Raw genomic sequence first — 64359 nt, 5'->3', positions numbered from 1 at the left:
TCTAGGGTTCTGCTGTTTGGTTACTTCCCTCTACCCCACCCCCAAGCGAACTGTCAAGCAGTTCACTTAAAAGGCCATATATAGTCATGAATTTGGGGGCCAGAAGGTTGAATTAAACACATTCTGCTCGACTTTTCTCTGATGCCTCTATCAGCCAAACTAATTTCCCTTTCTACCTTAAACTCCGTCAAATCAAAATGTAATTCTGTAGCTACAAACCTAATCAGCACCATCCATAAGGTCCAACAACCATAATTTCATAATTCCCTCAACAAAATGTCAATATACTAGACGAGATGAAAGTGATCAAAAATTTCCTATCCCTCTTGAAGTTTAACATAGTCTAGGTAAGAAAAAGGTGATCAGAAAAAAGTATCCAGTGACTAAAAACTAACACACACAGAAGACATGGAAGGACTGTGAAATGGTGACCTGGAGCAAAGACCTTAAAGAGAATGAGCTTTTAAACAGTTGAGTGGAAAGCTTTCCACACATGAAGTTTCCAGGATGGTGAAAGTCTCAGCAAAGCGTTCAGTGTGGCCAGAGTACAGTAACCAAGATAGAAAACGGTAGGAAATTAGGCCTGACACATTAGGCACATGGACCAGATTTAGGATTCTAAGTGTGGCATGGTTTCTAGAGAAACTGGAGTCTGAACAACAGGGAAGTGACAAAACCTGATTTGCCCTCTAAGGCTCAATCTGACTGCTATGCAAGAAAACTATACTACAGGAGAGCAAGAGTAGAAACAGAACCATCATAAGCTACTATTGTTACCTGTTCTGATAGTGGTGGTGGTCACAAGTGCTCGCTGACTTAGGACATATCCTATTTTTAAGGTAGAATCATATGCATTTGCTTAAGGACTATAGATACAAGGTATGAAAGGAAACCAATGATATCCAAGGTATTTGCCCTGAGCCACTGGATATATGTCCATGAACAGATAAATCTGAAATACTCATGACATTCAAAATCAAGACATGAAGTTTGGGTGTGTTTGAGGGAGTTTGGGACCTAGAAATACTTCAGAGTGACTAAAATGATGACTGTAGTCAGTAATGGGATTGGTTAAGATCAACTAGGGAAGAATGTTTGCTAGAGATGGAGTCTGCAACCAAGTCCTGGAAAACTCAGTAAAGGATACTGAGCAGTGGCCGGTTAGATAGAAATGTGCAGAACCCATTCACAACCACCCTGCACTTTGTTGTCATCGTTTCTTACACGGGCTACACCAAATCATCTCTTGCACCATAGTATTTTGCTCTCAACACTGTCGTCTTTGCTTTTGCCACTGGACTGCCAGGAAATCCCCTGCCTTGAGTGATACTAAATGGCAATTTTATTAGGTGACCCACCATCCTCTCCTCCCCCAATCCCAACCACTATACACACAGCTTAAAACTTACTGGTTTCCAACTCCCAAGAAACAAAACTTACCACGGAATAGAACCACAAAGCTGTTCTGAGTAGTCCTTACCTGTTGCTTCAGCCTCTCTAGCTCTATCAAACCTATACTTCACTCTAGCCAGTTTCTCAGTCACTGGCGATTGGACTTGGACATGCAGTTCTCTGCCGTTCTTTACCAGTTTACTACTCCTCATCCTTCAAGTCTTAACTATTCACATCAAAAATGTCTTTCCTGATCATTTTGACTAGGTCATATCCTATCACAGCCTTAATATCTATCATCAACCATGTTGCTGCATCATGGCTTTTGCTGTATTTTAGTATCATCACATCAACATCTTTGATCAGACTGATGAGGGCAGGAACCAGCGATTCTATCACCACTGAATGCTTAGTGCTTGGAATGGTGACCTGGCAAAGAGGACCCAAATTTGCTGAATGAAGCTTTGGTGTACTGACTTAATACAGTGACTCCCTCATCTAAATACAGTACTTAAAGAAAACCAGTACTAAAAGAACAGTAAAAATTGCCTTCACTGAATCAGGTTATCTTTCACTACTTACATACTCAAGGAGCCAGTCTTCTGCATGAGACTGGATTAGGCTTCAGAACCACTGTTTAAGGTATTAAGATCCCAACTGAGAAGAATTGTAGTAGTCTAACAAGGTGAGGCTAACAGAAATTTAAGGTTTTTCCTCTCTTCTCACAAGTAGCACTTCTTCACTTAGAGCTTTGCTCAGTGGTATAAACAACTAAAGCAAACTTCACTCAAGGACAATTAAGGTATCAGGTTTTAATATGATTTAATCTAATGTAATTTAAAACATTCACTAGTCTTTTCCAGTATATTTGTAGAATTCAAAATGGGAAAGGGTATAGAATGAGCCTTAACAAATTATTTTCATATTCCTGAGGGTTTTCCCTCCCCCCATTAACTCTTTAGAAGGGATAATAAGCTTAAGAGCAATACTGATTTTTTAATATAACTTACAGTCAATAAAACTTCAAAGAGTGCTTAATAAGAACTCAAATGGGATGAGATTCAGAAACTCAGATGAGATGAAACGATGGGTTTTAACTTTGTGCTTACCTGTATCCAATTCCCCCTAAGATATATTATTGAAAATATAATGAACAATACAAATTTCCTAAGACACTTAGGAGGCTGAATATTCAACTACTTTCTACATTTTATGAACTGGTTGTTAACAGAACATCTGTTAATTAACTTTCTGAGAATAAATACACATTCTCATGTCTCTAAGTGACGTCTCCCACATCACGGAGTCATATATATATATACATAGGAGGTTAAAGAACAGCAGAAGCTAGCTGATTAAAAATACTTAACGGATTTTGTTTTAATATGAAGATAACGATGATCAGAAAACCTCTTTCAATAATATTCTTTAGGGATATTAAGATCTGAAAATAAAATTGCCCTAGCCAGGGTAATCAATGACACTGTAAAGCTTTAAAACAGAAGTCTCATTATCCACATGAGATGATTGATACTGTGCATTTAAATGAAAGTACTTTATATATGGCATCTTGCTATACTAAGCCACAGTGCCACATGTGACAACCATCTCTTTTCAACTCTGCTAGAATATGCATTTGCCCACGCAAGGCCTCCTGCAGGGAGGACAAGCATCAAGCATCCACAAATTATACAGAACACTTAGTACCAAGACTCAGATCTTAATGGGACTTTTTAAAAAGTTCTCTGCACCACAGAGAGGTGCTCCTTTAAAAAATATAGTCTAAATTGAGGCATAAAAGTTTTAGGTTTAGACTACAATGGTAGAATGCCAAAAAAAAGGTATAATATCTCAAAAAGAACAAACGATTCTTTTAAAAACATACATAGAAATAATCAAATTACTAATATCTTTACACATTCACAACATCTGCACTAATGCATAGAAGTTTGAAACCTAGAAAGCAATTCTCCCCCATCCCATCTCTGAACTGATTCAGAGAGACCACTGTATAAAGAACTTATTTCAATTCGGATTTTAAATGTCATGAAATTATTTTCTACACAGATAGCAAAGTTAGTTTTATATATAGAAAGATTGTAAGCACACATCATCTAGGGATTACCCAGTAAACCACAAATATTTTATCTATCTGCCTAAAATAAAACAAACATATGGTTGTGGTACATCCCAGGCAGATGTCATTTAAAGCACACAAGGGGAGGTGCTAGCAGAAGAAATACTTATTTGCAAAAGTAAACAGATAACCCTTCCAATATGATGTACCACAACCACACATGAGAAAAGTCAAGAACTTCTTTTATTTTAAAATAAACATTGAAGATTCCCCCCTTCCCCACCACCCTACAAAACTTTGAATGTGGAATGTTCAATAGCCTATCCATTTTAGAAGGTTACAAAACCAGCAAAAACTCCAGTTGTCTAATGATGAATGTTTGAGAATAGTTTTATGGGTTTAAGTAGCTGAGCACCTACTGGAAAAAGTCCTTAGCTAAAGGCTGAAAACTAAATTCAATTTCTGCACAGAAAATACCATTAACTTAGTAGCCTTTGCTTAATATAAGGTGGGGTTCATTTCCCATGAAGTCAAAGTGGGATACAACAAGCAGCATTAAGTTCACAGGCACACACAACTAGTGCTCCAACTGCTGGCACAAATTTCAGCATCGCACATAAATTACTAAACTGTCCACCGTCATCAGGCTTGGGACTCTCCCTATACATCTAGGGGAGGGAATCACCACTTTGAATATAAATACCTCCATGTGAAACAGATAATTCAGTTACGGTTAGACAAAAGGTAAGTGCAAGTACTGTAGAAATAGCTACTGGAGATAACCATAAAATTTGTAACACTAAACTGCATGGGTGAACCACATAAGCTGCTAACTGTTGAACACCAGTGTTTCAAGATACAACTTTTATAAACATGTTTTATTTGTTTGCTTATACCATCAGAAGTGAAACTACTGACTGTCATTTCCCTAAAATAGGGAAATCAATCTAAAACACATACTGGTGCTTTTCAAAAGATAGCAATTTAAAAGGGTGGCAGCAGCAGGCATTTGATGTCTTTTTCTTATAAAAACTTTCAGGCTGCAGGAAAAACATGTAACCAAGAGTGTTATGATTATCCATTAGATTTTCATCAGTACCTGTACCAATTTAGGTGACAATACAGCAAGATCCAAGGATTAGTGACAGACAATGTACGTCATAAGGAATGATATTTACTACCAATCCTTACAAAACTCATTGTCAAAGAAACTGTTAAGTGTTTGAAAGGTATCTAAATATTTCACATTAAGTACAGAAGCGGCCATCCAGATTATATCCCTTAATTGTTGCATATTTTTCGAAAAGTGCCAATCAAAGCCTAATTTTGCATTTTGGCTTTGTCTTATACAGTATCAGCTGTTAAAAAGCAATTTACATGTGTCTTGAACCACAGTCGTCTGGCCAGAGGGTGAACAGTGCCGTGTCAAGCCTAAGGCTGGCACCAGCCTTGTCTGTGTGATTAGGGCCCATGCATAATTCGGTATGCATCTAAATGTTCAGTGCTCCAATTTAAGTGGAAAAGCTGTGAAATGCAGTTGTTCTGCCAAACCACACTCCACTCCTTCCATCTTCCTTTCAAGGGAAGTATTTTAGTTTTGTCAGTTACCACTGAATGACTCTAGGGCTGATTTGTAGATTTTATCCAATGTCAGAAGTCAGTCTTGCTTTATCCAAGCCACTTCAAATAACTATGGAGATATCACCCCATTAAAGTATATTATGTTTTACTCCTAAGCAAGGGTGAGGAATCTGAGTATCATGTGCAAGGCTCAAGATGACGCTTAGGACAGAACATGCAGAGTAAAAATAGTTTCCTTCCATATCCAGGTAATATAAAGCTGACAATTGTAGTCCTGTCTTTATGGGATGAAAACAGTCCCTTTACAATAAGTTTCCTGAAAGGGAGAACAAATAGATAATAACTCTTCTGGTAACATATTATGGTACACTGGCCAGTGTGTTTTTGGCGATTAAACATAATCCTGTGAATCAGATTAATTCACTTGCTGAGTGTTCATTTGCGGCATCCCTCTGTTGGGTCTTGGGGGCCCTCCACGACCTAGAAGACAAAAATGGCATTTGGTTTTTCTTTCAAATATTATTTGTTTTGCCTTCAAGCAGATTTTCATGTGAAGTCAAGAAGCATGTGGGCAGCTTGTCACATTATTAGGTTTAAGAGGTCAATTCTTCAGTGTTCAAGTTTCACCTGTCCTGGAAGTTGTCATGCGCAAATTTGCTCATGTTCTCTAGTTAAAAGAAGAGTAGAGCTAATGGAGTATTCCACCAGTACTCATTCATTCATTCATTCAACAAGTATTTATTGAGTGCCTACTATGTGCCAGGCACTGTCACCAGGCGTTGGAAATAGATACAGCAGTGAAGACAGACAAAGTACCTGCTCTCGTGGAGCTTACATTCTAGTACACACGCTAGCTTACATTTCAGTGGTAACATCATACTATCAAAATTAATAAAAGCACCAGAATGAAAAACAGACCTTATTACCTAAACTGTTATAAAGAAACTACATAACATTCAAAATTGTATAATGAGTTGTAACAGATAAAGTAACTTTTTACATGCTGTTAAAACAGATTTTTAGCTACCAGTCAACTCAACTTTCATTGAATATGCTACAAGGTGAGAAAGAACATAACCCACATTCACATGCAAATATCCTTTGATACTTCAAGTCAGTAATTCCCAAGTGATCCATAATTAAAAAAAAAAAATGCACCTTTTTTGCTGGCCAGTTTCTACTAGCATTGAAATTAAAGAATTTTGTAATTCCTCCTTAATATACATTTGTATACATATTATGGCCAATATCTAGAGGAAATCAATTCAACTTCCCTCAAATCAGAGAACCATTTAGAACTTCAGATCGTATGAAATGCTACCTCTAATTGTTACACAGATTGACTTCCTACCCAAATAGGAAGTAGTTTTCCTATATTAAGAAACAAAACAAAAAACTCTTAAACCTGTAATTTTTAAGTATAGTCCTGCAAGTTGGTTATGAATTTGGAGGCTTTGTTTAAAAGTCAGAAATAATGACATTTATATCACTAATAGTGGCCCAAAAGTCATTGAAATTTCAATTTTCTATCACTTCTAAATGGTTCTCTAAATGTAACTATGGCTTATCCGGCCATTAAAGGGTTTCTGGCCCTAAAATATAATAAGCATGTTTCAAAAATTAAAGAGGAATAATAAATTTATATAAATGTTCAATCTCATTCCAAAAATGTCTTACAAAAATGTTTCAGTTTAAGTACTTCCTAAAAACATTTAGCAGGTTTTAGGACCTGAAAAATAATTTGCAGTTGGAAAAACACTTTCTGAGGAGGAGAAATGTTCTAGTTTTCAAGACAGTTTATATAGTAACAGGGATAATCATTCAAAAAATTAAATTTGGGTTCAAGGTAAGTTTTAGAAACAGAGCATTTCATTTAATCCCTAGCAACAACTCTGGAAATGATAAATGTATTCCTAACATGTAACCTACATGCAGACTATGAACAGCTCTTCCAAGGCCAGAACAGAAGCTCCACTTAGGAGCTAGGATCACCACCACAAAATATTACCTCGTGGGGCTCCCCGTGGTCCACTCTGCCCAGAGCCTCGCTTGAAATTCTGCTGATATCCATCCTAAAAGACAAGCTAGTTAGTACTGAAGAAAAGGTAATTTTTAATGCTTACTCTATTCTTACAGTCTTTTATAGCATACAAAATTCTGTTATTCTTTTAGACATTTAAACATAGCATTGCTGTAAGATATTCCGTAGTAGTACTTCTCTTATTTTCAAGATCAACGAGATACACTTCTTTGCTCATAAAAATCATTGTGTTTATAAAACTCTATTAAATGAATCCCTATACTGAGTGCTAAGGAAAGCAAAAGTCATCATTCTCCACAAAGAAGTATCTTGTACAGAGGTTCAAAATTAGCCCCAAATTACTTATTCTAGTTCGTCAAGCAACTACATTAGTCCCTTTCATTGCGGTACTTAGGTCAGGTTTATATTTTTAAACAATTTCACCTACCCGCTGATAGCCAGAGTAGTCCCGGGGAGCACTGAATTGAGATTGTGTATAACCACTGTTTGGAGTGTTAGTAGAGAATGAAGGGCGGTAACCATCATATCCTCCTAAAATTTAGGACAAGAAGAAAAAGAATATATATATTTTTTTATCTTAAGGAGTTTTTACCTTCTCACTACTGACCAAGGAAGAACTGAAACCTGTAAGCCATGCTAGTTATTCAAACTAATTTCTAATTTCCTACCCTGATCTATTTGTCTCTATTGCCTTAGAAGATGAAACTAGTTACCTATCCTTGCACATACACACACAAAAACAACAAATCTCCATAAGGTCTCGTAATTTATAGAAAGCACTATCCCTTACAGGACAGTGGTAGATATGGGTTTAATAGATACAAAATACTCAGTCCCAGTTCTGCCAACTTAAATAACTCTTATCAACACATACAAAAAAAAAAAAAACTGGTTTACACTGTACATAAGAAGCTAATGCAGAGAGATACAATTTTTCATAAACAACATGACGTATTTCTATATACTGTGCAAATCAGAAAATATGAACTTTCTTTTGGGGGGTTTTGTCTTTACCTCTGAATCCATTAGCAGGTCCTCTGTATCCATTCATCAAGCCTCTAGCACCACGGGAACCTCCACGAGACACACCACGACTGTTGTAATAGGGCTGATTGCTACGTGGAAATCCAGTGTTCTGCTGAGGAGGCTGCTGGTGGTTACCAGTCACTTGATGGGGCTGGTCCTGAGAACCATGATAAGTGCCAACCACTATAACAGAAAGAAAAAAATACATATATACATGTATACACACACACAGATACACACACCATTACAATTTGCCTGATTTCCTATATGCTTTCTCGCTTAAGAAATGTCTTACAGTCTCCTCAAAGTTTAATTCTGTCCTTAAATTTTCATATTAATAACAGAGAAAACTACACATTAATGAAATCCCTGTCTTGCTCCTACCCCTGTACTAAGCTAAGAGAATGAAATTCTCCAACAATAATTCCAGACCTCTGAGAGCACACGTTGTGTGAAAGCACACCATTCTACCCTTCCAAGTGACTTGAAAGGCTGTATTATTTAAACATCTTCTGAGAGGCACCTCTGTATAGCACAAATGACCTACAATAATCAAAAGATTTTATGTACTGAAATACTTAGATTCTGTACCATTTAATTATTTCTTTTCATTATAATAAAGCTCCTATCGCTAGTTTTCTTATTCCTCGAAATTTCCCTTGATATTTGTTAAAACATACAAAAACATACCTTCCCATAGCTAAGCAGCTATAGCTAGAATACTCAGTTACAAAGATAAATCAGCAGAGGCCTTCAACATATACCCTATCATAATACTTGAGTACATTTCAAGTATCTTTAATGCACAGCCAATTTAGAAAAGAATTAAATAGTACTCACACTGGCACTTAACCCCCTGAAGTGAAGGTTCTATTATTGGAAGTATGGAAGTATTCTAGTATGGAAGGTTGTCCATACTCTTAGATCCCTCCTCCTTCCACAATGGGGAGAAGCCTAAAATCTAGAAACCTTCAAAAATAAAATAGCAAGGTACATTCCTGGTATTACCCCAATGTTCATAATTCACAGGAGAGAAAAAAACAATGCTAACAGTAACTTTGGGAGATAAGGAAGGTATAGACCAAAGGAAGAGCCATACTCAAGGAAGAAAAAGTCAGCAGCCTCCAGTCAGCCCAAATCTCGTATGTTTGGGCAGAGAGAAAAGGTAGTTTGAGTCTTGAAAATTTATCTGACCTACTTTGTATCTTCAAGAAATCCATGTTTATGAGTTCTCAGAATGCTATTTTGCAATGAAAAAACTAGAGAATGCCTAGGAAGAAAAGGCTCTTTTTTTGAACCATGTAATGGACCAAATACACCTAAGCACAATGTGATCTTTCTATATAAATTATCTTTTACTACATTCTCAAAACATAATTATAAAGCAAATATCAGAAGTACCAGTAACATTTTCTATCCATAAAGATTCACTCAGGAAATTCCCTGGCGATCCAGCAGTTAGGACACGGGTTTGATCCCTAGTGGGGGAATTGAGATCCTGCCATGCCACATGGTGTGGCTAAAAAAAAAAAAATTTTTTTTTTTTTTTAAATAAAAAGATTCATTCATACGCAAGTAGAAAATGGTCAGAAGAAGTGAATTTTCGACTTTGTCAGTAAGAACTTTATTATCCTTGGTCAAATCTCACTGCAAGAAACTCAAAGCAGAACAATTAGTGTGATCTTTAAAGATCCTAGTTAAGTGCACATAAAGCATAAGCACACACTTTTAGTCCATAAAAAAAAGTCAAATATCCTTGCCAGATCTTTTTTTCAGGTCATTCTTGATGAGATACTAATCCAAAACTTCTGGAATGATAGGGGACTTTCCTGGTGGTCCAGTGGCTAAGACGCCACGCTCCAAATGTTGGGGGCCAGCCCCCTGGTTAGGGAACTGGATCCAACATGTTGCCACTAAAGATCCACATGCCACAGCTAAGACCCGGTGTGGCCAAATAAATTTAAAAAAAAAAAAAAAATGTCTAAAACGATGGGATACACTGACTTAATCAATGAATATCGTTTAATGCCCTCAACATGCCAAGCCAGGTCCTAGACACAAGGGATGAGATAGTTTCTGACGCCTAATTCTTGCCCATAAGGAAGTTTTAATAGTAGGAAATAATAAGTGAATAAAACATACATACAAGTAAAAACATCTGTATTATTTCAGGTAATAAGAGATTAAGCAAAACACCAAGTAGGGTAAGTGAATAACTAAAGTAAGCACATTATATTTGGACAAGGCAATGAAGGGAGGTCTCTGTGAGGTGGTATCTGAGCACAGGCTTAAAAGTCACAAAGCAAGGTATGCAAACAGTGGAATAAAGTTTCAGGCAAAAAGAAAACAAAGCATAAACGACTTTTTCTTTACATTAAAGAAAGAAGAGAATTTGTGTCTGTGGCTGTTTGTTTGGGCACATAAAGAAGAAAATAGGACATACAACAGGATCAAGGTAGGGGCCTAGATCATGGATCTCGTAAACTAAGGTAAAGACTGGGTTTCTTTTCTAAATATAATTGAAAGTCACTGGGAGGCTCTGAATAGGAAGAGAGACATCTGATTTACATTTTAAAATCACTCTAGCTACTGTGTAGAAAACAGACTGGGCTAACGTAAGAGTCAAGGGAGAGAGTTGCAATATTCTAGATAAGAGTTGATGGCTATCTAGTGGTAGTGTGGATGTATTTGAACAAAGCATATGGGGCTGATTTATTTTGTACTGAAAATCTCTGTAAATGTATTGAAGTTAATTTTCATTAATAACATATATTTTGACATGGTAAAAAAAAGATTATCTAGCATCAATGCTTCATAGTCAATTAGTGAAGTTGAGTAGAATATAAGATAGCTTGAACTCAACTGGCATGAAAGGCAAAACTAACCAAATCAAATGATAAATCAAATTGATAAATTTATCAATATGATAAATCACATATTGGTAATTGTCACAATATTTCAAACTGTTTCATTATTAGATAAGTTATGGTGATCTGCAGTCAGCAATCTTTGATGTTACAACTCAAGTGAGGTCTTGGAGGATGGTTAGCATTTTGGGGCAATAAAGTATTTTTTAATTAAGGCATGTACACTGTTTTTTAGGCATGATGCTATTACTGCACACTTAATAGACTATAGTATAGTGTTAAGAGAATTTTTATATGTACTAGGAAACCAAAACATTCATATGACTCACTTTGAGGTATTTGCTTTATTGCAGTGGTCTGGAACCAAACCTCAAGGTATGCCTTTACATGGCACTGAATAATTAAAGAAGCCTCAGAATGAGAAGTCCAATTTTATCATTCAGAAGCATAGACTGCATAACTGCCAAATTTCTATCAGAGTATGGTTGATTCAAACTCTACTGATTAGTGATGCTAACTACCACAGGGATATGTAAGAAAAATTATTGTTGACCCAAGTCTGTCAAGAAATCAGAAGAGTTATTCACATCAGTCAGGTTTACTAGTTTGCTGTGGGATTCAAATTAAATCTCTAATTATTTGAATTGAATTAGCAAAGACCTAAAAATATATATATATTTATGTCTTACAAATATAAGAAACCTACTATTGTGAGAGATATGGTAACCAGCCAAATTGTGACCTTATTTGCTGGCAAGGACTTTGTTTTAACCTAGTCTACTAAATGTAGCCTTACCATGCCTTTACTGCTTAACTTTGTATAACTGACTTGCTGCCAGATATCATGCTACCAGGCTTCAATTAATTAGCAATTAAAACCAAAGTTGATCCTAATTCAAATAGCAAGTTTAATTCCACTAAAATCACCAATGACATAGGCTATTATGAAAACTCACTGACCAAAGGAAAATGGGCATATGGTCTCCAAAACCTGCACATAATTCACATACAACAAATATGGACTTGATTGTACTCAGAATCAGCAATGAAAAATTAATTTGTTTTGGACTACTACCAAAATAAAAACTCTTGGTCACTGCCACTGTCAAATCCAAACTCGCCTAACAATGTCAATCACTCCAGTGGAAAGCAAGAAGCCAATGAGTGACACTGGTTTTCCTACCTGTTTGAAGCTGTTCTTGCTGAAGCTCTGTTTGTTCTACTTGGTGAGGCTGACTGGAAAAGCTCTGGTTGTAACTGGCCTGGTACTGATTTTGCTGTTTTAAAGTTTCTGGTTCATTAACAGGAGGAACTGGGGCATTCATATTGAATACCTATAAGTAAATAAAGTAAATGATTAGTTCTTCCCTTTATGCTAATCATTTACCTACTTTTAACGTGGCAGATTTCAATGTTGGTTTTAACTGAGATGTAAACAACAAGTATCACAAAAGTCTCAAAGATATTTATTTCTCTTTCTCTCATACACACACACACATGTCATACAGCACTTTTTAGCAGAGTATAAACAGGGATTAAAAATCTGAGAAGACACAGAATCAGAATCCTTGGAAATGCTATTATAAATGAGAAATCTTAAAAGATGCAAACCCCTGAGACATTATCACTTCGATAAATTAAATCTATGAACTTAAAGTTGACTATTTCATTATATTTTAATCGAAAATTAGTATTTTAAGCATTTGACTATGAATTTTCCTGTGAGCACTGTTTTAGCTATATTCCATTGATCACAGGATTTTCATTATCATTATTTTCTAGAAATCTTGCAATTTAGAGATGCTCACTGAAGAACCAAAGAGTAGTATCATAACATCTATTACTCTGAGATATAATTCAGTAAATTAAAAGATTCAGTAAATATGGTAAAGTGTAAACAATTGATCTCTAGGTAATGATCTGTGTTGTGTGTATGCTCCACCGTGTCCTACTCTTTAGGACCCTATGAACTGTAGCCCACCAGGCTCCTTTCCGTGGAATTTTCCAAGCAAGAATACTGGAGTGATTTGCCATTTCCTTCTTCAGAGGATCTTTCTGACCCAGGGACCGAACCCACACATCTTCTGTTTTGGGGGGCAGATTCTTTACCACTGTGCCACAAGGGAAGACCAATGATATATATCAGTCTACTTTTTTCAAATTTAAAATTCTGTTAAAGGGTGAAACTACAAAACAAAATGTAGGCACATAACTCCTAAGATTCAAGTTTATCTCTGTGAACAGAAAAAAATGAGTTTTATGTTCAATTAAACATACCCTAAAGTTACAGTAGATGCAGACTCAAGCACAAAGTTTTTGTGACATTTTGCTGAGACTCTACATGAAGATAGTACACACCAGGCACTTAATGTCAACTGACTTAATCTGCTTACCGTTTGCATGGATTGGAATGGAGCTGCATTTACATTGATTCCACTGCTATGTAAAGGTTTGCTTGTCCCAGCCTGGAACACTTGAGGCTGAGAAGCAGCAGGAAGGGATGATGATGCTGTAGTCTGGTCTGTATTTAAAGAGATCGTCGCCTAAACACAAAGTGAACAGATGCACTTTAACAGATGCAGTGAACTAAGACCATACGTATGTTAATAAACGCAACTATCTTATGAAATAAAAATATAGTGAATGCGTTAGGTCCAAAATAAAGAGATACTGTATTAACAGTTATTTGCCTCCACCCAATTCAAGTGCCTCATCAAGTTTATATGACCTAGAAACACAACTTGCCTGAATCTGATCAATCGGTTCCTTTTGTGGTCGTTGGTCAGTAGCATGAGAAGGTTGGTACAAGGGTTGAGATGCTGTATATCCCTCACTTGTGGATGAAACCAAAGGAACCTAACAAAGAAGTAAAGAAATCAAAGCTTCATTCTGTTATAAACCAACTTCATTACATATAGGGCTAAGAAATAGACATTCATGTTAAAGACACTATAAAACCTAACAACTGGGAAAATACATATATTATTAAAGCTCAAAGTTAATAAACCCAAGCCCAATTACGAAGTTCCCTATAAATGCAGATAATATCTACACTAAATTTTAAAATTATGAAATCTAAACTATGTCATGTCAAATTCTCAGTTTGAAATTTAAAAACTTCATTATAATTAAAAACCATAAGGATTAACAAATAGTTTTTATTAGTTTATTAAAAGAAAAATAAATGTAAACATGGAAATAAAAGTTGATAGCTACTCATGCCAGACTTGACAGTGATCAAACTCACACTTGGTTTTCATAAGCTAGCTAAGAAAGAGACCAAAGAACAGATTAAAAACAAAAACTACAAAAATATTTCAGTCTTACCTGTGTAGCTTCTGGCTGTACAGAAACTTGATTAGGTTGAGCAAGTCTAGATTCAGAATGAACTATAAAATTGACCAAAAAAATACTGTCATACAAAATAAAATTTCTTCAGAGATGTATAAATATCTTTTACTTAGTCTCTAAAGTCAATTTTCTATAGCCAAATCCTAAATAAACTATTTAGCAATTAGGAAAATAAATGGGGAAGTACAGGAAGGATTTTAGCTTTCAAATGAGCATTTTCAATTAACTGATACTCATTATTATTAATCAACTACCACATGCCTTTCACTTTTTTTTTTTGGAGTGTTAGTGAAACAATACTAACAAATAGGTGTAAAGCAGAATAAGAATCAATGCTAGAATTATCCCTGAAAAAGAGCTTTTTAAAGCAGTTAACTACAAAGGAGCATAGTCAAAATTTTGAGATAGATAATATTCAGAAGTATTTTAACTATCTACTTTCAATATAATTTCAAATGCTTCCACTGGAAAAAATAAAAATTTATCTTTAAAAAGCCTATATTCAATTCAGTGTGCATGTTATTGTCAACTTTCATCATTCTTCCACTACTCTTCCAAATCATGGTTAAACAGATAATCAAAAATACAGTATCTTTGGTTAGTCATTTGGAAATCATCCATTTTCACTGGAGAGTCTAGTTGACTTACCACCACCTGAAAATCTAAATAGCTTTACAGGTTATATCAGTGGTGCATGTGTTGACTGGCATAGCTAAGAAAACTATGTATTTTCTTCCTCTGGTAGAGCTCAAAAAGTGAACACTAATAACTTTGTGAGTCCCTGATCTGTTTTCTAACTCTTGGTAGAGATAAGAGCTCCCTTTCCTTTAGAAAAATCCTAACTTACCATATTAACTATGTTTATCAAACATAGTTTACTAGTTGCTTTCACCAGCAACTCCTTTTATAACATTTAAGATCAACATTAAATGTGTTACTTCATATTGTTCCACGTTTATGCCCTTAATGCTGACATGTTGTAGGAAAAAAACAAGACTCAAAATTAGTAATGGTCTTTAAGAGATGCTCCACTTAACCCAATACAAAAGCACCAACGCTATTTATTGTGCTGTTTCAAATAATGGTATAAGACTAGTGAGAAATGGAAACTTCAGCTGTCTTCTAGTCCATCTCTTCCACTTTCCTCTTAAGCATTTCCTTACCCACTCACTACTCCATCTCATTTTTAAAAGTAATAAAATGTTCAGAAATCCTCCTAAAAAGCTGCAATCATCCTTCAGAGAAAGACACCTATCTTTTATAGATTAATTTTTAAAAAGTAATTTGGTGTTTCCTTTTTTCAAATATAGATAACGTTTTTTTGTCACACAGCATGTAGGATCCTAGTTGCCTCGCCAGGGATCAAACCCGCACCCCCTGTATTGGGTACATAGAGTCTTAACCACTAGACCACTAGGGAAGTCCATTCCTAGGTTAATTTTGAAATTTAAAAAGCCAAGCAAAATTTCATCATACCAAAAAAAAAAAAAAAACAACCAGGTATAACACATCTATAGTTGTACAAGTCAGGATGTGGCTGCTATAGGGCAAGGGAAGAGGTAGTAACTAGACTACAAGAGAACACAAGTAGGCTTTTGGGGTATTAGTAATCTTCCACTTCTGGGTGCTGGTGAGTTCAAATTTGTAAAAACTCATCACACTTTAAATTTGCATGTATGTTTCTGTATGTCCACATGCCAATAAAGTTACCAAAAAAAAAACCCACCACTAATAACAATGGAACTACTACATTTATGGTTCTTATTATAGGAAAACAGAGTTAACATTTCTTACCAAATTAAAAGACACAAGATCTGAAAGTAAACATTAAAAATAAAAAGATTAATTTTCACAAACTTTACATAACCTAAAAACACTGGTTCTGTATTTCTCACATAAACATGTCACTACCAACCTGGAGGGCAAACCAGCTGGGGTATGTCCATGTTCTGTGCTGGATTCATCGGCTGTGCAGATACAATGGCAGGATCAAGTGTCTGGTTTTCAAAATCCAACATTGAATCCTAGGATATAATGCAATTCATATTTAAGTAGGATATAATGTATAAAGTTTAGGTAGGATATAATGTAATTAAGTTAATGTAAACACTTAACCTATCTATCATAGTGTTTGACTAGTATCTACCTGTATGAAATTATAGGGCCCCTGCATTTGTGCCATAAGGTCCTGTACTCGCTGTCTTCTCACGAGGGGATCGGCTTGAGCCACTGGGGTCAAAGAGTGGGGTTCTGGTACTGAAGGAGATGCAGCCTGAGGTTGCTGCTGGAGTGAATTTACCACCTAAAGCAGAAGAGGAAGACAGGTTGGTAGAATGACAGAGCTCCATCCATCACCGTCATGACTGGTCCCCAAATTACACATACCATGTATACTATAAACAGAATAACAGATTTGAATGTCATCAACCTGACCAAATTAAGTTGAAGTTAACATTCTGATCAATGCTCTCACTTCTACAGTGTTCCCAATTCCACAGGGTTGCCACATATTAATAGCATTTCAGGTTTACCTTGTAAACAGCTTTAAAAAAAAAAAAAAAAAAATACCGTGTCTACGTCCTAAAACCAAGTATTTTGCTTAAACTATTAACCCTTCTACAGTAAGTAAACCTATACATCTATATATAAATATATATCTATCTCAGTACCTGATATATACTAAGCATTCAAGAAAATGTTAGCTATTATTATCATTAAACTTGAGTTCCTATCACTTCACTCTCCACCAGTACCATAGGATCAAGCTCTATCACACCTTGTCTAAATTGCTACAGAAGCCAAATTTCACTCTACCTATCATCTTCCTAATAATTTCTCCTAATTATTGTTTTAAGTAATTCCCTGCTCTGCTAAGAAATCTCACTAATTGTTAGTACCAATTTACAAAATTCTCTGCCTGGCTGTTGCTGCTGCTGCTAAGTAGCTTCAGTCGTGTCCGACTCTGTGCGACCCCATAGACGGCAGCCAACGAGGCTCCCCCGTCCCTGGGATTCTCCAGGCAAGAACACTGGAGTGGGTTGCCATTGCCTTCTCCAATGCAGGAAAGTGAAAAGTGAAAGCGAAGTCGCTGAGTCTTGTCCGACTCTTAGCGACCCCATGGACTGTGGCCCACCAGGCTCCTCCATCCATGGGATTTTCCAGGCAAGAGTACTGGAGTGGGGTGCCATTGGGCAAGTCAAAACCTTAGTTCCTTTATACGCAATACTGAGCTAACAGAACTTGGTAATCAACAGCATCAGGGTGAAGGAAGAGTCTGAGATGACATTTCAATGTATCCCGTTAGGTAGTCTTTCTGAAGGCTATCCATGGAGACCAGATTTTCATGGTGCAACCTGATTAACAGGTTGTGTACTTTAATAGATTGAGCACATAAACCACATAGATATTTGTATATTTTCTTGTAATTAGAACAGTCAAGCAGTGATTGTATTAAATATCAACAGAAACAAATCACCTTTTAAACAGAACAGTCTTATATAATGAGTCTGTTATTATAATAAGTGTACTTATAATGCAAAATACTTAAAAATCTACATTTGTTCTTAGGAGAGATAAAAAGTACTAATTAAAGACAAAAGACAACCTTGTAATCGAGAACTCTTACCTCAACTGTTTCAACTGTCCAATCATCTACCTGCTCCTTTTCACCACTGCTGAACTGTGTTTCTGCCATAAATTGTCTATTTACATACTGCAAAGCAAAGTACATGTTTGAGACCTCTGTTTGAAAGACAGAAAGAAAAAGCTAGCATAAAATAAAAATCATACCTCTGTTGATTCAACCTCATTTTGTTCAGTATATTCTTCCACTGGCTCAGGTTCTAAAAGGTTGAAAAATGATACAAAGAGTGTAAAATATATTTTTAAAAGTTAACAATTCATTTAAATCCAGTTCCCCATCATATAGTCTGAATTTACAAAGTTATAATTAATAGTAAGTTTCTGTATTTTATTACTCTTACAATAGGAGAAAACTTTTTTTTTTACCATGTATTCCAGGCTTATTTCAACAGTAATTATTCTGGATCAAATATGATGCCAATAAACCAGCACCCTAGTCTCCACACTAATCTACTTCATAAAAGTGGTGGTGGTGGGGTGGTAAAGACTACTGAGGAATTTCCTGGCAGTCCAGTGGTTAGGACTCAGTGCTTTCACTGGCAGGGCCCAGGTTCAATCCCTGCTCAGGGAATCAAGATCTTGCAAGCCCCTTCCCCCCAAACAAAAACAAACAAAAAAACCCTGACTTAAATTGCTTTATATGGATCTGCAACCGTAAATTCCACCAATCTGCAATGTTCCCGTCTAGTTTCAACCTAATAGCTAACACTTGTATGAAATGCTTACCATTGTATACATATTACTTCCTAAATGAAGAACCTGAGAATACTGAACTTATAGAAGTTCAGTAAGTTGCCCAAGTTTTACACAGCTAACACGTGTTGTAGCCAAGATTTTATCCGGGCAATCTGATTCTAGAATCCATGCTTTTACCTATCACAACAAAACTAATACTCCTTAGATAATGCTTCCAATAGTACTCAAAATTTTATTCATCAACTTAACGTAAAAGTCCACATAGTAACTGTTTACCTATATATTAGTGATACACTGGGTGCTAGAATAGATCTCTGCTGCCTGACACATTTATAGTTGTAACTCTCCATCATAGAAAACAACAACCAAACCTCATACCATTCTCCTCAAATACTGGCATGGTAATAAGCCACAATAAATGAGCACACATCAGTCAAAAATCTATTTGAAAAGCCATATATACAATAGTTGCCCCCTTATCCATATTCCAACTGACCAATAATGTAGCAAGAGAAAGACATTTGTAACAGGGATAAAGAGCAATAAGATAAATAACTGATATTTAATACCTCTGGGAATTACTCTTAATGTGTTTTGTCAATATTTGGTCATGCTTCAAGTTTCTCTAAAAATCTAAGTGTACAAATGTAACTAAATAAATGTCTAGCTTGAACCTGTGGCAAAGGAAAGTAAAATCAAGACCCTAAACTAAAGTTCATAGCCACCTGAGTACTCACCAGCTTCAGCTGCCTGGTCTTCAACTGTAGGTGCTGAGGCTGCCTCCTCTTCCTCACACAGACCATTCTGGTGGTTGTGGGTGCTGTCAAAGTAGTTTGACTGGAAAACACGCTCAACAATTTCCTTTAGAGCTTTATCTAAAAACACATTATGAATTATAATCTTAGACTATCTGACTTAAAAGATTAAACATTCTACAAGATATAGTAGTAAAAAAAAAACAAACCCATCAACTGTTACTTAAAAAATTAAAACATTAAATTCCAAAAGAAATTTATTACAGAATAAGTGAACAAGAAATTATTTGTATTAAATTTTAAGCATTTTAAATAAGTTAGTCCAAAAAAAAAGTCCAAAATAAAATCATTAATTCTTTCAATAACCATATATTTAGCACCTAACTATACCTTACTCAATGTACTAGGCACTGGCACTACAGAAAGGTATGTAAAAGACACAGTATCTGCCCTCCCGATTATCATTTATTCATTCACTAAGCATTTATTTAGCACCTAACTATATGTTAAAAAGTGTACTAGGCACTGGGGCTACAGAAAGGTATGTGAAACACATAGTATTTGCCTTCCCTAAGCTAACAGTCCAATAGAGAAGAGCTCTCAACTACTCACAAAAACAGTAAAATACCATCTGTGAAAAGAACTACACAGAAGTACATGCACCGGACCTAATCAAGCAGAGACCATGAGAGGCTTTCCTGGTGTAAGGATTACAAGAGCTGAGATCTGGAAGATGAGTCATAGAGAGGGAAAAAGTATTTCAAGGCAGAGGCAACAGCATTTACAAAGCCCTGTACAAAGAAGGGTGCCAAATACAAGTCAATTTAAGTATGCATTGAGGCTAAAGCAAAGGAAATAAGGAAAAAGCATAAGGAAGATATGTCTAAAGACTGTTAAGGGCCAGAGTTTGTAAGGTCTTACAAACTATATATATATAAAATGTAATTAAAATAAAACCATTAAAAGATTCTAAAAAGGGATGGATGGTGAATTCAGGTGAGAGCATTACAGAAGAGAAAAGGCAGAAAAATAGAGAAAGAAGTAGATTCAAAAGATATTTAAAAGGCAAATATAACTGTCAGAACTTGGTACATAAAGCTGTCAGGGCAGCAAGTAAAGGTCTATGTCAGGAGTTAATTTCCTGGCCTTGTATAGTACATGTAGATCAAGAACTATTAATGTTCAAGCTGGTTTTAGAAAAGGCAGAGGAACCAGAGATCAAATTGCCAACATCTGCTGGATCATGGAAAAAGCAAGAGAGTTCCAGAAAAACATCTATTTCTGCTTTATTGACTATGCCAAAGCCTTTGACTATGTGGATCACAATAAACTGCAGAAAATTCTGAAAGAGATGGGAATACCAGAATACCTGATCTGCCTCTTGAGAAATCTGTATGCAGGTCAGGAAGCAACAGTTAGAACCGGACATGGAACAACAGACTGGTTCCAAATAGGAAAAGGAGTTAGTCAAGGCTGTATATTGTCACCCTGTTTATTTAACTTATATGCAGAGTACATCATGAGAAACGCTGGACTGGAGGAAACACAAGCTGGAATCAAGATTGCCAGGAGAAATATCACCTCGGATATGCAGATGACATCACCCTTATGGCAGAAATGAAGAGGAACTAAAAAGCCTCTTGATGAAAGTGAAAGTGGAGAGTGAAAAAGTTGGCTTAAAGCTCAACATTCAGAAAACGAAGATCATGGCATCCGGTCCCACCACTTCATGGGAAATAGATGGGGAAACAGTGGAAACAGTGTCAGACTTTATTTTGGGGGGCTCCAAAATCACTGCAGACGGTGACTGCAGCCATGAAATTAAAAGACGCTTACTCCTTGGAAGGAAAGTTATGACCAACCTAGATAGCATATTCAAAAGCAGAGACATTACTTTGCCAACAAAGGTTCGTCTAGTCAAGGCTATGGTTTTTCCTGTGGTCATGTATGGTTGTGAGAGTTGGACTGTGAAGAAGGCTGAGCGCCAAAGAATTGATGCTTTTGAACTGTGGTGTTGGAGAAGACTCTTGAGAGTCCCTTGGACTGCAAGGAGATCCAACCAGTCCATTCTGAAGGAGATCAGCCCTGGGATTTCTTTGGAAGGAATGATGTTAAAGCTGAAACTCCAGTACTTTGGCCACCTCATGCGAAGAGTTGACTCATTGGAAAAGACTCTGATGCTGGGCGGGATTGGGGGCAGGAGGAGAAGGGGACGACGGAGGATGAGGTGGCTGGATGGCATCACTGACTCGATGGACTTGAGTCTCAGTGAACTCCGGGAGCTGGTGATGGACAGGGAGGCCTGGCGTGCTGCGATTCATGGGGTGGAAAAGAGTTGGACACGACTGAGCGACTGATATGATCTGATCTGATACATAAAAATGAAACTTCAGAGACATTATATCAAAGGAGTATAAAGTTAATCCTATACTCCTTTGATATAAAACTATTAGGAATTTCCTGGCCATACAGTGGATAGGACTCTGTGCTCTCACTGCCAAAGGCGTGGGTTCAATCCCTGGTCGGGACCAAATAAACTATTTAACAATTTTTTGAATACTGAACAGAACACTTCATGTGCTCTCTCCCCCTCTCCTTCAGAATCTCCTGCCTCAGAGCTGTTTTAAAAACTTATGAAAGCTGAATGCAAAAACCATACTAATTTGAGTAAATTACACCTTTCTATTAACTGTACATTCCTAAGATGCAAGAATGAGGCTAGGTAGAAAATAACATCAAAACAAGGGACAGGCTTAGACTTTAACCCTTATTACTCAACAGAGTTCATGAAAATTTTATCAGACATGACCAGAAGCTACTTTTGAATCTAACAAATTTACACCCATGTCAATTACTTTCTAATCAAGTGGGGAATTCAGTACATATTTGTAGCAAAACTAAATCAAGAAGTTTTTTTTTTTAACCAACAAATACAAACAACATGGGTCAACAAATCAAAACGGATTTCTTACATGAAAAGATACATAAGCATTGGCTCCTCGTATTTGATTTACCCGTTTCCTTAAAGCAAATACATCCCAAATTATATCATACAGTTTTGCCAAAAACTCTTGTAATTTGTTTTCAATCGTAATAGCTAAAAAACAAGGCATGCAGATACTTTACTTTTGCCTTGCTGCTGCTGCTAAGTCGCTTCAGTCGTGTCCGATTCTGTGCAACCCCATAGACGGCAGCCCACCAGGCTCCCCCATCCCTGGGATTCTCCAGGCAAGGATACTGGAGTGGGTTGCCATTTCCTTCTCCTAAGTATATTCAAATATCTACTTCCGTAAATCAACATTAAAAACTGCTAACAATCCAGTCCCTTTTACTAAGTGGTTAAAATCTAAAATTCCTAATTTACTGAAGTAAGAGAAGGCAATGGCACCCCACTTCAGTACTCTTGCCTGGAGAATCCCATGGGCGGAGGAGCCTGGTAGGCTGCAGTCCATGGGGTCGCTAAGAGTCAGACATGACTGAGCAACTTCACTTTCCCTTTTCATTTTCATGCACTGGAGAAGAAAATGGCAACCCACTCCAGTATCCTTGCCTGGAGAATCCCAGGGATGGGGGAGCCTGGTGGGCTGCCGTCTATGGGGTTGCACAGAATCAGACACGACTGAAGCGACTTAACAGCAGCAGCAGTATAACTTAAAAATATCTTATAAAAAAAAAAAAAAAAAACTACATATTTACAGTTAAGGAGCTCATATATAGATTGTTGGTCTAGATAATTAATTAGCTTTTTCAAAATACAAACAAAAGAATATCCGAAATTAGCAGAAGTCTAAGAAAAAAAAAAAAACTAAGGCAATGACCATGAATAGAATGCATGGGGTGGAGTAAATGTTTTTCACAAGATTTCATCCATAAGGAAAAACCAGTCCCCATTTAACACCAAAAACAATGAAAGCCAATTTGGTGTTAATCTGTCCCCCAGAAACAGAATAAGTTAAGAACAAAACTATGTTAATTTAGGACTCCCATCTTTACCAATTTTTGGTTGTTTGAGCTGATGTTTTGATTTATATACACAAAAAAAAAATTTGCAAAAAATAAAAACATACAAAAAGGAAACAAACCAAAAAAGTAAAAAAGTAAACAGTGGATGAATATTACTTACATATTTCTAAAGTTTTCTTCAATTAACATTACTTTTAAATAGGAAATTAAACTTTAAAGGTTCTTAGTCACAAAAATCAAAAGTTGTCAGTGATACTCACAAGTTGTTCCACATACAGGTTTTTCCTTTCCTTCCAGCAAGTCCCACAGGTGAATGGAGGCATGTTCATACTGCTCATTCAACCTAATAATAAAACATCTGGTTAATTACTTTTCAGTTGTCAACACAACATTTAGAAGTTTCTGTTATACCACTATACCTCAAGCTCATGTCTCGTTCAGGGTCTGCTAATTTGTAGAACTCATCTAACAACGACAACTCCTCTTCAGACAATATTGGCACTCCATTCAAACCTTGCTTCAGGTCAGTTCTCACTTCATCATCTCCTAGTTTGTCCAAAACATACTGCAGCTCAAGTACTGTTTTTAAACGTTTCTGTTCAGCTTCCTCTCTCATAAGCTGCTCCCGACGTGCTGTCTTCTTTATTGTTTTCTGAATCTGCATAAAGACATAAACATAAGACATAGAAATAAATTTTATAAAAACTCATTTACTTCAATTTCAGGTCCAAAGTAAGTAAGACACGTTTCACTCACTGAGTTAGATGTGACTCTGACATACAAAAGAATGACTCCCAACTTTAAAAGTTTAACAAATGGAACTGTTTTAAGTAGTTATTTATTAGAAATTCAAAACACATGTTTTCCTAGAAGGTATTACACTATGGCAATGGTACCAATGAAGCAAATATTTGCTTCAAAATAATCTAGCAGACAGGAAATGAGGACATAAGTGTGCGTATAGGTAAAATATAATTGCTCATGAAATGATGCTAACTGTAGAAGCTAGGTATAGGTAAATGTAAGTTCATTATAGTCTTTAGTTCTTAAAATTTTCCATAATAAAAAGTATAAAAACTAAAAATTTTCATTAAGGTTCAGAGCCAATTTTAAAAAAGAAACCCTACCACAGCCACAATTAAAAAAAAATAATTTATGTCTATCTTTAATAGAAAATGGTTCAAAATTCTAATTTCAATTGCCTACTACTGACTTAAACGGAGATGTCAAACACACTACTACCCTCTTATCCCAAATAATCCACCACTTCCATTCTAGGAAGAAAGTCAGGAATGAGAAAATAAGTTGAGAAAGCAAAAGAAGTATGACAATAAAGAAAGACACTTTGGATGAAATGAGAAGTAGGGAAGACTATAAAGACTAGAAAAGGTAGGCTTGAACTAGGTTAAAGAAGCTCTTGAATAAAAAACAAAAAACATGTTTAATAACTGTGGAAAATGCAACAAAGGATCAGAGTTAAAAGACTGCCAAGGAAGTTAAGGGCCCAGTGAAAAGTTCCTTTTTTAACCAGTGTTAAAAAAAAATCAAAGGAAGATACAAGTATCTTCATTTACACTGTGACAGTAGCTTCAGAAATAGATACTCTATATTAAATTGTATATGGTAATTCTACTTCTATGACTCATTAAAAAAAAAATCAGAAACAAGAAATTGGGCAGGGTTCTTCAAGCCTGAGGCTTTGACCTAAGCTAAATGGAACAAATCCCTACTTGGATGTAAATCAAATAACCCCTATTCCATTTTCAGGAGTATCATCAATATTTCCCACCTTCAATAAAATTTAATAAGTAACAATAATATTAAGTGCATGAACCATTATATTAAGTGCATGAACCATTAGTTACGCTTCAAATACTGTTCTAAGCACAACCCTATAATGAGGTAGGCACTAATTGTTTTGTTTTTTTTTTTACAGATAAGAAAACTGAAGCAATGTGACAGCCTTGTCCCTCTTTTTCTCCCTTTCCTTTCTAAACTACTGGCTCTTTCTCTGGAAAACCCTGACTGATATAGGTATAGGAAAGTTAAGTAATCCTTTCTCTAAAGTCTTACAACTATTAAGTAAAAGTGGCAGAATCAGGATTCAAACCAGGCAGCTTGGTTCCAGAATCAGAACTTTTCATCTACGTACTACATTGTCTCTCATCACATAATAAACTGTTTATTTCAACAAATCAGAGGCAACTTTATATTTCAAAGTTGTTGCAAGCCCTTCTCCAAGGAGCCAACACTAATTCAGAAGGATATTAACTTTCTGGTCTAAACTATCAAGAAAAGTATTTGACTCTGCTCGTACTTTTTATCCTGTTCCCAAAGACTTTGGTCACATCAAAAGATGTTGGGGAAAAACACACCCCTTCGTTGAATCAAGAGCTGAAACAAGTGCAACATATCAGCCGGCCACATACCTTAAGATCCCTAATGGAGAAAGTCGTAACCAATTATATAAACAAGCCTCTTTATTTTCTGATAGTTAACAGTATTGTAAGATAGTCCTGAGGCATAAGGGAATACGTGAAAGGCAGAAGTCTATCACGTTTATACAACCATCTCTTGGTATCCAAGGGGACTCAACTCCAGGACACACTACTCCACACCTCATGGATGCCAAAACATCTATAGATGTTCCAAGTACCTTATAGTACACCCTCTGTATCTGTGGATTCAACCAACCTAGGATTTCAATCCTCGGATCCAGACCCCTGCAGATACAGAAGGCTGACTGTATATATTTGCACAGATAATTTTTAGACCAATGATACATGTCCGTCATATATGAAACTCAGTCCTTTTAAAGGGCATCTTCAAGGTGTTACATTAAACTTTACAAAATTGTAAAGAAACTTAGATATAATTGGATCCAATCCTCTCCGCCTTGCAGAGAACTTATCAATAGTAATGCAAAAACTAAAACTCAAAAAATACAACAAAATTTTCTGCCTTCATTTTTAATATTTTATAAACAGATATGCCACCTTTTACTTACATCTTGGCTTAATGCCATGAAACTCCTCTGTAATTCTTTTGCAAACTCCAAGTTATTTGTGACTTCCTGGTACTTAGACACGGCATCCTAAAATAACAAAAAGAAAATCCAACTTTTACTGGAAACACAAAGAAACACAAAATTAATCTTATTAAGTTACATAAAATCTAAATAAAATATAACATATTTACCAGCTGATCTTGATTAAGCCTTTCCCCTTTGTTCATTCGTTCCTGATAATCATCAAGCTTGCCCTATATTAAAAGAAAAAAATAATTATATTCCATACTGGAAGTATATACCAGCTTAACAATGCTAAAATAACAAACCCATATAATTCTTTAAGTTTGTCTGAAATCTTGCCCTAAACATACTTTTTACATACTTTTTAGATAAACTACAGTTTAAGTTAGTATGTAAACAGCATTAGTTTAATTGTGAATTTAAAAAATGAATTTAAATATCCCTGCCATGCTGATACCAAATATTGTATTATAAGTCAATGATACGTTACTGCTTATTTTTAAAATTATTTTAATTGGAGAGTAATTACTTTACAATGTTATGATGATTTTTGCCATACATCAACATGAATCAGCCACAGGTATACGTGTGTCCCTCCCCATCTTTGGGCTTCTCAAATAAGATGTGCACCAGATGGCCCAAGCTTATGATACCCATCCACATGAGTGACAGCCACAATTCAATGAGGAGTCCACTTACACTCAAGTGACCATATCAGATACCTTATTTTACTAAGTGTTAAATTTTTGTTCTTCCCCTCCTCGCCAAAGAATTCATGTACGTTGTATATTTGTTTTTCTCAATAAAGACATGTGCATACTGTCTTTGATGTGCCCCACTCATTCCCCTTAAAAATGAAGTAAATTCAAGCTATCACTTACAGTCACAGTACACTAGTCATCAGCTTTGCTCTTTATTTTCTCACAAACGTAACTAAATGAGCAAGAGTGGGGGAAGAAAATTAAGCCTCTGGTTTAAGATCATTCTCCCATCCCTCCACCCGCCCAAAGTTGGAGGTTTCCTAGGCTACTATTCTTAAATTTAAAAAACTCCCCCACAAACATACTCAGGTAATAAGGTATAGTCAAAAATTCAATTGTTTTAAGGGTCAGAGGAGAAATAAATAGAAATATAAATTAAGGAAGAAAAATCTTAAATAATCACAATAAATTACAAACATACGTAGTTATTCCTTACCCTTGGCAATAGTAAAAAAAAAAAAAAAGAAATCAAGAAAACAGATACAAACTAAGGTTCTGATAAAACTCAGGCACAGAAACAAGCTTAAAAGCAGTGTTCAAAAGTTGTTTTCAAATGATCCATTTTGTTTGTACCAGAAAACAGTATTCAACTTTCATAATCATTTTACCTTAAAGTTTATCACACTTTAGGTATACTAAAGGTAAATAAAATCAGTACAATCATTAAAACATCAATGGATGATGAAAACTATTCAATCTTACTTAGGTGAACTATTTATACAACAGTAAGCCCCCAGGGCTTCCCTGGTGGCCCAATGGTTATTAAGAATCCACTTTGCAATGCAAGGGATACCAGTTCAATCTCTGGTCCAGAAAGATCCCACATGTCCCAGGGCAACCAAGCCTAGGCACCACACCAATGAACCTGCACCCTAGAGCCTATGCTCTGCAACAAGAGAAGCCTACACACCACAATTAGGGACAGCCTCTGCTCTCATCAACTGAGGAAAGCTTGCTCTCCACAACTAGAGAAAGCCCCTGCACAGCAATGAAGACCCAGCACAGCCAAAAATAAATACGTTTATATAATTAAAACGTTAAATATATACATTAAAAAAATAAGCCTCCAACTAAGTTAATATAAAATTCAAGTCTAGAATTACAATGTCAACAATTTGAGATTTTCTTTAGTAATCAGACGAAAGAAAACTTTACTAATACATGTCAATGTATTACCTAAAAAATCTGACACTTTATGAAAGTGAACCATATTATTCTGAATTTCTTCCAACCATGAGAGACTTTGTGGTACTTACTCTGTTTAAAAAGAAAGCTTAATCTTTAAGAAAATGAATCAAGATTTTTACACTGATACGGTACACCTAACCCCTAAGAGAGAAGTTAAACTGCCTTAAACACTGAGGATGAACAAAGACAGTTCATGTTTTTAAAAGGACAGGCTACTTAAAAAAAAAACTAAACAAGTTAAAGATTTGCTTTTAATTATGATTTATGATGTAATAATAGCATTATAATCTGTATTCCAGTACTTAGAAATATACAAATAAAGATATGCCAACAGGAATGCCTGAAATTTAGTGCCAGTACACAGTTAAAGTTCTAGCACCTAGGCAAAAGAAAAACTGCTGTTAGCTTATACATTTATTATCTCCCCCTTTTAATAGCATTATACATTTTTCAAGAAAAATGTTGCTAAATCAGGACATTAGCACATAATGAATGCTCTACAAATCCACAGGGGATGGTTTCACATACCTAGCATTACCATTAAATGTCTGGAGAACTTAAAACTCCTAAAAACTGTGTGTATGTGTGTGTGTATATGTACACATATATATAAATATTTTTTAAGGTGTTAAGAATGGTACCTGAGTGGTAGAATTACAGGTAGAATCTTTTCCTTCTGTTTTGTACACTTATTTTGCAAAGACATAGCTTATATAATAGTGATAAAAAAAATTAAAATCTTGTGCTACACAAAAATGTTAAGATTGTCAGATTGCAGGATACTGTCAGGACTTTCACCTACAAGAATCCTTGAGTATGCATCTATATTATCCTAGGACGAGATATGGCAGAAAAGCTCCAATTTTCTACACAGCAGGAAATTTGCTCTTCATCCAACCCCAAGATCTACGTCAGATTACATTTTCTAAAGACGACTCACGTTGTACTGTTCTACAATGTGACCTTGGCACTTCTCATTAAAAACTAGTCTAATTCCTCTGCCATAGTACTGAGCGGGCTTCAACCAAGAGAACAGTGGAAATGATCCTATGTGACTTCCAGGGTTGAGTCATAATAACAATGCATCTCTGCCCTGTTTGCTGGTCACTAAAACCAATCATGTTTGGAGCCCTGAGCCATCATTTAACACGTCCAATAACCCTGGGATTGCCATGCTATGAGGAAGCTAAGCTATGAAGAGAGGTCTCAATTAAGAATTCTGGTCAGCAATTCTAGCGTTACGTCATCCAAGCCCAAGCATGAGACATGTGAGGAAACAAGGTTGAGTCTTCCCAGCTGAGACCCCAGGCATCACAGAGCAGGTCAGCTCCACTGTATGCCCTAAATCCCTAACAGGCATCATCTGTGTGCATGATAAAATGAGGTAAGTCCCGGAGTAATCTGTCACACAGCAATAACTGGACGGTTAAGAGGTCAATGACAAGAGAAAGCAGCTACTATGCAAACTGGGCTTCATGGTACACAAATTCTTGAAATACTGTCACCCGCAAAATCTCTGTGTAGCCAAAATAAAGATCTATGCATTAAATACAAATAGAAAAATTGCCCACTTGGGGTTAAAATTTGCAGTACAAACTAAGATCATTACATAAATAAGGATTTGCTTGTCAAACTGACAGGTCCAACATTAACCCCCACAAAAACAGAGGGGCAAAGACAGGAATAAAGTACTCTAGACAAACACAGCTTTTTCATTCCCTAAGCTCCAAGACAGTTTCTAACATAGTGTTACAAATTTGTTAAATATTCGTATCATCCACATAAAATGAATATTAAGTTTTTTTCCCAGCAGAATGGAGTTGTTTTTCTAGCATTAGATATCTTCGTCAGAAAGCCTACCACAATATTGATATAACTGAAAACCTGCCCTCTTAGATTCTATCTTGAAATATCCATCTTGAAAATTCAATTCAGGGTTCCTTTTTCAACTGAGCATCCCTAATGTATTAAAAATTCATTTATAGCACCACATATGAGCAAGATGGCACAGTGGTGAAGAATTTGCCTGCCAATACAGGAGACATAAGAGATGGAGGTTTTGGCGGTGCCGCGCCGCCGGGAGCGGGCCGGAGCCCGGACCATGGCGGCGGCGGCACCCGAGCGGGGTGGCAGATAACAAAAAAAAAAAAAAGAGAGATGGAGGTTTGATCCCTTGGTCAGGAAGATCCCCTGGAATAGGAAATGGCAACCCACTCCAGTATTCTTGCCTGGAAAATTCCATGGACAGAGAGCCCATGGGGCTCCAACAAGTTGGACACAACTGAGTGACTGAGCACAGCACACATGAGCAAGATAAAAATCGGGCCATTTTCCAGGTTACTCGTAATCAGAATCTCTAAAGCAGAACCATGGAATTAGACGATACCCAGTACATGTCAAAGACTAAGACTATACTGTTATGTAGTACCGAGAAACCAGTCCCACTCTTCGGTTTCTTTGTTGCCTGTAACAGTTCAGAGTATTTGTTATGACAGGCATTCAAATTTAAAGTATCATGCAGGCACTATTATCAATCACATTTCATTTAAATGGAAACTGAAAGGGCAATTAAATAACTTGCCTAAGGTCATCTATGAGATGAGATGGTTGGATGACATCACCAACTCTATGGATATGAGTTTGAGCAAGCTCCAGGAGTTGGTGATAATAAGACAGACAGGCAAGTCTGGCGTGTTGCAGTCCATGGGGTCGCAGAGTCGGACACATCCGAGCGAATGAACTGAACTGAAGGTCACCTATCCCAGAAAAATCACTTGTGCCTCAGCACTGTATTTCCACTCTATTCCAGCTATTGCTACACTTCATTTCTGCCCTTCTGCTGCTATCTTCTTCCTTTCTCCAGAACTGCAGTACACCCAGATCTTCCATCACCCCCCCCAAGATTTTTTTCATCAGCAAAGCTGCTTTATCTAAACATTTTTTTAAAAAATTCACTAGGTGCTACAGGGCTGTGTGCTAAGTCGCTCAGTCATGTTAGACTCTCTAACCCTATAGACTGTAGCCCCCCGGCTTCTCTGTCCATGAGGATTCTCCAGGCAAGAATACTGGAATGGGTTGCCATGACCCCCTCCAGGGGATTTTCACAAGCCAGTAATCGAACCTGCATCTCTTACGTCTCCTGAATTGGCAGGCAGGTTCTTTACAAGTAGCATCACCTGGGAAGCTATGAGGGCGGCATAAGATATTCAAAATGACTGTTCTCCAGAGATTCCCTTCCTTCCTGTTATAACCAACAAATTCCGTACGTGAATAACTGGGAAAAAATGACAGTTAAAAAGAAATAGTAAAAAAAAATGAGAGACTCAAAAAACCACTAATTCTTCAACCAGACAACTGTGGTGGGGTGGGGGTGGGTTTAGTCGCTAAGTCGTGTCCATTTCTTGTGACCCCATAGACTGTAGCCTGCCAGGTCCCTCTGTCCGTGGGATTCTCCAGGCAAGAATACTGGAGTGGGTTGCCATTCCCTTCTCCAGGAGATCTTCCCAACCCAGAAATCAAACTCGGATCTCCTGCATTACAGGCAGATTCTTTACCAACTAGACAACAGTAACAGTAACAACTAGTTACTAGTAGACAATTAGTAAACAATAACAACTAGTTACTAGTAGACAACTAGTAAACAGTAACAACAAGAAAAATTAGCAAAGACAACATCTTTAGCTTGACTACCTAGGAAACTATGTTATTCTCATTCTCAATTAAGAAATCTCTAAACTGTGGGAGATTACTTAAAAATGAAGCTTAAAATAACAAAAATAGTAGTAATACCTAGCTATATCTCATATTACTTTCTCTCCAGGCCAAATAAATCACTTCTGTAGTACTGAAAGAACTTGTAGAGTGATAATGTAAATACAACAAGACAAAGATTTCTTTTCCTCTCATCTTTCCATAATCTTCAGTGGCCCTTTCTAGACATTTCAAGTCCCTAATCCCTGCATTCCTGTTCTTCATCTAGAAACATGAGTTCTGACTTTGCCTACATAGTGGTAGGCACCTGACTGCCTCCAACACACGTTCCTCAATTCAACTGAGACTGAGTTGCTAGTAAAATTCACAGCAGACAGGAAAGGCATCAAGAATCAAGTTCCTTCAATTTTTAAAAGGAGGGTCTAGATAACATAGAGTACAATTCATAGAAGATTCATAGCAGCTCTCTCCAAATGCTAGAAGCCTTCACATGTTGCAGGAGTCTGAGCTGTTACAGAAAAAATATTTAACAGTGGTGTCAGGGATGTAACTCCAACATCATGAACTTAAGAGTTGTCCAAAAATGAAATAGACTTTCACTGAGAAATGAGCATTTCACCAGGCCCTAGAAGACTGATTAATACAGAAGCTCACTGAGTATCAAGACTGCAGGAATCCTTAACACTGAAAAACAGTAAAAGGATGCTAAATCAGTTGTTATCTAATGTCCCGTTGTAAGATAATTTTTTAGGCAAGTACCTAACCAGGAGTTATAATCTGACAAGACTTTTGTCCAACTGGGCTTCCCTTGTGGCTCTGCTGGTAAACAATCTGCCTGCAGTGCAGCAGACCTGGGTTCTATCCCTGGGATGGGAAGATCCCCCGGAGAAAAGAAAGTCTACCCACTCCAGTATTCTGGCCTAGAGAATTCCATGGACTATATAATCCTTGGGGTCGCTAAGAGTCGGACATGACTGAGCAACTTTCACTTTCACTTGTTCAACTGGAGGGGGAAAAAAGACAATCCTATAAAAACTTATTCCTTGTCCATGGCAGTAATTATGTAGTTAAGTCTGAATGAAAGAATGCACCTAACCTTAGTAAGAAAATGAAAAAGTTTAGAGTTCCAACATCACCTACTTTGATTTATATTCTTATAAAGTATAAAGCTTGTGAACTTGAAAACAAATGATCCAAAAAAGAAAGAAACAATTGACAAAGATAATCTTAACAAGTGTCTTTTGAATTATTAGTTGCTTCAGCCAATGAGTTGGTACAACTAAATGGTTTATATACTCAGCAGGGACTTCAATTATTGATAGAAAGATGTGAACTTTTTAATTCATTTAAAATGGAGACCAAAAATTTTTTTCCCCAATGATTAGTATATTTCAGCTATCTCTGTATTTGGATAAGAGTATTAAGGGGAATGCAGTGAAATTTCTAATAATCTACAATAGTTCAAATACCAAAAATCATCTGTCCTCCTTCCTAAGACTATTAACAAATCTTGTTTACACTACCTAGATTTTAAGATAGGAGTTTTCTAATTGCTTATTCATCAACTCTACTCACTTTAAAAAAAAAAAAATCCTTCAGGAAAAAAACCCAATTAAAAAAAAAAGTGCAAGTAAACAGCTCTATACAAAAAAGCATTTTCCCCCTCATGGATTAATCCATTTTAACAGGATTTTATTGATGAAAATACAAGTATTGCTATGTAATGATTTAGTCAATCTACCAAATATTTATTTAGCATACGCCATGTACAAGGCACAGTATGATACTAGTAACAGTCTCTGCCCTCCAGCAGTTTACTACCTATTAGAAAAAATACATAAGGTGAGAACATAAGACAATATAAAAATGCAAAGAAAGTGTACAGACAACGGGTAGCACAAGAAGTTAAAGGAAACAGACTGCATGGTCAAGAAGCACACCTTACTCTTTCCTCAGAAATAGCAATTGAGCAGAGGCGCAGTAAGATCTCTGTCATCTGTGTGTTTATATTCATACTCTGTCCAACTAAAGCACCAGTATACAGCTACTTGGAGAAATAAAAAGATGAGAAGTCAAGCACCTTACAATTTCAACTTTGACTGACTTTCTCTTCTGCTACTCCTCTCATTCTCCTCTACTGCATACATACTATTCATTTCCTCTCCCCAAAGGAACAAATTATTAAAAAAAAAAAAATCCAGAAACTTGGAATACAAGAATTAAGATGTAAATATTGACACATCTCCTACTTCTCCCTACTGGTAATGTTATCCCCACATTTTCTGGCCTATAACATACCAAGCTTGAGTAGAGACTAGCAAATGTGCACCTGGGGCTTAAGCAAGCATGAAGACAGACTTTAAATGGAACTTCTCCTGTACTGCTAGTCACTGGAGGCCATTACCTAGACAGCCTACAAACACAAATTTAGCAATGAGATGTTACTATATAGGTCTACAGAAGAATAAAAAAGCCTTTTTCTTTTGCTTTCACCTTTTCTAAATAGAGAAACTCTAAAATTAAAGTATGTGGGAAAAAAAATAAAATAAAGTATGTGGGGGGACTTCTCTGGCAATCCAGTGATTTAGACTCCATGATCCCAAATCAAGGGGAAAGGGTTCGATCCCATTGGGAACTAAGATTTGGCATGTCACAGTGTGGCCAAAAAATACATAAAAAATTTAAAAATAATAATAAAATTCAGTTATTTGAAGTAAAAGGCTTGGTTCCACAGGATCAGCTGTAACTTGAAAAACTACACTATGTTGCAAAGCATTACAGATTCTAATTAACCCCTCTAAAACATTACGAGAGACCTTGGAGTTCACCTATTTTAACCTGGGTCATTTCACATGAGCACCTCAATTTCTTCCTCTGTAAAATGAACTGGAATAAATTCTAAAATGGCTTTAAGCTCTTAACATATTTCAAAGATTCTATAACAGTATGATAATAAAAGACCACACTGTTTTTTAAGTTTAAACTTTTGCAAATATTAATTTTTTAAAAGATGAAGTAGTACTAGGTTAGTCCTTGTCTAGTTCTAAACGTAAACTAAGAAATTACATAAAATTATGACAAACTGTATGCTTAACCTCTAACTCAGACAAAACTTATTCTGATATAAATATCTGATACAAATATTCTGATACAAACATAGGAATTATCCTAGAATAAAATATGGCCAGCTTAAAACAACACATTCTTATTATCATACTTAGGATTCTACTCTCATTGCAGAAAAAGGTATTTGCGTCATCACATGAGATAATTCACATCATTTTCTTTTCAAACTCAATTTTTAAATACTTTTCTATGTCACATACTCACAGAGCACACCCAGACAAGCAGAGGGAAACAAACTAAGCATTATACTTTTTCTTCTGTGACAAGGTGAATGCAAAACAAAGTAATCTTGCTCTCTGCATTGCAGAGGAATAGTCCATGCAACCAATGGAAAAACTAGCACTTCAGAGATTTTAACTGTCAAGAAAAACTTCAGATGTTATCCCCAAGAAAAGGGTTTGCTTATACAAGTTATAACGTTTTTATTTCAAAAGACTGAGAATTCTGTACAACACCTGCACTGAAAATCCTTAAGAGAGGCACACTGCATTGCTCTGTAAAGAAATGTTATCCTAACAATAAGCAATCCTTTTTTCAGAATAATATGAACTGCAAAGAAATACAGAACAAAAAGACTTTAGGAGGTATGAAAAACAGTATCCTTGTCTATCACTTCTGGTCATATTGGTTAAAAACTGCCAGGTCATTTTGCTAGACAGCACTGATTAATCTTTCACCTACCAAACTCACTACTGTCTAAACTTACTATACTTGCAATGGAGTTTAACAATTTTAAATGTCATCTATTAAAACATCCTTTATTCTATCTCAAAAATGATTACCTGTTACCATATAAAAGAGCTCCCCCTTGAGTTAAAGCAGCTTCCCTGGTAGTTTAGTTGGTAAAGAATCTGCCTGCAATGCAGGAGACCAGGGTTCAATTCCTGGGTCTGGAAGATCCCCTGAAGAAGGAAATGGCAATCCACTCCAGTATTCTTGCCTGGAAAATCTCATAAACAGAGGAGCCTGGCAGGCTACAGTCCATGAGGTTGCAAGGGTTGTACACAACTTAGTGACTAAACCCACCACCTTAAGTTAAAATTAAGACTTGGTTTCAAAATATCATCTTGCATAGCCTAGGGCCCAGTTCTATGCCAATTGATGAACTAGACAATCGCTCAGTTCATTGTTACTTGTGCTTTAATCAGTTGAAAGACTGGTAAATGGAATTTGACACGATTCTGTTTATTATAGCTGTGTTTCTTCTCTTTGCTGAACACTCACACAGTTTAAAAGCCCAAATTTCAAAAAACCACCAGGCCACTTAGTTGCATTACATAATAGGATCATATTTCATCAAAGTTAAGTATGCATTCTCACTGAACAGACGCTTAGCTTTCCTCTAAATAACTTTGTTTTTTCATTGAAGTATAATAAAATTATTTCAATTCTCTATGTCTTGTGGTATTACCTATCAAGCATTAATTTTTATCGGGATACTTAATTTCAGAATCCCTGGAAAAAGGCATTTTGTCCAGAAGGCACCTATGAAAAGGTCAAAACTAAAATACGACTCAAATCTAACTTGCTCAAGAAGCTGAAGACTGAAAACTGATTTGTAACGTAAATCCTACTTTAGGTGTATTAGAAACACTATTAAAAAATGGATCCTAGTTAAATCCATTCATACAGTAATCATCTAGATATAGAAAATTTATATTTAAACTAGAAACTAGATGTGATTAAATTATAGAGGAAAACCCGAATGCCCCGAGTTTCTCAAAAATTAAAACCTACAGTTTTAATAGTAAGTCACAACATTGGTACTACCAACTCAACTATTTAACAAGTAGGTAGCTCAGTCTCTGAGTTACCAAAAAGCCTCACGTAACTGAAATTTGACCTTTCTGCTACCTAGCACCCTAACACTGGGAAGACAGGGAAAAAAGACAGAAAAGCATTTGTTGCTTTGTGTAGTGTACTAAATCTCCATCATTACAAGGGAATTTTTCACTACTTGCTAGCCTTGTCTATAATCTCTGTAATAATAACTACATTATTTTCTCCTTTATAATTGGGGGAAAGGGGGTAGGCAATGTATAGTACTACAAACCTATACACAGGAAAGACCTGTCACAGCTCAGGCCCTCATAGGGTTCATAAAACTAGCTTACTAATTTTTTCAGATACACTTGAACACTAGAATCCAACCTACCTCACAACCAAGTTATGTGGTAATCAGTGCATGACTTTATATTATATCTTTCAAGAATCACTTTTCAGTCATTAAAACATAAGTATCTATATTAAGATGTCTTAAAATATTACATCATTAATACTGTTCTTCATTTGGGTATTAAATACCAGATTGACAGGGTTATTTACTGAATTAAGAGGTTTTTATAATGTAGTTAAGTCTCAATTTCAAATACAGTTTACAAAGATGGCAGACAAACGACACTGGTCTGGAGCACGCTTATCTTATTACATACTTGAATGTAGCTCCTTAACAATAAAAATGCTTTTGTTGCTTTGGTAGCACTGATAAAACTATTATTTCAAAGTTATAATAAATCACACTTATTTAATCAAAATAAAGGATCAGCAAAAGGTAGAAATCCACAACTAGCACATCTCTCAATTTCAAATAAAGTTCAAGTAAATTTCCAAACATAGAAGACAGTCTTTAAAACTCTAAAAATGCTTTAAAACTCCCCCGAAAAATGTAAAATGAATCATTAAACAAGCGATCAAAATAATGAAGGCCTAAATATAACCAGTTTTCAAGTTATTTCCTACAGCCCAAATTTTAGCCAAGTAGTTACTATTACATCTTAACACTATTTGGTGGCTGGCAAAATAAACATTTTAAAGTAACTTCTTCAAAATTCAAGATGTTACAATAAATGTTTTACTAGAGGCAGATAAACAAAAGCTACTAAATGATTTATTATAACTGTTTGAAACCAAGTTATTTCCTTTTTAAGGTAAAAGGCAAAAGTTTGCATAATAGTTACAGATGTAACTACTCCATTTTTTTTTGTACTACTGATTTGTTTTCCCTTTCCACCTCCAATCTTACTGAAGGCTGAATTATTCATTCTGCTAAGACCCTTTCTCTACACGTACACACAAACACACACAGGCGCGCGCCCACACACACACACACACACGTGTCCCTCTAAACAGAGCTGGCACAGTCCTGCGCTGAAAGCATAAAACAAAAGGCCAACTTGAAGATAAACCTCACAGTGTGACCTAGGAATGGTTAAATATTCAATCCAAAATTTGTGGGTGTGGCTCGATTTTTCTTTTGGAGGGGGGACCGAGGGAGGCCAGCCGGGCGACTGCCTGGCCTCTGCCCTCCCCCTCTTTCGCTTTGTGCTCACAATGCAGCTCCCATACAGCGCTTCCCTCTCCCCGCAGCCGCCGCCATGTTAGACGCGCTGTCCATGTGCCCAGAGACCTAGAGAGCCCCTCCGTCCAACCCGGACCCACCCCACCGCGAGTCTCGACCCGTGCAGTCTCCCTCCCAGCCCTCTTGAGTGCGTCCCCAAGGGGCAAAGAGCGGCTGCAGAAAATCTTCTCGGGGTCGGGTGAAGCGTGAGGCTCGGGGGGACACCCGGACAATTGAAACAAAGAAGGAAGGGGCGCCCGTCAGAGGGGGGGCAGGGGTAGCAAATCCAAAGCCTGCCTGAGAGGGGCCTGAGGGAAAAGCGACTCTCGTTTAAGAACCCCAAGCACTTCCCTCCCGAGGGAGCAGAGGGGCCGCTGCGCAGGCCTCAAGTACGCGGCAACGGAGCGGACCAGCCCCAAGGCTCCAGGACGCAGGCCGCCCCGACTCCACGAGGCAGTCGGTTGGACCCTGAACGCCCCCCGCCCCGGGACCTCTTCCTTTCCCCTCGTTGACACCCGTCACAGAAAAAGGGCTTCCGCCAGCGAGAGCAGGGCATCACAGTTAAATGCCTGGCGACGGGACAGGCCCCCACCCTCACACAACCCAGTCGCCGAGGTCGGAGGCCTGGCCCCTGCGGGAGGACGGTAATAAAGAGGCCTGGGGGCCAGCGCCGCGTCCGCATCAGGTGACAAAGCACCTCCCCGCGGAGCCCGTTTCCTGGGCTCGAAGCTCCGCTTAACTGCGGAGGCCGGGCCTGGGCGAAGGGGAAGCGTCCGAGGCTGGGAGGGTAAAGCCTGCTTGCGGCAAGTCAGGGTCCGAGCACCAAACCCTCCCTTCCCCGCCAGCTCCTGGCACCTTTTTCTTCTCCAGGTTCCGAAGTTTCTTGTCGATCACCCCGAGAATCTGCTTCATGGCCTCGGTCTGGACAGCCCCGGTGCCGGTCATGGGGTGTTGGGAAGCCGGCGCGGCGGCCCCGGCCCCCGCCTCATTCCCGGAGGAACCCGACGGCGGTGGCGGTCCGGACGACTTGCTGCCGCTTCCGCTGTGGCTGGTGGCCGAAGGCATCTTGAAACCGTAAGGGGAGAGAAGAAAGAGCGGGAGGAAGGACAAGAGCGGCGAGTCAATCGGTGGACGGGGCGAGACGCGGGACAAAACGCGCAGCGGGCGGGAGCCTGCGCGAGCGGGTGGGGGTGGGGACGGGGCCGGCGCGCGCCGCCGGGGCAGGAAGGGGCCGCGGGCGCGCGCGCGACCCGCCAGCGGGGCGCCCGGACGGGCCTCGCACCGCCCCCCGCCCCGCCCCGCCCCTCCCCCGCGCGAGCCTCCGGCTCGGCCTACCGGCCCCGGGGCACCAAGACTCGCGCCGGGGGCGGGGCCTCGCAGCGCCGGCCGCCAACGGCCAGAGCAACGGTCCCCACTGGGGAGAGCCGGGCCTCGCCTCCCTGCGAGGAAGGGAGGGAAGAGAGAGGTCGGGGCTGAGAGGCGGAGTAGGGTGAAGGGCACTGGAAATGATCGGGGGTGGGGGTGGGGAAGAGGAGACTTGAGGAGCAAGCCCCTTGCGCAGGTCCAGACGATCCGGAGGTAAAGGACACTCGGGGCAGCGACCCGCTTCCCCTTCAGCGCCCGGGGTGGCGCTCACCGTGCGCGCGCGGAGGCTGCTGGAGATCCCGAGTGGGCGGCTGAGGGGACAAGGGTGGTGGTGCGTTCCGAGCAGTGTCGTGCGCTCCGTGGGCACAGGCTGCTGCGCCCGGTCCCCGCTGCACCGAGAGCCGCTGCTAGTGAGGCGGAGAGCCGGGAGCGGGAGGGACTTAGGCAGCCAGTCCTCTGGGGCGGAGGGGGCGGGAGAAGCGGCGGGCGGGGGCCTTCGTGGCCGCTCGGGCTGCCCGGCGCGAACGCCTGCGAGGAAGGACGCGCCTGGCCGCCGGTCCGCCCTGCCCTAGGCCCTGGCCTGAGGGGCGGCCGCCCGGTACAGGTCGGCAGGGCCCCAGGGAGGCTGCCGGAGCGGTAGCTTGAGTTTGGGGCGAAATCGAAGCTAGGGTCCTTCAGGCGAAATCGCTGGACGTCCAAACTGGGACAATAGGTGTCAAGCAGCTGTATCTGGAGCTGGCAACTGCCCCACGGAGAGCCCTTATGCGGGGGGGTTCGCGGGGGGAGAAAAAGGTTTCTGCAAGTAAGGGGTGCGTGGGGTGGGTGGTGCAATCCCAGCTTCTAGAATTCCTTTATATGCAGAGCGAGCAAACCCACACCTCAAAAGGTCTAAAGAGAAGTTGCCGCTTCCCCTACAACACAGTCACCTGGTAACCTAGGAGTTCTCTGTAGAACGCGCTGGAAATGAGCAAGATGGATGGTTTTAAGTTATAAAACTCTGGACTCATGTTACAAATAATCTTCAGCTGTCTTAAGATAACATGTACCCAATAGGCCTGAGTATTATGGATCAGACTTTTTTCGTTTTGTTTTAGATTTACCTAAAACTTTAAGCGAATGTTAAATGAACATGAGATTCTTTTTTTCCTCCAAGGGAAATATTCCAGCCTTGGAATAAGGTTGTGGACGGTGAACAAAAGAAAGGCCAAATGCTGGAGGAAAATGTATTAAAAGGAATTTAAGCAGTGGAAAATTCAGCAACACAATGTATGACAACAGTAAATGACCCAGTTTATTATTTAAATTCCAAGAAAAGGATTTAGGAAAGGATGCTACCAAACCCACTGTTTACTGGAGAATAAAATGAGTAATACTGGTTGGCAACGTGTATCCTGAGGGAGCCTGGAGAAGCAGCAGCCTACATCCTCAAGATATTCCAGTTAGTTGCAGTCTGTTGTCTATTCATTCAAATATTTATAGGGCACCTTACTATGCCTTAGGAACTCTTTAACGCTAGGGATTGTAAACAATTTCTATGTGCATGGAGCTTCATTCTAAGTCAGGAGGGGATATCAGAGTGAAGAGGTAGAGGGAAAAAAAGCTGGTCAGGAAAAGCGTTAGTGACATTTGAGCCAAAACTGAAGGAAAAAGGTCACTCACTTATCTTGGAGGAAGAATTTTCCAGGTAGAGGGAAAGCCATGTGCCAGGGTCTGAGATGGGAGTGTGTTTGGTGGGTTCAAGGAACAGCAAGGAGGCCAGAGTGGCAAGAGCAGAGTAGGAGATGAAGTCTAAGATATAAAAGAGAGCCAGCAGGTAAAGTCTGATAGACCACTGAGCACTTTGGCTTTTGCTGAATGAAATGGGGAGTCACTGTGTGCATAGTCTTAAACAAGGGAGTAACCTAATCAACCTGGGTTTTAAAGAAACCCTCTTGCTGCTATGTAAAGAATTTACAGTAAATGGGATAAGTGAGAGGGAGGGTGGAGCAAGAACGGAGGCTGGGAGCCCAATTAAGAGGCTGTTGAAATAATCCAGTCCAGAGATGGTGGTGGCCAAGGTCAGGGTGTTACAGTAAAGGTGGTGACAAGTGGTTGGATGCTTTATAAATACATTATGATAGCAGAACCAAAAGGATTTGCTAACTCATTAGGTGTGAGTGAAGTCAAAGTTGACCTGAGGTTATTCAAGACTTAAGCACAGAACTGTGCTTGGCTCTAATATAAACACTATGCTAAGTGCTATAAAGGAAGAATCTTTTAGCTTCTTGCAGCAATTAGTGTCCTCAGCCTGGCCACTATCACTATCAAAATCTCAGGCCCCACCCCAAATCTGCAGAGGTAATCTGCATTTTAACAAGCTTTTCAGCCAATTTGTATGCCCAGTGAAATCTAAAAGTTTTTTACTGCTTTATTAGAACTTGATTGTTGCCTTTAAGATCAGACATGAACTACTAGACAAATTCTTCCCAAACCTATAAAATCAAAAACTTAAGGTAAAACCCAGCAATCTGTGCCCTCTGGGTGATTCTGATACCTGCTAAAATATGAGAACCAGTGCCTTGGAGACATTTGGTGATTCAGGTTTGAGCTGAAGAGGTCTTGTGATTAGGTATTAAGAAGGAAACGCCTTTTCTGCTTTTCTTTGGCACATTATGAAATAGCAGTTACAAGAACATGAAGAGACTGGTCAGTTAAATTAGGCTTCAAGAAAAGAGAAAGTGGATTGTTGAAAGAGGATAGATGACAACACATGATAAAGACTGTCATTTGGGGATTCATCTCAGCCCACAGGATATCATGATAGGCTAGGTTATTATGCTGCAGTAACAGTCCTGAAGACGCTTCTCCTTGGAAGGAAAGTTATGACCAACCTAGATAGCATATTCAAAAGCAGAGACATTACTTTGCCAACAAAGGTCCGTCTAGTCGAGGCTATGGTTTTTCCAGTAGTCATGTACGGATGTGAGAGTTGGACTGTGAAGAAAGCTGAGCGCCGAAGAATTGATGCTTTTGAACTGTTGTGTCTGAGAAGACTCTTGAGAGTCCCTTGGACTGCAAGGAGATCCAACCAGTCCATTCTAAAGGAGATCAGTCCTGGGTGTTCTTTGGAAGGAATGATGCTAAAGCTGAAACTCCAATACTTTGGCCACCTCATGCGAAGAGTTGACTCATTGGAAAAGACTCTGATGCTGGGCGGGATTGGGGGCAGGAGGAGAAGGGGACGACAGAGGAAGAGATGGCTGGATGGCATCACCGACTCGATGGACGTGAGTTTGAGTGAACTCCGGGAGTTGGTGATGGACAGAGAGGCCTGGCGTGCTGCAATTCATGCGGTCGCAAAGAGTCGGACACGACTAAGCGACTGAACTGACTGACTGAATAGTCCTGAAAACTGTGACTTAAAATAGGGATCTGCAAACTATAGTCCCTGAACCAAGTGGCCCTCCGTCTGCTTTTGTAAATAGTTTGGGGAGGTGGGGGACACAGCCACATCCATTCTTGTACATATTTTTTTACGGCCTCTCATGCCACAGAACCGCAGAGTAGAGGAATAGTGATAGAGACATTATGACGTGCAAAACCTAAAATACTGTCTCATCCTTTACAGAAGAACTTTTCCAAACTCTGGCTTAAAACAAATGACCCATACCCATCATGGTTCAGCAGAGGGCTCTGCTCACAGCACTCAGATTCAAGCTGATAGAGAAACCATGTCTCAACTATTGCTAATTACTATGCCACGAGGAGAAGGAAATGGCAACCCACTCCAGTGTTCTTGCCTGGAGAATCCCAGGGACGGGGGAGCCTGGTGGGCTGCCGTCTCTGGGGTCGCACAGAGTCGGACACGACTGAAGCGACTTAGCAGCAGCAGCAGCAGCATGCCACGAGGAGAAAGAGCTTGAGGGTTTCTCAAGCAGTTGGATACTCCAGAGAGTAGACTTGGGTCCTGTGTGCTCACACCTCATTAGCTAAAAAGAATCACATGACCCCATCCAACCAAGAGATGCTATCCTATCAGATGCCCAAAAGGAAGCCAGGTGAACCAGAAATACTTGGTAGACATAATAGCTGTTGTGTTCTCACTTCCAACAGTGTTATCCCAGTCCCATGTCCTTGGTTTTCTGACATTCTTGTAGTTGTTTATTCAGGTCAGCAGGTCCAGAAAGATAAAGCAGTGTCTTTAACCTCACTCAGCCGAAAGCCACCATCCCAGCAAACCAAATTTGCCTATATCCCACCTGCCAAAAAGGCAACTGAAGCTACATTTATGTGAATTTTTAATACTTTGTCTTTTTGCCTTTTCTTCTGCTGAAGAGCCACGTGGTACTTGGAGTTATAGTATCACTGAAGAAATAGGAAAATTAAAGGGTTTTCCCGGTAAGCCAGTGGGAGAGCAGAATATGTCTATAAATGGAAATACTTTCTCCAAAAACCCTGGTATTAAAGTTATACCCAATATTAATATGTTTTAAAAACACAGATCTCCCAAGTTGAAGTTCATTTGTTTAATTCATTAGACAATAGCACTCTGACATCTCCACAGTCTAGAGAAGTGAATAATTGAACCACTTACCCTGATCATTTTGGCAAAATAGTTCAGCTGCTTCAACTCACATCACCCAGTAAGCTAATGTTTCAAGCTTCTTTGTTGCAGAAGAGAACTTTTGTCTGAATTATTTTAACTGATTTTCTGTGTCAAGTTGACGGAAACCTGGCCAAGTGTGAACCACCCTGCTCACACAGCTAGGATTCTTATTTTTCAGTCATCTTATTACAAGTCAGAAGTAGACATTTCTATCATAATTTTTGCAGTACATTCTTTTTTTATGATAATATAATTTGTCTGTGTCCCTGAACTCTGAGCTCTTCAATGGAAGAAAACATTTTCATCTCTGTATCTGCAGAAGCAATAACATGCCTGGCACAAATATTTTGTCAATAAGTATTGCCTACTAGTATGTCATTGTATCACTGCAACATTATCACTGGTCCATACTGCTCTTTTCCCTCTTCTATTGTGATAATCTTCTTTTCCACTTACATTTTCTGATGTCCGCTTTTTCTTAATTGTAATGTTATGTTTCAAAATCCGCTTCTTATTTAACAGAGGTACAATGTGTCCAGAATAGTTTTTTTCAGATTTCACAAAATAGTGTTGTTTCTTATTGAACACTCCTAGACGCGACACTGTTTTCAACATAAAAGCAAAAATACTTTGACCACAGGCATTAAAATATTCTGTATGGCCACTTAAGTGAATTGTACATTCTTTTAACTTGATATTTCTATTTCAATGGTTCTCAACTTGTAATATTGCCCCCCTAAAGATATTTGGCAATGTCTGGAGTATAAGTTGTCACAGCTTGAGGTGGAGGTGCTACTGACATCTAGTGGGTGGAGCCCACGGATGCTTCTGAATATCCCGCAGTATTATCAAAGTCCAAATGCCAATAATGGGGAAGTTGGCAACTCTGTTCTATTTTATGAGACTTAAAATGCAGTCGTTTTTGCAGTGCTTTACAAGTAAAAATATTGAAATGACATTGGCAGAAAAAAATCCTTAGAAAGTGTGAAAGGATGTAACGCTAAACTGGGAACAGATAATCACCTTGAATCCTAGCAATTGAGGCATAATCATGGTCTCTTTCAGACTGTATTCATTTCACCCACTAATATTGATATATACGATCCACTTTGAACAATAATCTAAGAAAAAGAATATCCTTCACAGTGACAACTGCCACACAAACTTTAGAAGGAATATAACTTTCCATGTCTCAAAGTTATTAAGAGAATATAAGTATAGAATAAAGGTACTTTATTCAGGATAGTTTCTACAACTGGTCAGGATATGTATTATTCAAGAATAATTTTCACATCAAACAGCTGCTACATTAATGGTTTACTTTTCAGGTGTTAATTTTTTTTTTTAATCTTAAGAGTCAAAGAACTTGACTAAAAGATTTCTTAAACATTGTCACTAAAGATATGGAAAAGGTCCTGAAAAGGTATATGTCCTGTGTTACTTTTTTTTTTTTAACTGTAGAATTTTCCAGTGAGTGTCAACTTTGCAAAGGGGAGAGTTCTGGAAGCCCCACCCCCACCCTAAATCTTCTGCTTTGTGTGGTGTTTCTCAAAGGCAACAAGGCCCACCGCCTTCAGAATCACCAGGGTCACTTGTGAGTGTGAAGACAGGCTGGACTCCACCCCAGATAGTACATCTAAATCCCAGAATCTGAGACTTAGGGATATGTATTTTAAAAATCAAATTCCCCTTTGCACATTCAAGTTTGTGAATTGAAGTGGAGCACTTATTTTCACAAAAAAATATTTCATAACGTTTCATAAAGATTCAAACAAAAATACCTCTTTTCATGACATCCTCTTATCTTTCTTGCCAGGAAGTGCTATGAGGATCTCTTAAGTAGGGCATTGTTGGCAATCCCCAGAAACAATGAAAAGCACCACAAATTCTATTCAGAAAGGAGCAATCGGATTCCAAGATTGGAGAGAAAATGTTGAGGAAACATTCGCTGGAGAGAATCCAGAGTGGTGAATGGACTGCTCAGGGTTAAGGGAAAGGGAGGTGACTCAGCAAATCTATACTGCCTACTACTGTATATTATACTGAAAAGCTGCTGGCTAAAAAAGGCGGGGCACGATTTAGTGATACTACAGCATGGGCTGTGCTTCAGAATCACTGGGAGGACTTCCCAACACTGGGCTCATGGGGCCTCACCCCCACGGTGTCAGAAGCATGGTGCAGATGTGGGACAGGCCCATGATTTTCATTTCTAACAAGTCCTCTAGTGCTGCTGCTGTGGGTCTAGAAACCACATTTTGAGAAGCACAGGATTAGAGGAATTTTTTCTTTAAAGATTGGAGCAAAGAAAAACAAATTTTTAAAAGTCATCAATGATAACTAATATATTCTAATATATCAGAATATCACAGTTTCTGCTGCTGTTTGTTTTGTATTTTCCTCTTTAACAGGCCAGAAGAGAAGAAAATAGATGTTGCAGGAAAAGAATCTAAAAAAGAATGGTTATGTGTATAACTGATTCGATTTGCTGTATACCTGAAACTAACAGCATTATAAGTCAACTATACTCCAATAAAATCTTTTTTAAATAATGTTTTAAAATTTTTTAAATAGATGGGGATATTGGACAGGTTAGTCAAACTCCATTAAGCCACTGTTCTAAAGGACACTGAGGGAAGGAACCAGCCCCTCCTTTGCCTAGGCTGCTCTTGTATAAACCAAATGCTGCTCACTACACTGTCCTACTGCAAGATCACATTCCTTGGCATTCATCTGGGATAGAGCTGGTGACACTTCATGAATGCAGTATTAACATTCACCTAAAGAAAAAAGACACCAGGACTTTCTTGGTGGTACGGTGAATAAGAATCAACCTGCTGATGCAGGGTACATGGGTTCGATCCCTGTTCTGGGAAGATTCCACATGCCTCAAAGCAAATGAAGCCCAGTACCTCAACTTCTGGAGCCTGTGTGTTGTAGGGCCCATGAGCCACAACTGCTAAAGCCCATGGAGCCTGTGCTCTGCAACAAGGAGTAGCCACCGCAATGAGAAGCCCAAGTACTGCAACAAAGACCCAGCACAACCAAAAATTAGTTAATTATAAACATAACCACCAACAAAAGAAAGGCACCAGTGCTTTAGGATTCTAGGCTGGGTTGATGAGAGGAAAAGGAGAGGTGTTAATGTGATAATATGTTTGTGCAACATCCTCACAAGAGGAAAAATACAAATAAATATATTTTTAAACGTTTTTAAATTACAGAAGTTTATACAAATGATTCAAATAAGTAAAATATGCAAAAAAATTTAATGTGTTGTATAATAGCTATATTGAGGTGTAATTAAAACACCATATAAGTCACCCTGTTCAAGTGTACAGTTCAGTAGTTTTTTGTGTATTCACAAAGTAATGCAATCATCATTATCCAATTTTAATATATTTGTATTACTCTAAAGGTAGCATGTACTCATAAGTGATCATTCCCCATTTTCCCTTCCTCCAGCCCCTGGCTACTACTAATTTGTTTGTATGGATTTGCCTTTTTGGGATATTCTATATAGATGGGACCATACAATATAGGTGGGGCTTCGTGGGTGGTGCTGGGCTTCCCTGGTGGCTCAGCTGGGTTAAAGAATCTGCCTATAATGCGGGAGACCTGGGTTCGATCCCAGGCTTGGGAAGATCCCCTGGAGAAGGAAAAGGCTACCCCCTCCAGTATTCTGGCTTTGAGAATGCCATGGACTGTACAGCCCATGGAGGTCACAGAGTAAGACATGACTGAGCGATTTTCACTTTCCCAGGTGGTGCTAGTAGTAAAGAACCTGCCTGCCAATGTAGGAGAACTAAGAGACGCTGGTTTGATCCGTGGGTTGGGAAGATCCCCTGGAGGAGGAAATGGCAACCCACTCCAGTATTCTTGCCTGGAAAACCCCATGGACAGAGAAGCCTGGTAGGCTACAGTCCATGGGGTCGCGAGGAGTTGGACATGACTAAAGTGACTTAGCACACATACAATATGCAGCCTTGTGTCTCATTTATTTCACTTAGCACAATATTTTCAAGATTCATTCATGTTGTAGCATGCATTTCATTCCTTTTAATGGCTGAATGATTTTCCATTGTATGTACATATAACAATTTGTTTAATCACTCATTAGCTGATGCACATTTGGCTTATTTCCACTCTTTGGTTATTATGAATAATGCTGCTGTGAGCATTCACATACAAGTTTTTATGTGAACATACTTTCAATTCTCTAGGTATATACGTAGAGTACAATTTCTGGGTCTTCTGGTAACTCTACCTTTAACTTTCTGAGAAATTACCAAACTGATTTCCAAAGCAGCCACATCATTTTACGCTCTTACGTGTCTGGTATGAAATTTCCAATTTCTCCAATCCTTGCCAATATTTGCTATCATCCATCCTTTTTATTATAGTCATCCTAGTGAATGTGTCTCAGTGAGAAGTGGTATCTCATTGTGGGTTTGATTGGCTTCATTGGGTATCTTTAAACAAGAAGAGCTTCTTCCCTGCTTTGGTTGGCTCAGATTTTGCCAGAAAGCAGGGAAAATACAATTGTATTTTCAATTTTCAAGCTCTCTTTTAACTCTGTGTTTAGAACTGTCACAGTTCTGGTATTTACATTCCTGGCCAATGCTATAAAGCACCTAGCTAGGGAATCCTTGAGAAAGTACCAGAAGAATAGTCCTGGCAGTGGACAGACACTCAAACACGTATGATGATTAGCACTCAACTTAAACTTAGGCAGAGTAGATGGATGGTTACCTAAAAACTTGATTTTGGCATTTGAAAGTCTTCTCAGATCCTTATTACTTCTCAGAAAACAGTGTAGTCACTCAGGAAACACTTCCTTAGTACTTTGCGTGTGCCAGAAACCGTCCATGTTAACACACAATGCTGAATGAGACATAGTCTCATGACCTCAAGGAAAGTAGGATTGAAAAGGATAGACAGAAAAAAAGGGGAATGTGTAGACAGACATATAAAGAGATAAAAGTGTAATATATCTCATGGTACTACTATACTTTCACTAAAGTGGCTAAAATTTGGAAACTGAAATGGATGAATAATGATGAGAATGTAGAGAAACTGGAATACTTATACAATATTAACAGGAATATGCATTGACCTCACCATTTTAGAACAGTATTTGGCAGTGTCTCCTAATGCTGCATATTCACATACCCTTTAAAGGAGAAAATTCACTTTTTGACATACACCTAATAGAAATGCATATATATGGTAACTGAAAGACATGATCAAGAATGTTCAGAGCAACAATGGTCTTACTAACTAAAAATGGAAACAATTCAAATGTCCATCAATAATGAAAAAGGCTATATAAGTGGTATATTCATACAAAGAAGTGCTATACAGCCCTGAAAATCAACAAGCCACCTCCATTAGAAACAACATGGACCAGTCTAATATCCAGAATGTTGAATCAAGGAAACTAGATACAAGAGTATGAGACTTTTTTTAATGGGCACGCTAATTTGTGATGAAAAGAAATCAGAACAGTGGTTATATTTGGGGTTAGGTAATGACTAAGATCGGAGAAGGCAGTGGCACCCCACTCCAGTACTCTTGCCTGGAGAATCCTATGGATGGAGGAGCCTGGTAGGCTGCAGTCCATAGGGTTGTAAAGAGTCGGACACAAATGAGTGACTTCACTTTCACTTTTCACTTTCATGCATTGGAAGAGGAAATGGCACCCCACTCCAATGTTCTTGCCTGGAGAATCCCAGGGACGGGGAAACCTGGTGGGCTGCCCTCTATGGGGTCACACAGAGTTGGACACGACTGAAGCAACTTAGCAGCAGCAGCAGCAATGACTAGGATGAAGCAAAAGAGGGGCTTTGGGGGTCCTGGAAATGTTCTAGTTCTTGATCATAGGTGTAGTTACACAGGTAAAATTCACTTTGTAAAAATTATTGAGCTGCTACATGTTTATGGTTTGATCACTTCTGCAGGTATGTTATATAGCATAAAAAATGTCTCCTTAAAATATTTCCATTTTTTATGATCAAAAATACAGGCAAAACTGGATGCCTGTATATCAAAGAAAGGTGGCTCATAACTGGGATTGGTTAACTCTTTGTAGGAGTGAACCAGGGAAGGCTGTCTGGAAATGTTGCCAGAGCTGGATTTGAAAGATAAATTTTACAAGCAGACAAAAGTTGATAAAGGAAAGAGGAAAGACATTGCAAAGAGATCGACATGCTTAAAAGCACAGTTCAGTTCAGTTCGGTTCAGTCACTCAGTCGTGTCTGACTCTTGGTGACCCCATGGACTGCAGCATGCCAGACCTCCCTGTCCATCACCAACTCCCAGAGTCTACCCAAACTCATGTCCACTGAGTCGGTGATGCCATCCAACCATCTCATCCTCTGTTATCCCCTTCTCCTCCCACCTTCAATCTTTCTCAGCATCAGAGTCTTTTCAAATAAGTCAGCTCTTCGCATCAGGTGGCCAAAGTATTGGAGTTTCAGCTTCAACATCAGTCATTCCAATGAACACTCAGGACTGATCTTTTGGATGGACTGGTTGGATCTCCTTGCAGTTCAAGGGACTCTCAAGAGTCTTCTCCAACACCACAGTTCAAAAGCATCAATTCTTCCGCACTCAGCTTTCTTCACAGTCCAACTCTCACACCCATACATGACTACTGGAAAAACCATAGCCTTGACTAGACGGACCTTTGCTCAAAAGCACATGGAGGCATAAAGTCATATAGCATGTTTTAGGAATCATAGCAGTTCTATATGGTTGGAGTAGAACTGGGGAGAGATGGCAGGAGGGAGATACAGATGGTAAGACTGGCCAGGTCATGAAAAAACTTTTTCATCTCAGCTAAACAACTTGAGCTCAAACTGTAGGTCTTAGCTTTTCTATGGAAATATATTCCCCTAAAGTTCTGATTAAAATGGGTCATCTCATTGGGAAAATGCACACATAAAATATGTATATAATCCACAGTTCCTCTGATGCCCATTCATTTGGACTTCACTTCATGCTTCTCGGATTAAGAATCCTATCCTTGCAATAGGCACTGGGTGTTAATTAAAAAGTTTTAAAGAGAACAGAGGTGGGACCATTCATGTTTCAGAAAGATCAGTGAATGCAGCATGGAGGTTGGATTGGAAGTTGAGACAATATGACCTGCAGGAACTGATTAGAAGATAAGAGAACAGATAAAGGCTTGAACTAAAACAATGTCAGAGCTGAATTCTAAGGATATTCATAGATAGAATCATCAAGGAAGGATTAGTGGCTGATGAGATATGAGGAGTTAGGAAGTGATAGCTTCTGGGATTCTCCTGTGAGTTAATTATCAGACAGCCTACCAAAGATAGGAACTATAAGGTGACAGGAACATTTTGGTTAAAAATGAGTTTCTTGTTGATCACTTTGAAAGGTATATCATATATTTGAAAGATATATATATTTGAAAGAAATATCGAATCACTATGTTGTATACAAGAATTAGTATAGTGTTGTAGGTCAACTGTATTTCAAAAACAAACTTGGAGAAAAAAACTTAAAGGGACTTCCCTGATGGTCCAGTGGTTAAGACTCCATGCTCCCAATGCAGGGGACATGAGTTCAATCCCTGGTTACGGAACTAAGATCCCACATGCCTCACAGCATGGCCGAAAAAAAGGAAAAGAAAAAGTCATCAAATTTGTGGTTACCAGAGGCAGAGATTTGGGGGGAGGGGGAATTATTTGAAGGCAGTTGAAAGGTACAAATTTACAGTTTTAAGTACTAGGGATGTAATGTACAATATGATAAACATAATTAACACTTCTGTATGTTATCCATGAAAGAGAGTAAATCCTAAGAATATTCATCACAAGGAAAGAAATTTGTCTTTTATTTCTTTAATTTTGTGCCTATATGAGATGATGGTTATTCACCAAAATCATCATTTCATGATGTTTGTAAGCCAACTTATTAAGCTGTACACTTTAAACTTATATAATACTTCTCAGAAATAAGTAGACCCTTAAACTAACTCCTTAGCTTCAAGTGCATCCTGATTAGCATTGGACGTCACACTGCCAGCCTCTGGTGACATCCTTTGCATTTAGGCCTTAAATGTTACAGGAGTAAACTTGAGCAGGAACAAATCAATTTGCATACACTAATTCATAAGTCACAATAAACTGGCAAATTCTGAAAGAGATGGGAATACCAGACCACCTGACCTGCCTCTTGAGAAATCTGTATGCAGGTCAGAAAGCAACAGTTAGAACTGGACATGGAACACAGATTGGTTCCAAATAGGAAAAGGAGTACGTCAAGGCTGTATATTGTCACCCTGCTTATTTAACTTATATGCAGAGTACCTCATGAGAAATGCTGGGCTGGAAGAAGCACAAGCTGGAATCAAGATTGCTGGGGGAAATATCAATAACTCAGATATGCAGATGACACCACCCTTATGGCAGCAAGTGAAAAACTAAAGAGCCTCTTGATGAAAGCGAAAGAGGAGAGTGAAAAAGTTGGCTTAAAGCTCAACATTCAGAAAACGAAGATCATGGCATCTAATCCCATCACTTCATGGCAAATAGATAGGGAAACAGTGGAAACAGTGACAGACTTTATTTGTTTGGGCTCCAAAATCACTGCAGATGGTGACTGCAGTCATGAAATTAAAAGACGCTTACTCCTTGGAAGGAAAGTTATGACCAATCTAGACAGCATATTAAAAAGCAGAGACATTACTTTGCCAACAAAGGTCCATCTAGTCAAGGCTATGGTTTTTTGAGTAGTCATGTATGAATGTGAGAGTTGGACTGTGAAGAAGGCTGAGCGCTGAAGAATTGATGCTTTTGAAGTGTGGTGTTGGAGAAGACTCTTGAGAGTCCCTTGGACTGCAAGGAGATCCAACCAGTCCATCCTAAAGAAAAATCAGTTCTGGATATTCAATGGAAGGACTAATGTTGAAGCTGAAACTCCAATACTTTGACCACCTAATGCGAAGAACTGACTTATTTGAAAAGACCTGATGCTGGAAAAGATTGAGGGCAGGAAGAGGAGGGGACAACAAAGGATGAGATGGTTGGATGGCATAACCAACTCAATGGACATGAGTTTGGGTAGACTCTGGGAGTTGGTGATGGACAGGGAGGCCTGGCATGCTGCAGTCCATGGGGTCACCAAGAGTCAGACACGAGTGACTAAACTGAACTGAACTCAATTCATAAAAGCATTAACGTTTTGCCCCAGGGAAATGTAAGCAATTTTTGACACCTACCAGCAGCCTAGTAGGCTGTGGTCTGTGGGGTCACTAAGAGTTGGACACCACTGAGAGACTTCACTTTCACTTTTCACTTTCATGCATTGGAGAAGGAAATGGCAACCCATTCCAGTGTTCTTGCCTGGAGAATCCCAGGAACGGGGGAGTCTGGTGGGCTGCCGTCTATGGGGTCGCACAGAGTCGGACACAACTGAAGTGATTTAGCAGCAGCAGCAGCAGCAGCGCTTCTAACCCATGTTTGTGAACAAAATGAGCTGTGTGAGGGAAGAGCTTGAACACTTGAGTCCCAGGCCCACCATGTCATTGTGCTGTTATAGATGAATATAACACTTGGAAAGAAAGATATTTTCCCCTATTTCCAGAACTGAAATACTATTGAACCTAGATCATCAAAATACTCTCTTTTCCTGAATAAGGCTTACCTTGGGCTATCTGGTGGACATTTGTGCCTAGTCACTGCAGATCATGCAACAACAGATAAGGACTAGACAAGGACAGAGGACCAGTGGAGTCTGGTGTTTCACTGACAGTCACAGCAGTCAAAAAGAACATGAGCTGGGCTTTCCTGGCGGCTGAGTGGTAAAGAATCCACCTGCCAATGCAGGAGACATGGGTTGGATCCCTGATGCAGGAAGATCCCACATGCCACAGAGCATCTAAGCCTGTGCACCGTGACTGTGCCTGTGCTCTAGAGCCTTGAGAGCCGCAACTACTGAACCCATTCACCACAACTACTGAAGCCCATGTGCCCTAGACCCCCATGGTCCTCAACAAGAGAAGCCACCGCAATAAGCCCAGGCACTGCGGAGTAGCCCTTGCTCACTGCAACTAGAGAAAAGCCTGCACACAGCATCAAAGATCCAGCACAGCCATAAATAAATAAAATTTGAAAAAAGAATATGATCAGGTTTTCCAGTTCCATTTCTTAAGACAATCTGAACCTTTGGAATGTGAAGTTATCACACAAGAGAGACAAGTTGAAGGCTCCCAGTCACCTGATTTGAACATGAAGAGGAATGTGACCGTATTTTGAACCCCAGGCGAGTGAAACCGGATATATAGGTTTAATCAGATTTGCATTTTTAAAAGATCACTCTGGCTGTTTTATAGAAAATGGATTTGGAGGGAGGCAAATATGTAGGAATACAAGAGGCTACTTTAATCAGTGAGGCGAGAGGTGATCATGGATTGAACCAGAGACTGGTGGTGGATAAAGGGGGAATGGATTTAATAAATATTCCGTGTATCTTAGAGGGTGAACAAATAGAATGTGGTAATTGATGGAATATGAGGGGATGGTGAGGGAGAGAAGTCACAGATGACTCCCAGGTTTCTGCTTTGTGCAACTAGGTGGATATAGAACCATCTCTGCAGCAGGACCAGATGGGAAACCAGAAGACAGAAAGTTCAAGTTCATACATTTCATTTGTAGGTTTTATGAGACACCAAATGACTTGCTAAGCACATATATAAGTTAGGTCAGGAGCTTGGAGGAGAGGTCTTAAATGTTTAATGTGGGGTTCATTCACGTATAGATATTAATTGATGTTCTGAGGTAAGAATAAGTGAGATCTATTGAGAAAGAGAAGAAAACCCAGGACAATACCAACATTTAAAGATGATGTCTCGCGGCTAAGGAATACAATCTATGCCCTTTCTCACCAGAAATACTGTAAACCTGTAGAAGTAAGACAAAGTCAATATCCTTCTTCTATTCTTTAAAGCTTAATGACTCCACAGCCTGCCACTGCATGAGAGGAAAGGAAGGTTAAATTGTTATGAAATTGCCCATTCATGTGGATAGTATCATTAGAATAAAGGAGGCCTGAATGATCAGAATGACAAACATATCTTTTGAGAAATTTCAATCAGTCAGGATGGCCATCATCAAAAATCTACAAATAGTAAATGCTGGAGAGGGTGTGGAGAAAAGGGAACTCTTTTACACTGTTGGTGGGAATGTAAATGGATACAGCCAATATGGAGAACAGTATTGAAGTTTTTCTGAAAACTAAAAACAGAACTACCGTGTGACCCAGCAATCCCATTCCTGGGCATATACCTAGAGAAAACCATAATTCAAAAAGATTCATGCCCTCCAGTGCTCATTGCAGCACTATTTAAAATTGCCAGGACATGAAAGCAACTAAATTTCTATCAACAGAGAAATGGATAAAGTTGTGGTACACATATACAATGGAATATTACTCAGCCATAAAAAGGAACAAAACTGTGTCATTTGCAGAGATGTGGGTAGACCTGGAGACTGTCATACAGAATGAAGTGAGTCAGAAAGAAAAAAACAAATATTAAATGTTAATGCATATATGTGGAATCTAGAAAAATGGTATAGATGATCTTATTTGCAAAGCAGAAATAGAGACACATATGTAGAGAAAAAACATATGGACACCAAAGGGGAAGATGGATGGAATGACTTGGGAGTTTGGGGTTGACATATATACACTGCTGCTGCTGCTGCTAAGTCGCTTCAGTTGTGTCCGACCCTGTGTGACCCCATAAACGGCAGCCCACCAGGCTCCCCCATCCCTGGGATTCTCAAGGCAAGAACACTGGAGTGGGTTGCCATTTCCTTCTCCAATGCATGAAAGTGAAAAGTGAAAGTGAAGTCACTCAGTCAAAATAAATAACGAGAACCTATTGTACGGCACAGGGAACTCTACTCAGTGCTCCATGGTGACCTAAATGGAAAGAAAGTCCCCCAAAGAAGGGATACATACATACATATGGGCTTCCCTGGTGGCTCAGACAGTAAAGAGTCTGCCTACAATGTAGAAGACCTGTGTTTGATCCCTGGGTCAGAAAGATTCCCTGGAGAAGGGTATGGCTACCCACTCCAGTATTCTTGCCTGGAGAATTCCATAGACAGAGGAGAATGGCGGGCTACAGCCCATGGGGTTGAAAAGAGTTGGTCAGACACGATTGAGTGACTAACATATATATATCATATGGCTGATTCACTTTGCCATACAGCAGAAACTGACTCAGCACTGTAAAGCAACTGTACTCCAATAAAAATAAATAAATAAAGGTGATGTCAACAAGGAAAGTCAAAATAGGAAACTGAGAGGCACAGGAAGAAGACCAGGAGAATGTAGCATCACAGAAATCAAAGGAAGAGATTGTTTTAAATAGTTGATTGTGCTAAATAATTCTAAACAGTGTAGATGATGGGGTCTTGAAAACGTGTTGATTTTAACTTGGATGAGTTTTTTTTTTTTTTTTTTTTTAATGTTTAACAACTGGTGTGGCTGGGCACAAACCAAGGAGAATGCATATTAGCCTGACGTAGGAGTTGGGTAAGGAGACTCTTTCTGGTCCTGGCATTAACCTCTTAGTTATTAGATGATGATAACTAAGGGGAAGGGTCTGAGTGAGAAGTGTGGAAGTATTGGGGTGGAGTTGGGGTGGCAGCTCTTTATAAAACTGATACAAAATTATTCTAATAATTTAATCTGAGGTACAGGCATACTTTTGGGACAAGGCTGAATGCTCTCTATTGTTCTAGCAGCAAGAGATCATTGGGGACCCTGGTGAGAGATCTTTCAGAAGAATGGTGGGAATCAAAGTCAGGTTCAAGCAGGTTAGGAAGGTAAGGTGCACTGCAATCAGAAGCCTACGTAATGGACAGTAGTCCCGCTTGCTGCAACTAAGAGAAAGCCCATGTGCAGCAATGAAGACCCAGTGCAGCCAAAAATAAATAAATAAAATTATTTTAAAAATTTTAAAAAAAAGAAAGTAAGGTGATTGTAGGATAGAGAGAGTACATGTTCTAAGATATTTGGCTTTGAGATAGACTAGTGGCTGGTGGTCGAAGTGAGGGAAATTATTTACTTTTAACATTCTGGCAGACAAGGCTTCATGAATGCCATTCACAGGTAGAAGGAAAGGCTACAGTTAGAAGGAGGGATACCTATTTAGTATGAATAGAAGGAAATAATTTTATAGATATGGTAGCCACAAATTGGGAGAAGGCAATGGTGACCCACTCCAGTACTCTTGCCTGGAAAATCCCATGGACGGAGGAGCCTGGTAGGCTACACTCCATGGGGTCGCCAAGAGTTGGATGCGACTGAGCAACTTCACTTTCACTTTTCACTTTCATGCACTGGAGAAGGAAATGGCAACCCACTCCAGTGTTCTTGCTGGAGAATCCCAGGGATGGGGTCGCACAGAGTCGGGCACGACTGAAGTGACTTAGCAGCAGCAGCAGCCACAAATTGAAGGAATTTTTGCATGATAGATTCTTTTATCACACCCCCTCCCCACCACGAAGCAGAAAGTGAGGGCTAATCGCTGAGAATGAAGGGAGAGGTAAGAGATCAGAAATTTAATAAATGTAGGTAAATGAGTTGGGGGTGCTTTAGGAATTTGCTTTCTAAATTTCCACGGGATACGGATGATGCTAGTTCAGGGCCTGCACTTTCAGAGAGCAGTACGGAGAAAGCACATGGGTACTGTTGAGTCCTGCCCCCAGCCACAGGTGCGAGGTCTTGCACCAAGACCACAGAAGAGGAGTCCAGAACCAAGGACACCTCCAATGCTGACTGAACCCCTCTGTAACTGTTGCCAAAAGCCCTCTGATAATCACTAACAAGCTTCCTGACTCCCAAATAGGCAAAGATGCCCACTCCAGTACACACCTATAGTGCCCCAACCAAGCACCTGATGCCAAGCTTGAAGCAGGAATTTTCTTTGTCTTGAGGCTATAAAAACTGACTATTAACTCACAAAGATGGTTGACTCTCCCTGGTCTGTCAGGAGGTTGGCCCACTGCCCTCACAGTGCCCACATTATCTCTGCTCTTTATTCTTAATTGACTCACTCCCTTCTGAAATGCCCTGTGTCTGGTAATTCTTTTCCAGCCCACGCTGGGACTGCCTCATCAGTTACCTCCACAGTTGAATACCTTTATCTCCCAATTGGGGTTGGACCACAGTGACATTCCCATCACTATGTCCCAGCTACATCCATGCTTTCCCCACAGAATATTTTCTACACAGTATTTTTTTCAAAGAAAAGTCAGACAATTTTGATCAGCTGCTTAAAACTTTTCAGTGGCTTCTTTGGACAAACCAAGTCCCAAGTCCTCATTGGGGTCTGTAATGCCTTCATGATGTGGGCTCTGGATGTCTTTCCAACCTCATCTTCTACTCTTCTCTGCATTCCAGGCAACCTGTCCTCTTGCTCTTCTTACAGCAAAGCACACTCCCACTGCAACGTCTTTCTTTGCACCTGGTCTTCTTGAGAATGTCCTCCCTCGCCATGGTTCTCACCTCACTGCAATTCTCTGCTAAAAGCCACTTCTTTGGTGGTTCATTTCCAGACCATTACATCTAAAATAGCACTGCCCATCCACTCTCTGCCCTCCTATCCTCATTGCTTTCTGTCCCCTTTCCCTGCACTTATATTTCCTCGAAGCACTTATCATGAGCTAATGTGCATCAAACTTCTGTATGTCTATTTTCTGCCACCACCAGCAACCCCCACCCCCCACCTCTGCAGGATATAAATTCCACAAGGTCAGGGCCATGATCTGTCTTGTTCATTTTGCATCTTCAGTGTCTATAAAAGCACCCGTCACAAAGTGGATGCTTATTCAATATGTGATGTATCGATGGTTGATAACCATGTTGGGTTTGACCAGAGTAGTGATAAAAGATCAGAAAAACAAAGCAAATGAAGCTAATTGCAAGAGACTGATTGCAGTGATAGACCATCCAATCAAAGTTGGGTAAGGAACCAAGGAGTTGACAACGTAAATAGAGTTAAAGGGGAGCTTTTGGGCCGAGGTATCCCAAAGAGGTTAGAGACTGATCATAATGGAAACACCTGACCAAACAAACTGTAATGCAAGAATCTGTGGTTGGGGAATGGGATGCTTATATTTGTGATTTGAGAAGGAAAGCAATTTCAAAGTGCAAAGGTTCTCAGTGTAACTGTGGAAGTCAGTAGTATAGGACAAAGGAGAAGGTCATTGGAGATAAGATGGTCAAGAAATTGAGGGGCTTGGGTGTTAGCCATCACTATGGACTTTGAAGTGGCCCAGGATGAACCTGGTACAAAAGACTTGAATGATGAGGAGGGGAAGGGTGGATTAACCACAGGGCATGAGCCTCAAAGGAATAGGAGATTTTACAAGAGGATGGGGTAGAAGTAATGGCCTAGAGATGGTGATGGGGAGAAGGAGGACAAGGGCCTGTCCCAGAGTAAACAGATATGAGTTTGATCCACCATCACAGAGGGCTGCTCTAGAAGGAAGCAGGTTTCAACTGATGCCAGGAGATATGGAGAACATTCCTGGAAACTGTAGTAGCTACAGGGGGGTTTTCTGATCATAGGGCAGGTGCTCCAGAGGGCACACTGAAAAGTTTGGGTGGGGAGGTGTGTATTAGAACAGTAGGGAACCAATACAGGAACAAGAAAATAGGGATTATGGGGGTGACGGCATAGTGTAGTCATTCTCAAACTTTCCAGTACATCAGAATCAGGGGGAGGGCTTGTTAAAACACAGATTGCCAGGCTCCACTCCCACAGTTTCTGATTGAGTAGCTGAGAATTCGCACTACAAGTTCCCAGCTGGTGTGGCTATTTTGATCCAAGGACCACACTCTCAGACTATGGATGTAATGGAAGACCAGTCACTAATGTGGCAGTGAAAACAGGGATGAAAGTGCAGAGTAGATTAGTCCCAGCCACCTCCCAGAGGATGTCAGGTTCTGATCGAATGCACAAAGGGCTTGGTGCCACTCACTCTAGATGGTATCAACTTGATGCCAGTGACCTTAATACATTCAGCATGGGGGCAGTATGAGAATCTGGTCTTAATTCAAATGATGTCAGCTTAGTTCCAGAGAATATACTATGGAGCCCAGAAATACATTTTGGAGCAACTGCCTCAGGAGCCTAGCACAGAGCAGCACTACCTAATGAATTAAAGATTTGTACTGCATCCAGTAGAATTAGAGGCTGGCCTAAAGCCGCATCCCAGTGGAATTGTTGGGCTTTGATTGTGAAGGCTCAGCAGTGATTGAATCAGGCGTCTGGCTCCACTAAGAAGCACTGAGATTGCCTGAACCACCAAGAACTACTGATAACTCTTGAGATCTCAGACTTCACAAGCTGAATTATATAAGTGGAGTCACAATTACACCAATAACTGTTATCTTGATGCTCCAAGACCTTACCTAATTGACTGGCAGGGACCCAAATAGTTTCTAATGTTTTCCCTGAAACTATCTGAGAAGGATTGGAGACGTGATATTTGGAATATTCATGTAAGAGTAACCTCATTGACACTTGACTTGAATTCTAGCAACACCTTTGATCCTAAACTCCAGAATCTCCAAGCCCTAACTTATTAATAGTTGATATGAAGATGGTATGGTACTTCTCAGATTTCCCTCTCTCTCCTAATGCTTGTGAAGTTCCCAGGGAAAAATCACACATGTCTGTGAATCACTCCTGGCCATCATTTGCTGCTAGGTAGAGGGAAAAGTCATGTGAGTTCTTTCAAACCGAAACACTGGAGTGTGAGTCAAACTAATGCTGGAAGTTCAGTCTGAGCACAGAGCAGGAAGTACAGTAGAGAAAGGAGTGGCATTTTGAGTCAGAGCCCAACCAACTCTCTGGGGATGGAGGGTAGAATCCCCCACTTCTGACACCAGTGTTCTAAAGGGGAACAAAAACCTCCATGGGGTCTTTACAGGAGACTGATGACCCAAAGTTACACTAACTTAGTCTGTTAGTCTCCATGAAAAGAGAAAAAAATAAGCTTACTTGTGTAACTTCTCCAGACAAGACTGGATTTATATGGGGCCCTCCCTTCCCTTTGATTGGCTATGGGAAAGAAAGGGGACACTCCGGAGTACCTTTGTGTACTCTGGCTCCAGGCAAGGGCAGGACAAGCCCTTGCAGAGGCAAGGACCTACCAGGAAGTAAAATATCTGTTTGGTAAGTCTTTTTTTTTTCCTGTCTGATAAGTCTTTAAAAGGTCTGAAGTCTGCCGTGTACCCTCTGGGCATGATAAAGTTAACTGGAAATGAGGGCAACTAAGCACAACTTGGCAACAGAATTTGACTTTGCTCCCAGAGGTTCTACACCGTGGAGTCTAGGGGATTGGAAATCCATTCATTCAAATTAATATTTATGAGCACACATCACAATCACCAGGAGTATTTTTTCCGCAAAATCACACATCTTAATGAGTTTGCTCTGCATAGTCCTTCAGAGGCTACTTTTTCCTTTTTATTGTTGTTCAGTCGCTGAGTCTTGTCCGACGACTCTTTGTGATTCCATGGACTGCAGCATACCAGGCTTCCCTGACCTTCACTATCTCCCAGACTTTGCTCAAACTCAAGTCCACTGAGTTGATGACGCCATCCAACCATCTCATCCTCTGTCACCCTCTGTTTATACACTATACCTGAAATTTGCTACCGCTAAGTCTTTTCAGTCGTGTCCAACTCTGTGCGACCCCATAGACGGCAGCCCACCAGGCTTCCCCGTCCCTGGGATTCTCCAGGCAAGAACACTGGAGTGGGTTGCCATTTCCTTCTCCAATGCATGAAAGTGAAAAGTGAAAGTGAAGTTGCTCAGTTGTGTCTGACTCTATCGACCCCATGGACTGCAGCCTACCAGGCTCCTCCATCCATGGGATTTTCCAGGCAAGAGTACTGGAGTGGGGTGCCATTGCCTTCTCTGATACCTGAAATTTAGGTAACATAAAAAAGATGTGATGGTACCTGTATAGGACTATATGTCAAACTGGGTTGTTTTCCCAAGTCCCAGGTAACCTCCTCTAATCGTTTTTTTTTTTTTTTCCTCTTTAAGATTTTTGATGTGGACCATTTTCAAAGTCTTAATTAAATTTGCTACAATATTGCTTCTGTTTTCTGTTTTGGTTTATTTGGCTACAAGGACATGAGATCCTAGCTCCCAGAGAAGGGATCAAACCCGCACCCCCTTCATTGGAAACCGAAGTTCCAACCACTGGACAGCCAGGGAAGTCCTTAATCAAGATTTCTTAATAAATTTTTCTTTACAAATCATTAATGAAGCAATTATAAATTTTAAGGAAATAATTAAAAAATAAGCCCTGAGTAATATCCAGTACTTTCTTCGACTTAAAAAAGATATGTAGTATGAAGTACTGCTAGTCTAATTCTGATTGAAAGGCCTAAGTAGAAATAATCATGGTTACCAATTATTGGCCACTTAACAATGCCCAAACACTTCATATGTGTTTTCACTTAATCTTCACAATAATTCAGCGAGGTGGGTGTTCTTTTATCAATATGAGAAAATGGAGAATCAGAGAGTTTAATGACTTATCTAAGATCTACAGCTAGGCTTCCCAGGTGGCTCAGTGGTAAAGAATCTGCCTGCCACTGCAGGAGACTAAGATCAATCCCTGAGTTGGGAAGATCCCCTGGAGTAGGAAATGACAAACCACTCCAGTATTCTTGCTTGGAGAACCCCATGGACAGAGGAGCCTGGCAGGCTACAGTCCATGGTGTCACACAGAATCAGACATGACTGAGCACTCAGGCAAGATCTAAAGCTATAATTTCGGTCAGAGTAACTGAGGCTTTGTCTGATGTTGGGCCTAAAGTTTAGAGAGCAAGAAAACAGTTCTTTTAAAAGACTATATATTTTAAAGTACTTCTTTCTTTAAGAAACATTATATTTCTGTACTTCCGGCTTTGGTAGCAAGCTCCCCTGTAGGCTGGGACATTGCCGTTTGGCAGCCTACCACGATTTGCCTATGTATGGAGTACCTTCATTCCCATTCTACTAATAGTGAATGTCCTTGGGACTTCCCTGGTGGTCCACGGTCTAAGAAAGACGCCATGCTTCCAAAGTAGGTGGCCTGGGTTTGATCCCTGGTCAAGGAACTAGATCCCACGTTCTGCAACTAAGACCAGGTGCAGCCAAATAAATAAATAATTAAAAAAAATTTTTTTTAAAGAGTGAATATCTTGCCCTTTGCCCTGGTGCTGGATTCCAATCCCAACTTCATGTTGGTCTTAAAGACCAAGTTTTTCCTGCTTATCTTTCTCTTCTTTCTCTTTCCTCCTCCCCTCTTCCTTCTCAGAGTCAAACTTCTGCTACATCTCTAGAAAAAGAATCTCATCTGATACAAAAACTTTACTCAGAGTCAAAAACCTTCAGGCCTTGGGTCATTAGCATAGCTTGGCTTCTGAAGCTTTGCAGCTGAAAGTCAGACTGACCTGCTGGAGTCTCAAGTTTGCTACATTTGCTCCTGGATGCTATCTGCTCACTCAGTTAAAAGGGAAACTGTGGGGCTCCTGAGCACAGAAACCTTTCTATCTTTCTTGTTTGTAGGGAACAGACTTCAGCCTCAGTGATCTTCCCTGTGTTCCAAAGGGCAGATTGGAACAATTGCTAGTTGGGGAAGGGAGGAGATACTGAGCAGCCGAGAAACCACCTGAGGCAAGATTAATGGAACCGGAGAAGAGCATCAAGATTAGGAGAACCTGAGGCTAGAGGAAAGGTGTGCAGGCCTTTATCAGCTACCCCACCCTTGAACCTTGAATCCCACCCTGAAAACTCATCAAATCCTCTCAGGTT

At 39.4% G+C, this 64359-nt stretch overlaps 1 protein-coding gene and 1 long non-coding RNA gene across 3 annotated transcripts; one reads left to right on the top strand and one right to left on the bottom strand.

The window, feature by feature from the left end:
- Window positions 1-3694: 3694 nt before the first annotated feature.
- Window positions 3695-40325, bottom strand: CAPRIN1 (cell cycle associated protein 1). 2 transcript variants are annotated; one of them, XM_024975399.2, is made up of 19 exons: window positions 40182-40325; window positions 39401-39610; window positions 26590-26652; window positions 26399-26485; window positions 23811-24049; window positions 23652-23734; window positions 19411-19548; window positions 18125-18177; window positions 17961-18047; window positions 16482-16637; window positions 16251-16359; window positions 14312-14373; window positions 13730-13840; window positions 13378-13527; window positions 12168-12318; window positions 8106-8300; window positions 7519-7622; window positions 7059-7122; window positions 3695-5530 (listed from the first exon to the last, which is right to left on the bottom strand). In XM_024975399.2, exons 2-19 carry the CDS (start codon window positions 39608-39610, stop codon window positions 5466-5468), a joined length of 2127 nt encoding a protein of 708 aa, XP_024831167.1. In that variant the 5' UTR covers window positions 40182-40325; the 3' UTR covers window positions 3695-5465.
- On the top strand, window positions 39607-45164 carry LOC101907670 (uncharacterized). The gene is made up of 2 exons (XR_237584.5): window positions 39607-40123; window positions 41064-45164. It is a non-coding gene; the product is annotated as an uncharacterized lncRNA (long non-coding RNA).
- The last annotated feature ends 19195 nt before the right edge of the window (window positions 45165-64359 follow it).

This window comes from Bos taurus, chromosome 15 (assembly GCF_002263795.3).
Source record: "Bos taurus isolate L1 Dominette 01449 registration number 42190680 breed Hereford chromosome 15, ARS-UCD2.0, whole genome shotgun sequence".
Classification (NCBI taxonomy): Eukaryota; Metazoa; Chordata; class Mammalia; order Artiodactyla; family Bovidae; genus Bos; species Bos taurus.
The sequence above is the reverse complement of the archived record's forward strand: the minus strand, read 5'-3'. Positions and strand labels throughout refer to the sequence as shown.

Coding starts and splice junctions, on each gene's coding strand:
- CAPRIN1 (XM_024975399.2), bottom strand. CDS start 39,610: ATGCCTTCGGCCACCAGCCACAGCGGAAGCGGCAGCAAGTCGTCCGGA. Junction 23,735..23,810: donor GAACGAGACATGAGCTTGAG/GTATAGTGGTAT, acceptor TTTTATTATTAG/GTTGAATGAGCAGTATGAAC. Junction 8,301..12,167: donor GCAAGAACAGCTTCAAACAG/GTAGGAAAACCA, acceptor TTTCTGTTATAG/TGGTTGGCACTTATCATGGT.